The 72089-nt window shown below is 41.7% G+C and overlaps 1 protein-coding gene across 4 annotated transcripts; it reads left to right on the top strand.

Moving 5' to 3' along the window:
• Nucleotides 1-16188: 16188 nt before the first annotated feature.
• Nucleotides 16189-64560, top strand: VAMP4 (vesicle associated membrane protein 4). 4 transcript variants are annotated; one of them, XM_032389323.1, is made up of 8 exons: nucleotides 16189-16267; nucleotides 41378-41497; nucleotides 47897-47943; nucleotides 51288-51338; nucleotides 55454-55554; nucleotides 56833-56912; nucleotides 59505-59556; nucleotides 61687-64560. In XM_032389323.1, the coding sequence occupies exons 2-8, from the start codon at nucleotides 41432-41434 to the stop codon at nucleotides 61713-61715; spliced, it is 426 nt and encodes a 141-aa protein (XP_032245214.1). In that variant the 5' UTR covers nucleotides 16189-16267; nucleotides 41378-41431; the 3' UTR covers nucleotides 61716-64560. The 4 variants fall into 4 exon arrangements, with proteins under 4 accessions (XP_032245214.1, XP_032245212.1, XP_032245213.1 ...); XM_032389321.1 differs by lacking the exon at nucleotides 16189-16267 and adding an exon at nucleotides 38206-38428; XM_032389322.1 differs by lacking the exon at nucleotides 16189-16267 and adding an exon at nucleotides 38519-38623.
• The last annotated feature ends 7529 nt before the right edge of the window (nucleotides 64561-72089 follow it).

Below are 72089 nucleotides of genomic sequence, written 5' to 3'. Positions count from 1 at the left end.
ATTACAATCCAGAGACCCCCAAATAAATGTTTGTTTTATTTTAGCTCTGCCTCTTTTCTTGGTCTACACTCAAAGGCGGGGGCTTGAACAGACGGTAAGGCTACATGTGGACTGACTTGCACCCATTTCACTGGCTACCTTAGAATGATTTCAGGAATGGGTTCCCTCCACCCTTAAGCTTCTGCAGGTGGTGCTGTGTGGGCCTAGCTCCACAGATCTGGAGGGCCCCAGCTGCCCAAGGCTTCCTAAAAGAATGTTACTGTGCGCTCACTCAGTGGAGCAGTCCGGGGCTGCCATGGATCTGGAAGAGGGCATGGGTGTGCAGAGGGCAGGTGACAGAAGCAAACTCTCAGGGCACTCTTGCCAATTGCAAGCAGTAGGGTACACAGATGTGCATGCTCCCCTTGAAGGCAGGGCTGGAGGATATTCTACTGCTAGCCAATTGGCTGGCTGGTGAATCCTCAATAAGAGAGACTTGGGAGTCCTGGTGGTGGGAGATGCCCAGGACTCCATCGAGTGGTGGAGTCCAAGTGGTGACTGACTGTAGCCAATTTGTAGGTGCTACTTGAAGAGTGACTTTTAGCGGGAATGGGCTCCCTCCACCCTGGAGGGGCCTGACTGCCCACGGCTTGCTGAAGTGGTGTGTATTATGCCTGTGCATGCGGTGTGGTAGTTCAGGGTTGCCAGGGATCCAGAGAAGAGCCAGGGTCTGCAAGCTTGGCATGGGAGCAAGCTTTGGGGGACAAGGCCTAGGCCTCATCACAAACTATGCAGATGTGGGTATTCCCACAAATGGAAGATGAGGATACTGGACTGCTTTACTGGGGCAGGGCAGGGGCAAGCTGAAATTTTCAATGAAAGCCTCCTTGGGAGCCCCAGAGTACTGTAGACATTCAAGGCCTGATAAAGCGGTTAGTCCAATTGGGGACTGACTATTGCCAATTTGAAGCACTGCCTCAGGGTGATTTTCAGGGAGGAGATGGGCTCACTCCACCCTCAAGGCTATGCTGGTGGTCAATGGTTGTTGCTTGTTATTTCGTTTTTTTAGGCAGCCTTCCTAATGGGTATAAGGTAATATATCTCATTGTGGTTTTGAGTTGCATTTCTCTAGTGATCAGTGATGAATGGGCATCTTCTCCTATGCTTCTTGGACATTTGAGTGTCTTCTTTGGAGAAATGTCTATTCCAGTCCTTTGCACATGTTAACTTGGGTTTTTGTGGTTGTTGTTAAGCTGTAGTTCTTTACATATTCTGGATATTAACCCCTTACCAGACACATAATTTGCAAAACTTTGTCCCATCCCCCAGGTGGTCTTTTTGCCCTGTTTAGTGTTCCCTTTGATGGGCGGACCTTTGAATAAATCCCACTGGTGTATATTTGCTTTTGTTGCTGTGAATTTGGTGTCCCACCCAAGAAGTCATTGCCAGATCCAATGTCATGAAGATTTCCCCCATGTTTTCTTCCAGTTTGATAATTTCAGGTCTTATACTTAGGTCTTTAATACATTTAGAGTTAATTTTTATAAATGTGAAGATAAGGGTCCAGACGCATTCTTTTGCATGTAGATATCTATCTTTCCTAGCACCAAGGAGTTTGGCATTTTTGAGGCTGAGGGAGCAAGCCAGTGTGTCTGTGATTTGGTAAATGGGGTGAGTGATGGAAGGGGAGATTGGAGATGCAGGCAGGGCCTGGATCATAAAAGATCTTGATAGCACATGCCAAGAGTCTCAGTTTCATTCTCAGTGCTTTGGGAGGCCACTGGAGAGTGACATAAAAGATTTAGACTTTTAAATAATCATCGTTTTCCTCAAAGAGTCAAACACAACATTATCATATGAGCAATTCCACTGGGTATGTATTCTAGGTAACTGAAATCACACATTCATATAAAAACTTGTGTATGTGATTGTTCATAGCAACACTCTTGTAGCCAAATGGGTCAACAACCCAAATGTGCATCTTTTGATGAATAGATACACCACACATTGTTTATCCATCCAATGAAATATTTATTATTCAGCCAAGAAGTGGAATGAGCTACTGTTACACGTTCCAACATGGATGAACTTTGGAAACACTGTTAATTGAAAGAAGCCAGCCACAAGAGACCACATACTATAGGACTCCTTTTTCATGAACTCTCCAGAATAGGCAAATCTACGGAGTCTGAAAGCAGATTAGTGGTGGAGTGATGAGGGAACAGAAGGCAAGCTGAGGACAAAGCAGAAGCTGACACCACACAACCCCCCCCCCCCCACCATGGGATATGTGTGACATTCCTCAGGCACTCCAAGCTGCCCTAAAGGAAAAACAAATAGTTAACTTATAGAGTCTCCCTCAGTTTACAAATGTCTTAGCAATCTACAAGAACAAAGCATTCCTATCATCAATAACCTAGCTTCCAGAAGGAAATTAAGTGGCCTTATAACCTGCAGCCCATTGACAGATAATTGAAGCAGGCAGAATGTTGTAATGTTCCTCCAGGAAGCTCCCAACTATCTTCATGTTAATGCCTTACTAGAGGGTAAACAACCTTAAGTTGACAATGGCAAGGCCTCCGGTATCGTGTAGGTCCTCTTTAGCATATGAAAGTTCTTTCGGAAACCTTCCTTTTTCCTTACCTCCCCCAACCCCATAGTATATAATCAGCCACTTCTCACAACCCCGGTGCAGCAGCTCTTTCTGCCCACGGGTCCTGTCCCCGTGCTTTAATAAACCACCATTTTGCACCAAAGACGTCTCAAGAATTCTTTCTTGGTTGTCGGCTCTGGACTCCACCCCATTGAACCTCACCCAAATTCCAAAACCCCATCAAGAGGGTACAGGGAGGGGAAAATACAACTAACTGCTAGTAGGTAGAGTATTTCTTTTCGGGGTGATGGAGAGGTTCTGCAATTAGGTGGTGGTGATGGTCACACATCACTGAATATACTAGAAACCACTGAGCTGTACATTTTTTTTTCAGTCGGTAGAGCGTTTATTTTTTAAATTTTATTTTATTATGTTATGTTAATCACCATATATTACATCATTAGTTTTTGATGTAGTATTCCATGATTCATTGTTTGCGTATAACACCCAGTGCTCCATTTAGTACATGCCCTCTTTAATACCCATAACCAGGCTAACCCATGCCCCCACCCCCCTCCCCTCTAGAACCCTCAGTTTGTTCCTCAGAGTCCATAGTGAACTGTACATTTCTAAAAAGTGAATTTTGTGAGGTGTATCTCAAAGGAAAAAATGCTATTATATATATACTTGAAAATCCATGGTGGCTGCTGAGTAGTAAATGGATTGTGCTGGGCAGGAACAGTAGAGGCCATCAGGCAAAGGATCTGGAAGCAGTAAGTCTGACCAAATTCACACGCTGAGAAACGGTTAGAACTCTGATTCCAAATCCCATGTTCTTACCTCTATGCTGTATAGTTTGGCATAAAGAAAGGGGCTTAACTTTAGCCATTTAGGTGCCCCTTCCTGCCATCTAGCTCCAGAAATACTCAGGCCACGTTTCCTGAGGCCATTTCTCTGTTGAGTCTTCAAACACTAGAGCTGCGGTTTGGATGCAATTGCCACATCCTGGGGAAAACTCATTCCTTCTCTGTGTCAGAACAATCAGCATAAAGATCTACTGTTGAAAGACGACATGGATTCAGGGCCCTGAAGAGTTCTGGCCCCAGAATTTGAGATTCTTCTTAGGAGAAGACCTCTCTTGCACTCTCAGGGCAGGAGAAGTGTTTCAGTTTTACAGAAGGATTATGTACGACTCCTTTGTTGGACTACCGGGAATTTTGGGCTCCGGGTTTCTTTCAAGGATCTCAACCTGAAAGTTAAAAAAAAAAAATCTATCTTGGGTGGAGCACTTAGGGATTTTTATTCATTAAGTGCTATTTTAAAGTCCTTCTCTTTGGTGGTAGAAAAATATTCTGTTATGGGCAGAGGACAGAGAATATTCAATAAAAATGGGATACATGAGATGCTCATGGTAGATGTGCTGAGTGCTAGAGTTTAGAAAAAAACAGCTTGGTTTTCCAAGGTTTGTTTTTTCTTTTCCCGCAAAGGAACTGAAGTTTAGAATAGAATTATGGAGAAAACATTGTGATGGTGTACTCCTGGAATCTTTCCCAATATCCAGGCTGCAAAAAACAAAGATGAGAAGCAAAAAGAGGCCTTGGGAGCCTCCTCAGTAGGGGTCTGACGCACAGGCACAGGCCATCACCCTTGGCACCATTCCCTCTAGTTTTCAAAATGTTATTGCCCACTGGCCCCAAAGGCAAACAACCTGCCTGTTCTGCTATGCCCTTTGCTTTCTCCCATAAAAGTCGATATGCAGTCCACCCATTATCGGGAAACCAGTGCACCCACAGATGTCCACACGGACAGAAGAAACTATTGAACAAAGCGAATCCTGGGAATCAAATATAATACCCAGAGGCAGGCTGGCTAAATTCACTCCCATCATACATAACTTTTTAAAATTAATTTATTTATTTAAATATTTTTTAAGACTTTATTTATTTGACACACAGAGAGAGAGCACAAGCAGGGGGAGCAGGAGGCAGAGGGGGAGGGAGAAGCGGACACCCCACCGAGCAGGGACCCCGATGTGGGACTTGATCCCAGGACCCTGGGATCATGACCTGAGCCGAAGGCAGCCGCCTAACTGACTGAGCCACCCAGGTGCCCTTAAATTTATTTTTAATCAATTAGGAGTTTTGCCTCAATGATGTGTGTGTGTCCATGTGTGTCCATCCTGCAAATTCACGGTAATGTGCAAGGAAATTCATGGCAAAGTACAAGTGCTACACAAACTAAAAAATACTGTTATGATTATCCCCATCTTAGGAATCCAATGTCAGCTTGAGCATTACTTCTCAGGTCAACAATACCTTTAAGAAAGTGCCGATGCCAGCTAATAAAATGGTACATTATCCTAGAATGTCATGCCTGCCTTCCATTCTTCTAAGACACAAGAGACATTCAATTCTTAACTTCTCAAATGTGGAAAACAAAATCATTTGCAAAGACTTCCAGTCTGAAATTACTTCCAGCACTGGATGAGCCACTCCCTGGACACCAAGGAGAGATTCCCTTTAAACAGCTTTACACCCCACGCATGAAGTATTCTCATGGCCTGGACCACTAAGTCCACTTGGAAGGGTATGAGCCCTGGGACAGGCCTGCAGGGTGGGGAGACTGGCTTGTAGCCAGCTGTGGCTAGCATGATGGCCTCTAAATTCCTCTCAAGCAACAGTTCTACAAATGACCTCCTTTCTCCTTCCCTGTTCCTTTGTATAGGCAATTTCCCCAGTCATCCAGAGGCCAATGTGGATGCCATTTTGAGTCCTCGGGTCTTTTATTCCCTAGACAGGATCAGACATCAGATGCTTCTGTTCTTCCTGAAAACTTCTCTCCTATCAGTTCTTTCTGTCATGACCCTAGTTGTCCATTGGCTTCTTAAGGCCTGACAGCTCTCATCTAAATGCTCAGAATGGAAGACTTCTCAAAACTGAAGTGCCGTTCACCTCAGTTCCCAGTTTTATCTTCTGCTGCATTCTTCCCAGCGTAACCTTCTGCCCGACCACACATACCCTCTCCTGACCGTGCTCTGTAGTATTTCCTGCTACTGTAGCAAGTTACCAGAACCTTAATAACTTAATACAAATTTATTGTCTTCCAGGTCTGGAGGTCAGAAGCCTGATGGGGTCCTACTGGACTAAAATCAAGGTGTGTACTGGGCTGAGTTCCTTCTGGAGGCTCTAAGGGACAATACTTTTCCTTGGCTTTTTCAGCTTTCATAGGCTGGCAGGCCCTTTCCTTGGCTCCCAGCCCCCTCCTCCATCTTCAAAGCCGGTGATGCTGTACCGATCCTTCTCATGCTACCACCTCTCTGGTTCTCCCTCTTCCGCCTCCCTCTTCCACTTTTAAGGATTCTTGTGATTACATTGGGCCCGTCTGGATAATCTAGACTAGTGTCCTGATTTTAATGTCAGGTGCTTAGTAAACTTAATTCCCCTTTCCATGTAGCCTAATTTATTCACAAGTTCTGGGAATTAGGACATACACGTCTATGGGGGAATGTTATTCTGACTATCACATGCCGTATCGCATATTCTGTCTCCCTCATTGTCAGAAATGCCTTTATTATCTATGCCTCATTTTGCAATTATTTTAGCAACGATCAATTAATTGAATATTGTTGCTAAAACCTGTTTAAATTATGTAAGACTAGTAATTGCAAATTATATATTGAGATGGTCTGGATTTATAATTTAAGGGAAAAACCCCACGACATTGAATGACCTTATCTACACTCACTTTGCATTTTAAAGCACACTGGTAACCACTCTGGAGATCCTAATAAAACACAAACCGTTTTACTATCTAATTGGCTTAAGCTAACTATACTAATGATTCACACTGCTTAATTATATTTTATAGTCAAACCTTGAGAGAACTATGTTTGAAATATAAGTTTTTAAAAGACAGAGTCTAATGTTTTATCTAAAGTATTTCTGCAAGAGTCATTCATACACTTCAGGAAATCTGTAGTGACTTTTTATTTTTTTTAAAGATTTTATTTATTTGACAGAGACAGACACAGAGAGAGAGGGAACACAAGCAGAGGGAGTGGGAGAGGGAGTAGCAGGCTTCCCGGAGAGCAGGGAGCCCGATGTGGGGCTCGATCCCAGGACCCTGAGATCATGACCCGAGCTGAAGGCAGACGCTTAACGACTGAGCCACCCAGGTGCCCCCCCCTTTTTTAAGATTTTATTTATTTATTTGACAGAGAGAGAGAGTGTGAGAGAGAGCACAAGCAGGGAGAGCTGCCTGCAGAGGGAAAGGGAGAAGCAGGCTCCCCACTGAGCAGAGAGCCCTATGGGGGACCCCATCCCTGGATGCTGGGATCATGACATGAGCTCATGACCTGAGCTAACGGCAGAGGCTTAACCGACTGAGCCACCCAGGCCTCCCAGCTGTAGCGACTTTTAGCTTAAAGTGCTCTGTTTGTTGCTGCTTCCTTAAGCTCTAAGAACGGAGCAGGCACAGGTGAGGTTGGGTAAGTTACTTATCCTCCTGGTCTGAAACACAGTGCAAACAACAATTGTATTTTTTAGGGCATTAAACAAGGGGCTGGTGCCTGGGCTATGACAGAAATCACCTCTTACTACCTTTTCCAATATCGAGCCATTAACAGGACAATAGAGACAGAGGGAAAAGCAGGAGCCAAAGGTTCCTGAAGAGATCTTCAGAGGGTGAAATACTTGGTTCTTACCTATGTCATGCTGATACTACTAGAACAAGTTCAGATGTGCAGTATTTACCAAAACTGACCGATTATAGAAACTTTTTGTCCCTTCTCAGGATAGCCTTCTCTGGTCACCTCCAGAGCAGAAGAGGTCTGGAAGGTATCTGCTGTTACAGAACCTTATACTTCTTCACAGCATTCACCACAACCCTCATACAGATTATTTTTGTAATTGTTTGATGTGTGTCTACCAGGTGACTGCCTTGCTTACCACTGTATCCTTAGCTTTATCACAAAGATTGGTTCATCTTAGGCAATTTAAATGTTTGATGAATTTAATAAATCCTCAGCAGAGAGGGCAGAGGCTGTGTTTTTTTATTTGTTGTTTAAATGTTTTTACTTTTGGTACTGTGAAGCACTTCAGGCTAAAACAGTGTCCTCAGCTCTCAGTCAGCGTTTTCTGAAAGGACCCATAGCTCACTCAGTAGGAACTCTACATGATGTAGTAGCTGAAGCCACCTCAGAGGCTCCTTCCAGTTCCTTTGTTGAAAGGAAACAATATGAACTCAACAGGTGGTACATGAGGATAGATTTTCTTTGATGTCGCTTGTAGAGGGCTTTTAGAGTAACCTGTCAAAGTTGTGGAGTGGGAACTAAAGTCGTTGTGACTTTTCTCTTATATTTTGAAACAGTAGTTGTCTAAGTGTGGTCCTGGACCAATCATTGGCATCACTCTTGCTGGAAATGCAAATCCTTAGACCTCAGGATAGTCCTGATCAATGAGAAACTCTGGAAGTGGGGCTCAGCAATCTGTTTTAGTAAGTCTTCCAAGTGATTCTGATGCATGCCAAAATTTGAGAACTACTCTCTTAAACCAAAGTTTAAGTCCACTTTAACGATTAATAGTCCTTTTGGCTACCTCTGCTCGTGAGGTCTACAATAGCCCAGACTATAGATGCCCATTCCACGCATATGTGTCCTGCTCGGTCTGTACATTCCCTCCGCAGTTTATAGTGTTGTGAAAAGCCCAGCGATGCTCATATTTGGCACATGTGCCGGTCACAGGAACTTCCTTGGGGTATTAGGATAAGACGGGCATCGGAAAGTACAGTTTGTTCACTGAACACATCAAGTAAGCAGTAGCAACTACTGATAGATGACACCGGAATGACAACCTAAGGAGGCTGATTGTCAAAATGAGTTTGAAATTTGCATGTTGTGCTTTGGGGGGAGAAGAAGGTGAGGAGGCACCTCTGTACACGTGGTTGCTATTCCTCTTGTGAATTTTCACGTCACTACATTAATAGAGGAATCCTGCATTTTGGTGCAGAAAAAATACCGCCCAGGGCCAGTTTTCTCCAAAATAAACCTCAATTATCCAAGTCAAGTGGTTAAACTAAGGGAGGGTGGGGCGGGAGACGCAGAAGATAACCTGGCTAGGATGGCTTTCTTCTGCTAAGGACCGGCTCTACTCATTCCTTGCCTCACGTCCTTCTGCTGGTTTTTCTTTTCCGGGGCCTCGTCCTCCCCGCGTGCCCCGCCGGCCGCGCTCGGCCCTTCAAGATGAGAAGTGGCCACGAGGCCCGCTCGGACCGAAAGCGAACACAGATCTCAAGAGGTTGGGGCGGCCTCCGCCGCTGAGGAAAAGCTCAGACCGGGGAGGGCTGCCCTCGCGCGGCGCTCGGAGGCAATCTGCAGACGAGCCAGCGAGGCCTCCTCCGCCCGGACTCAGGCCCGTGGCCCCGCCCCCTTTGTCGCACGCAGGGGAACGCTCCGCCGCCGCGACGACTCCGCCTGCGTGTGGCGAGCGCGTCTCGGCCAATGAGGTGCCAGGAGCGAAAAGCGGTGACCAATGAGACGCTGGGAGGGTCTGCGTGGCCGACCAATCGCGACGCCTGGCACCCGGATATGACTGTGGGTTCGGAAACCCCGCTCCGAGGGAGTGTGAGGGCTTCCGCACGTGCGGCAGGGGCTGTGAGCCGGGAGGACGGGTGAGCGTGTATTGGGTTCAGTGTCTCGCGCGTGGGGCTGGCGTGTAAGCGTCATCCCTTTGGGTTTTGAGCGGGGGATAAATCAGCGTGGTTCTTGGTCGTGGGAAGAATTCCACTGCAGGGGCCCGGCGCCAGCGTGTGTGGAAGCCTAACCGATGGTACCTCGGAGGGCGAGTAGGAGGGTCTTGAAGGCGCCGCTCGGACAGTGACAATATGAACCTCTTACCCAAAAGCTGCAAGGAGTTTGGCTCCGCGGACTATTGGGAGTTCTTCCAGCAGCGAGGAAGGAGAGCTTTCGAGTGGTATGGAAGCTACCTGGAGCTGTGCGGGGTGCTGCACAAATACATCAAACCCAGAGAGAAGGTGAGCGCGGCGCGGCGGTCCCGAGTGTGTGCTCGGGAATGTGGGAACGAGCACTTTAACCCTGCGCTTGGTGGATAGCGACAGGCCCGTATTTTAGTAACAAATGGGGCCCATATTTTCCGGATTCTGTGCGTCACTCGGCTAAAAGGCAATTTTAAAATGTTCTTTTAAAGGTTTTCAGGTAAGAGACCTCCTGCTCCCAGCAATCCTTGACTTAGTAATCTCACTGGAAGAGTGACTGGGTAGTCCAAGCTAGCGATCGGCTCCTCGAGCAATGGTGTGCGTTTCTGTCACTGTCCATGTCTGTAGAGCAGAGAAAACCCGTGGCTTTACTGATAGATGATTCTGTTAACGGAGTGGTTGTTGCTGGCACGCTGAATTTCAGGCCCTGTGCTCAGCTCATAAGCAACAGGAACCCTAAGGCACGTTCCAGGAGTGACAACTGCTAAGTTCAATGCTAGGGGTTTGATGGAGACGAAGTGTGCTGGAGGTGGGGAAGAAAGAGGATAGGAAGGTAACATTCGTGGAGGATGCTCTCAGTGCCAAGACTTATGCTGAGTGCTGTGTGTGTGTGTGTGCCTTCAGCAGTTGAAATCTCATAATAACTCTGTAAGGTTCTTTCATTGTATTGATTTGGAAACTGCGGCTCTGAGCGCCAGTTTCTTGTCCAAGATCATACATGTAGTGAGTGGTCACATGGGAATTTAAACTCAGCCCCATTCAGTCCCAGGCTTATGCATTTCCCACCAGGCTTTTCCAGAGGTGGTGACATTGGGGCCGAATTTTGAAGGCTCAATGGGCGATTGCTCCACAGAGAGGGAGGCAACAACTTGTGTTTTGTTTTTTTTAAAGATTTTATTTATTTATTCATGAGAGACAGAGAGAGAGAGAGAGAGAGAGGCAGAGGGAGAAGCAGGCTCCCAAGGAGCAGGGAGCCCGATGCGGGACTCGATCCCAGGACCCCGGGATCACGACCCGAGCCGAAGGCAGACGCCCAACCATCTGAGCCACCCAGGCGCCCAACAACGTGTGTTTTAAGTTTGGCTTTAGAAAATAGCAGAATAAAGGCACCTGGGTGGCTCAGTCCATTGTTCAGTGTAATCAATTCAAAAATCAAAATATAGAGTAGAAAACGAATATCTGGTTACTATATATCAGAGGGAAAGTAGTGGGGCCTTAATAGGATTTCTCCCCTTTGGTGAGCACTTGTGATTTCCTCCTCCTGCAGGACTGTGTGTCTTACTGTCTGTACAGTACAGTAAAAGGCAATAGGCGTTGGGGATAGGCAGTCCCAGGTTCACATCCTGACTGCAGCTTGTACTATTTCTGGGCCTAATCATTAACTGTTCAGATCCTCAGTTTTTCATCTGTCTAACATGGGTATTATAAGGTTGTTATAAGAGTTAAATAACTAGAAGTCCTAGTATAGTAATTGGCATGGAAGAGGTAATTAGTGACTTTAAGTCCTTCTTCTCTGAAAGGATTTATGAATAAATTGTTCCTGTTAGTGTCCTTCTATTTCTCAGTGTCAAGGGGCTAGGACTCCCCAGTTCAGTTTTCCCAGGGTTTTGGGTGCGTTTTTGCCACTTTTCCTTTCCTTTCCTTTTTTTTTTAAGATTTTATTTATTTACTTGAGAAAGAGTGAGAGAGAGAGAGAGAGAGAGAGAGAGCGCACAAGCAGGGGGGAGGGGTAGATGGAGAAGCAGACTCCTAAGGAGCAGGGAGTCCGATGTGGAACTTGATCCCAGGACCCTGGTATCATGACCTGAGCCGAAGGCAGACGCTTAACCGACTGAGCTACCAGGCACCCCACTTTTCCTTTTCTGAGTCTTTGGTCTGCAGTGGTATGTGTGAAATGTTTAACAACTGTGTTTTCAGGGGGGGAAAAAAGCCCTCATATGTTTGTTAATTTCTGTGGCATAAAAATGGCCACCATAGGCAGATTTCAAAGAATCAACATGTCAACCAAGTCACAAAATATGTGTATATTTAGCAGTTGGGTTCTTGAGTTGGATCAAGCTCCCTACGGCACAGTGCTGCTGGTATGGCTTGCTTTCCACGAACTAGAGTGCCAAACATAGGACCTCATCATCTCTATCTCTCTTTAGCCCAGAAGAAACGGAAAAAGGACAGGAAGAAGCAGCGGCCTGCTGACACTCCAGAGGACCTCCCCACAGCCCCAGGGCAGTCCATTGACAAGAGTTACCTGTGCTGTGAACCCCACAAAGCAATGGTTGCGGGCCTTGCCCTGCTCAGAAACCCGGAGCTGCTCCTAGGTGAGGGAGACTCCGCTGCCTGCCACAGGAGGGGGCCTGTAAGATGACAGCTGTCTTGTGGTTTGAGCACAGCGATTACAGACCAAAAATGCACATATATTCATAGTCTTCTTCTTCCCAATCTTCTTCTAAGTTAATAAACATCCAGTAGCTTTTCCCTGAAACTCAAGATTGTAATCTCAAAATGGCTGCACCTGTGGATGTCTAAATATTTTCATTTATTTAAAATATTAAAGTATAAAATGTATTCAGTGAGATACATAAAGTACACAGATTTTAAGTTGTTCAGTTTGATGAGTTTTGTTTTTTTTTTTAAGATTATATTTATTTATTTGACAGAGAAACACAGTGAGAGAGGGAACACAAGCAGGGGGAGTGGGAAAGGGAGAAGCAGGCTTCCTGCCGAGCAGGGAACCCGACGCGGGACTCGATCCCAGGACCCTGGGACCATGACCTGAGCCAAAGGCAGACACTTAACGACTGAGCCACCCAGGAGCCCTTGATGAGTGTTTGCATATGTGTCTACCCATGTAACCAGAAGGAACATTTAAAAATCATGACTCCAGAAATTCCTGTGCACTTAAGAAGAATTTCTGGCTTTCAGTAATGCATTATTTGAGCACCAGATGCAATGCTTTCTTAAATTTCTACTTAATTAAAAAATCTGTATTATAGGTAGAACAGTCATAGCCTTATTACTAATAACAGGTTTGGATCTGACCACAGTAGCAAAAATGTTCATTTTTCTGTCTAGGCTTGTAACTGTTCACCCAAAGTCCTGAGTATGTTACTGAAACATCCTGTACTTTTGGCCTTTCTTGGTGTTGATGTATGTCCCTGGAGTCTCAGTTCTTAGGTCTTAGGTTTAATCCTCAGATATTAATCTTACATTTAATGTCTCCTTTCAGTGATTCTTTCTTATTTCTTCTTCTGTCTGCCTGTGATTGCTGAGGTTTCTCTGTACTTAGGACTAGGATTTGGGCCTTTATTTTCCTGTGATTTCTGGAACTTGGATGGATTGCCTTCGGTTGGTTGATGTTTCTGAGAGGGCAGCTGTGGCCTTTGAGTTGAAAGCTGGGCAGAGGGCATTGCATCTACATTGCCTTGTGATCATGAGTGAGATGTTGGCCATTGTCCCTCCCAGTTCTTAGGGGAAGTCTAATAATGCTTATGGTGGGGACTCTTGGTATGATGTCAGCTGAGTGCTTTGGGATCTTTAAGGGTCTGTAATAATAACACACAGCTTCTGGATCTAGTAAAGGAAGGATTGTGAGGCCACGGTTGAATTTTCAGATGTCAGATTTGCCCCTAAATCTCTGGGAAGAGACAGAGAGGCTGGGCCTCTAAATCTTGTATCCCCTGGGCAGAGCCAATAATCCAGCTCCCTCCTTTACCCTCCCCAAGGCTGGTACAAAGCTTTCAGTGAGCAGATTGTCAAATGATGCTTTATTCCTTTATTGCAGAGACCCCACTGGCATTGTTGGTGGTAGGCCTGGCTGGGGACAGCCTCTCCCTGTTTGTCCACGATCATTTCCCGAAGACCTACATTGATGCTGTGGAGATCGACCCCTCCATGTTGGAAGTGGCCAGCCGGTGGTTTGGCTTCTTCCAGAGCGACCGGATGAAGGTCCATATTGCAGATGGACTGGACTATATTACCAGCCTGGCAGGAAGAGAAGGTACTGCAGTTGGAGAATTTGGAGGGTTGTTGAGGGAAGAGTCATCCAAAGTCGGCAGGCCTGCAAGGGCCTCTAGAATTCATCTCGAACAATTAGCATTGTCCCAGTCTTTCCCCCGTTGATTTGTTCATTCATCGGTTGATGTATTGACTCAGTAAATCTAGAGTGCCAGCCATGTGCCCAGCACTGTGCTAGGGGCTGGGGTACAGCAACACATAAAACTGACCATTTCTGCCCTTGGGGTGCTGACAGCTCAGTGGGCTTTTCTCCTGGTTCTCTTCTGACTCTGTGTCCTTGCCACTTCCTCATCCTCCCAAGGAACCTAAGGTCTGTAGCCGGGTGAGGAGAAGGGGAAGAAAAGTTGGGGTGTGTGTTGGGAGTTGTTTTTTAGGCTTTTTTTTTTTTTAATTTTTTTTTTTTTTAAGATTTTATTTATTTGCGAGAGAGAGAATGAGAGACAGAGAGCATGAGAGGGAGGAGGGTCAGAGGGAAAAGCAGACTCCCTGCTGAGCAGGGAGCCTGATGTGGGACTCGATCCCGGGACTCCAGGATCATGACCTGAGCCGAAGGCAGTCGCTTAACCAACTGAGCCACCCCGGCGCCCTGTTTTTTAGTCTTTGAGCTGCGGGTGAAGCAGAGAGAGAGCCAAACAGCATTCGTGTAGATCAGTGGCTGTACACCTGGGGGCATCGGGCAGTGTCTACACACACGTCTTTGGTCCTTGTAACCGCAGGGTGAGGGTGCTTCTGACAGTGAGTGAATAGAGACCAAAGATCCTGCTAAACGTCCTACCGTGCACAGGACAGCCACCCCTGACAAAGAATTATCTGTCCCCAATGTCAGTAGTGCTGAGGTTGAGAAACCCTGAAGCAGATGCTACTCAGCGGGAATTCTGATGGCTGTGCTGCTGCTGGAGTTAGGGCTCCGTTTTGCTCTAATATTTCCTATCTCAGACTTAGGACAAAAGGCATATTAATGTTCTGCAATAGCTCCTGTGGTTCTTTTGCCTCTTTGTATGTAGGCTCCTGGGGACTGGTGCTTCCCGGAACAGGAGTCCCTCAGGGAGAAGTCAGTCAGGTTGGTTCAGTTAAATGAACTGGGAGCTCGGGCTACCCACCCTTCCTGGTCTGCCCATTCCATAACTGATCCTCTGGTTCTCACTGGATCAGAGCATCTCCCAGTTCGGGTATGGCAAAACAGGATGCCTGGAGTGAGTACTTTGGTGCTGGGATGGACAGATGGTGCAGGAATTTTAATTGCAAACTGAACTTAAGTATATATCAAGAGTCTCACAGGTTACCTCTCTGAGGCTGGGGCCCAGGCCCAACACAGCTAGTACATGGGAAATATTTAAAACTGCACTAGGCTCATGGCAGGCACTCAGTCTGTGATGTGTTGCCATCAATACTGCCCATCAGTCAGTTTTGAACAGCCTGGCAGTCGTTTCTAACAACCACCTTCCAGATTATTGGAGGGCTCACTGCTACAAATGTGGGCAGTGGTTATCCTTGGACTTTGACAAGCCAACGTGTTCTGCTCTCTAAGAAACCAAAACGAGATCTGTGCCATGCACAGTAATGGGCATGCAGTAGTCCTGTGTCAGTATTCATTAATTATTGAATAATCATTATCATAGTCTCACAGTTTGCTGAAAGTCAGTAGCATTGCAAGCTTACCCCTTGTAAAAACTATTTCCGTTATAGCAAGGAGTGCATCTGATGCTTCATCAGTTCTTTCTCACCCATTTAGTAAAATCTTTCTTGAGCCAGCTATTGTTCAAGTACTAGAAAAGATACACTAACTTTAATTTGAGAACATTTTCTCCTGCAAGCATTTGCTGGGTCAGCTCCAAAAGACTTAGGCAGCTGCTTTGCCTAAATCAATAGTTTTCAATTCTGCCTGTATTTCGAATTACCTGGGAGTTTAAGAAAAATACCTGAGGTTTCCTATCTCCCCTTCCACCTGTTCTTTCCCACACCAGGGTTTTTGACCCTGAAATATTGAAGTATTTTGAATATTCCCAGGTGACCGTAATGTTCTGCTGGGATTGAATATTACTGGTATAGATGGACTCTTAACCAAGTAGTAATCATGCTAGCACGGATCCCATGAATGTGTGTGCTTATGGAAGGTGCTTTTAAATGTGGAGGAAAAGATCAAGTAAAAGCCCTGTCTGTTGGGGCGCCTGGGTGGCTCAGTCGTTAAGCGTCTGCCTTCGGCTCAGGTCATGATCCCAGGGTTCTGGGATCGAGCCCCGCATCGGGCTCCCTACTCAGCTGAAAGCCTGCTTCTCCCTCTCCCACTCCCCCTGCTTGTGTTCCCTCTCTCGCTGTGTCTCTCTCTGTCAAATAAATAAATAAAATCTTTAAAAAAAAAAAAAAAAGCCCTGTCTGTCATGTGGGGTGCTCACAGCAGAACCCTGACGGACAGCGACTCTCCTGGACAGTGACGTCAGTGCCCTTACACAGACAAACCACAGCCTCCATGTCATCCTTCTGACTTAGCCACCTGCGGCCACCACAGGTCACAGGGAAAAGTAGATGGTCTTAGACAAAGACTTGTTTGCTTCTCTTTCCCAGGACGGCCCCGCTACAATGTCGTCATGTTTGATGTCGACAGTAAGGACCCAACACTGGGAATGAGTTGTCCACCAGCAGCTTTTGTGGACCAGCCTTTCCTGCAGAAGGTCAAAAGCATCTTGACTCCTGAAGGTAGGAGGTACAAAAGGTTGGGGAGGGAGGAGGGATGGGTCCTTTAAAAATTGTTTCTTTTCAATGAAAAATGGGTCTGTCATAAGTGTGTAGCTCGATGAATTTCCCTGAATTAAACACACTCTTTTACTCTCATCAAACACAGAACACTTGTAGCCCCCCAGAAAGTCCACCTCTTACCTCCTTCCAGTAACTCCTCCTCCTGTCAAGGATAACCCGTATCCTAACTTCAGTCAGTACAGCTTAGTTTTGCCCATTTTTGTTCTTTGTATACATGGAATCTTAAAAAATGTATTCTTTGTGTTTTTTTCTTTCATTAACATGATCTTTGTTTCATCCATAGTGTGTACATTGTTCCTTTAGAGTGTGGTGTAGTATCCTTATGTGACTATTACCACATTCATTTCTCCATTTTGTCATTGGTATTTGGATTGTTTCCCGTTTGGGGCTTTTAAAAGTAGTCCCCGCTCTGGTGATGAAGTCCAGACTCCTCCATCTCTGCCCCCAAAAGGAATCTGTGTATTTGAAAGGTTGGTGCTTGCCATGAGCATGAGATGTGCCTCCCAGCCCCTCAGAGGCTGCACTAGTGACCTGGCATCACCAGACACCGGCCTTGATCCAGGGCCCTTCTCCCCTGACATCCTCAGCTGGCCCAGGTGCAGTATGCATCCGGGTAGCCTGCACCTGGGGCCCTCCAGCAGGGGAGTTGTGGTTGGTCCCTAAGTACCTGCCAAGCCTCCAGTCCTGTAGGAGCCCACCGCCCCCAGCAAACCTTTTTTAGGGCGCTGCTTTCTTTGGACAGCAGTTGGTCCCCCTTTGGACCGGCTGCCAGAGACCCCAGGTTTACCAGTAATGAGGCTTCCAGGTGTGTCTTGTTGAACACTGCCCCAGGTGGCCACCTGGCAGTCCAGTCGCCCTCCAGCTTTCCCTTCAGGGCGATTGTGCACACTGGAGTAGGTTGCATCTGGGATTTATATATATGCCTTGTAGCCGGGACAGCCCATTCCCCGGCTGCTTCTCCAGACACTTGCCCTCCTCCTGGCCCCTGACTGCCCTGACTTGGGCGGCTCGTGCATGTGCACTACGGGCCCTCCAGGCCTGTGGAGCCCCTGCTTGTGCAGTTACCTGCTGATCCTTGTGGGTGTAGGGATCCCGGCCCCAAGAGGCCTTCCAAGGTAGCAGCTGGAAACTGAAGGCAGCCAGTCCCAGGCTGGGTTGCTGGCTTCTCCACCACTCTGTAGTGCAGGGTGTGTCTTACTGGAAGGTAGCACCACTGCTTGGTGGGGCCTGGGGTCCAGGCTCTAGCCCCAGTCCAGCGGGGTAGGCCATTTTCTCCAGCTCTGCCTTCTGGGGAACTATGAGCATCGATGTAGGGTAAGGCTTAGAATGAGGCAGATGCCAAGGGCCCTAAATAGCCCCCTTTTCTGAGCCAAGCCTGTCTTGTCATTTTGCTCCTCTCAGCTGCCACCTCCTATGCATGGGCAGTCTGCAGCCTGTTAGCAAGCCTTGGTTTTCAGGGAACATCCCAGGTCCCTAAAGTTTTGAATGATCTCTGGCAACTGAATGGACTCAGGGTGTGAAGAGCTTATACCCTGAAAAATATTTCTTAGGCTCCTTTTGATTCTGGGAACTTTCAGTCCCCATTTGGACCAACTACTTGATTGTGTCCTGGGCTCCTCCAACAGTCAGGCTTTCAGGTATCTCTGTTAGAGGTTATCCTGTGTGTCTTACTCATACCTGCCCTTGCAAGGCAGTCCAGATTTTTCTAGCTCTGCCTTCATTGGGATCTTTCATAGTTTTGAATGTTTGTGCTTGGAATTAGGCAGAGTTTTCACACACCTGAAAGCAGGCACCAGCTACCTGGCCTCTGCAGGCACTTCTCCTGTGCTGGGTGCCAGGTGAGGGCCCAGTATGCACTTTGTCATCCCAGGGACTGCAGCTGTAACTTTACAGGACTGTGGGCTTCTTAGTGAAGAACCATGTGCTCAACCTCCAAGGTGATAGGATCTCACACCCCAGAAACCATTATGAAACATTCAGTTCACATTTGGACTGACTGCATGATCAGGTTTCCTGCTTCTTTGGTAATCAATGCTCCCTGATGTATTCTTTTGGGAGATAGCCAGGCCACCTCACCAGATGCAGCCCTGGCATAGAGTCTAGAGTTTTTCTGCTTTGTCTTCAAGGGGAATATTTACATTTTTTGAAATTATGGCTTGGGATAAAGCAAATGTCATTATCCCCAAATAGCCCTCTTCTCCGACCGTGCTTACCAGACATTGCCTTGTTTTAGGTCTTCTACTATCCTGAGTTTGTGCTCCCTGTGCTCTGACGGCTGGCCTTGGGCTGCCAGGGCTACTCCAGGCCTATGGAGCTTTGGCCAGATCTCAACCACCTGAATGTCCTCAGGGTGAAGCAATCTCTCACCCAAAATATTTCAGCAAAGGAGCTTTAAACTGGTAATCGTCCCATTGATACTTGCTGTCTAATGGTATCCCAGGATTCTCCAGCAAGCAATGCTCCTGGGTTTCTGTTATTGGAGGTTATCCAGGCCATCATGTCTTGGCAAGGAAGTCCATATTCCCCGAGCTTTACTTTTAGGAGTATTATACCCATTTGTGTAAGTTAAACTCTATAATAGGCAGATCCCATGTACTCCTGTTACCCCAATCTGTGTCCTGTCCTTTCAAGACACTTACTCCGTCCCACGTTTCTGGCTTCCCTGACTTAAGCAACCTGTGCATGCTAAGTACATCCCTGTTTGCTGCCCTAGGGCAGCTGGAGCCCTCCACGCCTGTAGAGCTAGGGCCCATCTTCAACCACCTGCATTGGAATGAACGCACCCACTGAAAATTACTTGGAGGCAGTTGCTGAAAAGAGTGGCTGTCTGTCCCCATGTGGACTATCTGCCAGGGTCCCTGGCTTCTATAGCAGTCAACGTTCTCACGTATCTCCTATTAGAGGATACCCCAACAAGCCATCAGATTCAGCCCTGGCAAGGCAGGCCAGGTTACTCTAGCTCTGCCTTCAGTGGTGGTATGCACATTTGTGTAGGTTAGGTTGGAATTAGTCAGATACCTTGTAATTCCAAGAGTCCGTTCCTTCATCTCAGTCTTCTGGACACTTGCCCTGTTCTAGGTTCCTGGCTACCCTGACCTTTCGTTCTGACACATGGATAGTGTGTACCCCATCAGCTGCCTTTAGGCAGCGGGAACTCTTAAGGTATGTGGGTCTAGGACCCATCCAGAACCATCTGCATTATCGCAAGGGTAGGGAGCCCATCCACTGAAAATTGCCTTGAGTAGCTGCTGAAATGAGTGTAAATCAGGCTCCATGTGGAGTTGCTATTTGAAGGGACCCCAGGCTTAGAATTCTAAGAAGTAAGACTCCCAGGTATTTCTTAATGGAGGATACCTTGTTCTGCCTGTTCATGCCTCTTCATCATGAGACAGTTAAAAAAAAACTCCAGCTCTGCCATCGTGGGGGATATTCCACAATGTGTAGATAAACCCTTGTGATTAGGCTGACATTTTGTACCCGTAGGAGCCTGCTGCTGTCACCTGGCCTCTTCAGCACTCGATCCTTTCCGGGTTTCTGGCTACCCTGACCTGCTTGGCCCATGGACGTGCTGACCACACTGTCTTGTGGATCTCTGGCCAAGCTCAACCACGACATAGCCTCCTGCATGGAGAAAGCCAACCCCCACCAAATCCTTCTGAGGGAGCAGCTGCAAATGGACGACGGTCCCCATTTAGACTGGCTGCCTACTGGGATCTCGGCTTTCTCCAGTGACCAGGGCTCCCAGGTGTCTCTTATTGGAGGATATCCTGGCCAGACTGCTTGGATGCTCCATGGCAGGCCAGTTGAATAACCTTTAGGGCTGCCTTCATGGGGAATTCCCTATTTGGCTTGTAGGGCTTTCAATTAGGCATAAACCCTATCCCCTAAGAGTTCCTGTGCTCTAGCATCTCCCGACCCCTGTCCTGTTGCAGACCCCTGGCTTCCCTGAATAGCACTGCATGTGCATATGCTGTATGCACACATTCAGCAGGCTTTGGACAGCAGGGTCCTAGAGTCACAGAGAACTAGGACTGGACCCAACCAGCTGCATAGCCTCCAGGAAGGAATGAGTCCACCCCCCAATAATCACACTGAGGCAACAGATTGCTGATTGTCCCCATTTGCACTTGCTACTTGATCAGGCTCTGGCTTCTTTAGCAAGTGGGACTCCCAGGTGTCTCCTACTGGAGGTACACCTGCTAGACACCCAGCACACAATGACAGAAGGAATGCAGTATGCTGCAGCTCTGTCTCCAGGGGCAGTACGTGTATTTGTATAGCCTAAGACTTAAAAGTAAGCCCATTCCTTGTTCTTTACACGTCTACATTTGTGTCAGCCTCTTGACCCTTGCTACAGTACAGATACCTGGCAACCCTGACCCCACCCCCCTCCCCCGCACATGCATACACAGTACACACCCCTGTAGCAGGCTGTGGGTAGCCCAGGCTAACCTGGGAAACTGACCTCCCCTAACCACCTGCATGCCTCCAGCTTGGAGGGAGCCCACCCCTAGAAATCACTCAGAGGCAGCTGCAAATTGGCAACAGTCAGTCCCCATTTGGACTTCCTTCTTGATCCAGTTCTGGGCTGCTTTTGTATCCAGGGCTTCCAGGTATCTCTTATTGGAGGATACGTGAGCCAGCTGTCCAGCCCACCCTGGCAAGGTAGTCCAGCATCCTCCTCTGCCTTCATGAGGAATATGGGTGTTTGTGTAGGCTAGGGCTTACAGTTATGCCCATACCTTGTTCCACAAGAGCTTGATCCTGTGATCTCGACTTTCCAGACCCTTACCCTGGTCAAGATCCCTGGCACCCTTATTTTTTTTTTTTTTTTAAGATTTTATTTATTTGACAGAGAGAGAGAGCACAAGCAGGGGGAGCAGCAGGCAGAGGGAGAGGGAGAAGCAGGCTCCCTGCTGAACAGAGCCCAATGCGGGGCTCGATCCCAGGACCCTGGGATCACGACCTGAGCCGAAGGCAGACGCTTAACGACTGAGCCACCCAGGCACCCCTCCCTGGCACCCTTAAATGCACTGTGCCCATATGTGCCGTACATATCCCTTCAGCAGGCCTTGGGCAGCTAAAACTCTCCACACTGGGGAAGCTAGGTCCAAGCCCCAACCAACTGCATAGCCACCCAAATAAAGAGAGCCTACCTCCTGAAAAATCACTCTGAAGTAGCAGGTGCAAATAGGCAACATTCAGTCCTCATTTGACTTGTTGCCTGATCGGGCTGGGCTTCTCTAGCGGTCAGGGCTCCCAGCTGTCTCTTCTTAATGGCCCCTCCCTAGCAAGTCAGTCGAGTGACCTTGAGCTCTACTATCAGAGGAAATTCCTCATTGCGTAGGTTAGGGCTTGTCCTTAGGCATAAGCTTTGATTGTCAAGACCTTGCTCTAACCATAACCAGACTTCCCCCTGGGGTTTCTTATTGGAGAATTCACCAGACAACAGCCCAGCCCAACCAGACAAAGCAGTCTAATATACTCCAGTTCTGCTTAAGGGGGAATATGGGCATCTGTGCAGGAAGGGCTAGCTTCTGGGCATAGGCCTGTCCCCCCAAGAGTTTGTTCCTGTGGGCCAGCCTCTACAGGTCCATGCCCAGTGGCTGCTTCAGAGTGATTTTAGGGGGCTGGGCTCTCCCCCACCCTAAGGCTGGTTCACAGGAGCGGGTTTTTGGGGATACAAGGTTATCTGCCTAATTCCAAGACCTAACCTACACAAATGTCCATATTCCACAAGAAGGCAGAGCTGGAGGAGTCTTGATGGTGTTGCCACATCAAGGCTGGATAGAGGGCCAGGATACTCCAATAAGAGACAGCTTGGGAGCCTTGAATCCTGGAAAAGCCTGGGAACCCACCAGGCAGCCCGTCCAAATAGGGACTTACTGTCAACACTTTAAAGCTGCCACCTCATAAAGATTTTTGGGCTGTGGGCTTCCTCCACCTTGGAGTTACTGAGATGTTTACCATCCAGTCTGAGCTCCAGAGTCCTGGAGGGCCCCCAGTGGACAAAGACCTGCTGACACAGTGAGGACTGCATGCACAGGTGGCATAGGTCAGGGGAGCCAGGGACCTGGACCAGGACAATGTCAAGCAAGGCTGGGTCACAAGAGGGGGCTATTACAGGTACCTGGAATCTACCTATTCCGTGCCTTAACCTAAGCAAATATACTTAATTCCCCTGAAGGCAGAGGTGGAGGAGTCTGGTTGTATGCTCTGAGATGCTTAGGAACCTTTGTTTTAGGAACCTTTTGTTTAGAGAAACCTGGGACCCAATCTCACAGCCAGTCCACATGGGGACTGACTGTACCTCATTTCGGCTTCTGCCTCACAGCGATTTTGGGAGAGGGAGATAGGTTTCCTTCTCATATGAAGTAATGCAGGTGTTGAGGATTGCCCCTTACTCCACAGGCCTTGAGGGCCCCAGATGTCCAAAGGTGGCTGACAGAGTTCCTACTGTGCAGGTGCAGAGGTCAGGGTAGCTAGGTACCTAGAACAGGGCAAGGGCATGGAGAGGTCAGGTCATGGTGTGGGCTCTTTGGATTCAAGACATATACCTAATTGTGGGCTCTACCTTCCCTATGAGGAATGTCCCCTGAAGGCAGGCTGGAAGAATCTGGTCTGCTTTGCCAAGGGGAGGTGGGGAGCGGGGGCTGGCTAGAGTATACTCTAATTAGAGACACCTGGTAGCCTTGATTATTGGAGAAGCCCAGGATCCAATCAAGCAACAAGTCCAAATGGGGACTATCACCAATTTAAATCAGTCCCCATTTGGACTTGTTGCTTGATCAAGTCTTGGGTTTCTCGTATTGAAGGATACCCCTGCAAGTTTCCCCAGCCCTTCCATAAGGAGGCAGTTGAGTAATTTGGACCTCTGCCTTCAGGAGGGAGTATTACCATTGAGCAGGTTACCACTGAAGGTTAGGCATATGCCTTGACAGCCCCCCCCGCCTCCACCAGCCCTGCTCCCATGACCTGGCCTATACAGAGCCTTGCCCTCTTCCAGATGCCTGTCACCTCTGATCTGCACTTCATGTGCATGTATAGCAAGCGCTCCTGTAGCAGGCCTTGGGAAGCTGGGTCCCTCATAAGGGTTTTGGAGGATGTTGATAATTCAGAACCCTTGCGCACTGTTGGGAACGTAAAATGTGGCAGCCACTATGGAAAACAGTATGGGGGTTCCTCAAAAAATGGATAGAATTACCCTATGATCAAGATATCCCATTTCTGGGTATATATCCAAAAGAACTGAAAGCAGTATTTTGAAGAGGTATTTGCACCCTCATGTTCATAGCAGTACTATTCACAGTAGCTAAGAGGTGGAGCAACCCAAATATCCACTGGGTGGGTGGATGCATAGATGTAGTAGGATGCTAATCAGCCTTGAAAAAGAAGGAAATCGTCACATATGCTACAACATGGATCATCCTTGAGGATACTGGGCTAATCACAAAAAGACAAATAACATATGGCTCCACTTGTATGGGGTATCTGAAGTAGTCACATTCATAGAAATAGAAAGTAGAATTTTTCATTGCCCGGGTTTTGGGAGAGGGTAAGATGGGGAGTTGTTCAATGGCTATAGTTTCCGTTTTACATGAAAAAATACTAGAGATCTGTTGCACAATAATGTGGATATTGCTAACACTACTCAACTATATACTTTAAAATGGTTAAGAGGGAGGGCACCTGCCTGGCTCGGTCGGTAGAGCATGTGACTCTTGATCTCAGGGTCATGAGTTTGAGCCCCACATTGGGTGCAGAGCTTATTTAAAAATATTTTAAAATTTTAGGGGCGCCTGGGTGGCTCAGTCGTTAAGCGTCTGCCTTCGGCTGGGGTCGTGGTCCCAGGGTCCCGGGATTGAGCCCCGCATCGGGCTCCCTGCTCCGCAGGAAGCCTGCTTCTCCCTCTCCCACTCCCCCTGCTTGTGTTCCGTCTCTCGCTGTGTCTCTCTCTGTCAAATAAATAAATAAAATCTTAAAAAAAAAAAAATTTAAAAATTTTTTTAAAATAGGAAATTAAAACAATATATATGTTTTTAAAATGTTAAATTTTCCTGCCTAACAGCCTTTGTTCCTGCTGTTCTTTTGGCCTGGAACATTCTTTCCCTTGCTTTTTGCATGACTGGTTCCTTCTCTGGTTTCAGCTTAAATGTTACCTCCCCAGAGAGATCCCCACTGACAACCCTGTCTTTTGAAATAGGTTCCCCTTGAGTCCCATTCTCAGCCACTTGTTTGTTCTTTTCAAAATACTTATCACAATATAGAATTTATGCTTTTCTTTCCTGCTGTACTCTGTGCTTATATTTAAGGCACAGACCTAGTTTACTAAGAGTTATACAATAAGTGTCCAATATACTTTTTTGTGAATGAACAAATGAGTCTATATAAACTCGGAATAATAACATCTGCCTCATGGGGTTGCTTCGAGAATCAGGTGCAGTAACATATATGGCAGAGGGCCTGGCACATAATAACTCTAGTTCTAGGGACAGACATTTTTGTACCAGATGACCTTTAAAGTCCAATCCAGCTCCAAGATTCTCAGGAATGGTACAAGGGCCCTTTGCAAGGCAGAGCTGTGTGCATATTAGTAAGCAAAACACCTGTATTCTAGTTAGTAAGAGCAACCTTACCAACAAGTAGGATCTTTCATGCCTGGGACAAATAGGTGCAGAAGTAGTTGTTTGCTCTTTGCTCAGAACTTCCCAGTACCCTCAGGGCCATCCATGCCTTATAGAAGACGATGGAATACTTAAAGCAGGAGTTCCAAATCTGGGGACCCTTGAGGATCTGTGGATAGAATTCAGAGGGTGTGTGAACTTGGATGGGAAAAAAATTACATCTTTATTTTCACTAACCTCAAACAAATTTAGCATTTCTTTCACCTCTAAATGGAGTAAGTGGAGACCCATCTCCACAAAATAACCGTCAGTAGTAGTAGCTGTACCTGTGATTTTATTACCAATTGGAATCACTAAGATTTTTGTATCACATTACAATAATAGATATCTTAAAATATTGTTTATGCTCCTTACTAATTCAAAATCATGGTAGATGTTAGATCTGACATTAGATTTTGTTGTTTAATGAATTAATAAAGCACATATCTTAGTGTATCACAAATCTTGCTTTTAAAATATTTTATAACATGATAAATTGCCTCCTTTGCAATTCTGTATATTTTATTTTGATGCATTTAGAAACGTTATTCTAATAAGAGGTCCCTAGACTTCACCAGATTGGCAAAGGTTCTTGGTACACAATGCCTGTCACTTAACAGGAGCGTTGTAAATGTTTCTTCATGGTTATGACAATTTTCCTGTACTTTTGGTATTGTCTTGAGTCTATAATTATGTAAAGAATAAACCAGAAAGGCTGGCTAGGTCCTTAGGGAAAACCTGACTACATTCTTTTAAAAAAAATATTGTTAGAGAATGATTTATTATTTCACTTTAACTTTTCATTCTCTGAAGAAAGTTTGAAATATATCTATTGAAGGTATTCTGACATCATTCCATTCCTTTTTTTTTTTTTTTAAGTTTTTATATGAGAGAGAGAGAGAGTGAGAAACAGTTATGAGAGGGGAGAGGGTCAGAGGGAGAAGCAGGCTCCCCGCTGAGCCGGGAGCCCGATGTGGGACTCCATCCCAGGACTCCGGGATCATGACCTGAGCTGAAGGCAGTCGCTTAACCAACTGAGCCACCCAGGCACCCCCATTCCATTCCTTTTAAATAACTGCTCTATACTTGTGACCATAGCATGTAAAGCAGGGAACTATGATTTGTGATGTCACTTTAACTCAGTGAAGTGTGACTGTGGTTCTAAGACCCAACTTTTCATGGATTGTATCCTGAGCTTTGAAATGAGTGTGAGCAGTGATGCAGAATCTTCTTTGCTTAAAAAAAAAAAAAAGACTAAAAATGAAAAACAAAAATATTCGCAACTCTAATAAAGGAAAAGAGGAATGATAAATGTGTATATATCATACATATAAAGGTTTAGAGAATATGTACATATAGAAATATAAAAGTAGATTCTTTTTTTTTTTTTTAAAGATTTTATTTATTTGACAGAGAGAGACACAGCGAGAGAGGGAACACAAGCAGGGGGAGTGGGAGAGGGAGAAGCAGGCTTCCCACCGAGCAGGGAGCCCAATGCGGGGCTCGATCCCAGGACCCTGGGACCATGACCTGAGCCGAAGGCAGACGCTTAACGACTGAGCCACCCAGGCGCCCCAAAAGTAGATTCTTCTTATCTTTCCACTAAATCTGTGATATATGGCAGAAGGGGAGCTGGTTCAAGTATCTCTGAATAAATGTGCCTTCATTTCCAGAAGAAACCAGGATCCTCTTCTCACGCTTGCTTACCCTCTGGTCAGAGCCTATGAAGAATAGTGAGTTCTGACTACCGAGGTGTATCTGAAAGGACCTACGAAACTCTCCCTTTTAGAAAACCCTCTATTTTCTTGCATAGTCACTGGCAAATGAGCTTATCTCTTTACAGTACTTTTAAGAGTGGCTTAGGTATAGTTCCACTTTCAGGTATGATGGAGTAAATTGAGGCAGACCATTGCTCCCTCTAAAAATAAATAGAAAAGCCAGATAAATACCAGAAACATCTCTATAAAGCAGTCAGAGAACTATTTAAGCAAAGCAATAAGACTGGAAGGGCCAAGATTCCAGGGAAGGAACTGCAAAAAGGTGAGCTGACCTCTTCCAGCTGCTTTTTCCCTGAAGGCGCTTTTGGATTCTGGGTGCAAGGAAAGATACTGAACATCTGGGCTTTACCTAGGCCAAGGACCATTGTTGGGGAACAAAACAAGCAAACCAGTTACACTCTGGGGTCTCACAGGACTGGAAAGACAAAACTGCAGTCTTAGAGAGCCAGGATCTCAGGAATAAGGGAATAGTGGAGAGTTGGGAGACTCAGATAATTTTCTTCCCAAAATTTTGCTGAATTCTGAAACTATATTGTAGGAGGCTAAGATGATAAAATCACTGTTTTTCAGAGGCTTTTTGTTTAGCATCTTTGTCAGCAAAGATGAGAGTGAATCGTCTTTGGAGAAGGATAGTATCACATATGTACACAGTATTTCTTACATTTAATAATTTATACTTAATTTTTAATACATAATTATTTTATACTCAATAATCAATATTGAGTATCTGAAACTATTAGGTATGCCAAGAGATAAAAGTTATATGACCAAAAACCAAGAAAAAATACAGTAGAAGCCAGCCCATAGGTAATCCAGGATTAGATAAGCAGACGAGGACTCGGATTAAAATGTTCAAAAAAATAGACGAAACATGGATAATTTCACAAGAGGATTAGAATCTATTTTTTAATGGAAATTCTGGAACCAAAAATACAGTAACTGAAGTTAAGAGTAGCCTGGGGAGTTAGGAAGCAAATGGGGAGATGTGTCTGTCTACGCGGATGTTGACAGTGACTTAGGGCATGCTTCAGTTGCATCTCTGGAGCATGTTGTTAGTGCCGGAATCCTAAGATCTAGTGTAGACTCAAAGAATGTGTACACACATTTAAAAAAACCAAACTTAAAATGTAAGTTCATACATTTGTCTTCAAGAGTATACTCTCAGGGCGCCTGGCTGGCTCAGTTGGAAGAGCATGGGACTCTTAATCTCGGGGTCATGAGTTCAAGCCCCATGTTGGGTGTAGAGATTACTTAAATAAATAAAACTTAAAAAAAAAAAAAGAGTATACTCTTAGTACTGTGTTGCAGTAAACATGCTCCAGAACATAAAGATGAGTTCTTTTTTCGAGAATAATTTCTCAAGAATTCTCCAAAATAATTCTAAGCACAGGTATGTTTTTAAGTTTACTATCATGACATTTTAGAAAATAATTGGAAAACTTGTTATTGCCCTTTCTATAAAGGATGGAGGAGGGTGGTTCAGTGATTGCCAAAGAGTTTTCTTAAAATTATTCCATAGGGATGGTTATCATTGAGTTTGATGCCAGACAGATATCCTGTAGTTAATCTCATATGCCATGTTTCAGACCTGGGTCTGCTTAATATTAAAGTATACCTTCTAAGCTGATAACGATGAATTCAGAGTCACAGAAAAGATGCTGTGAATTTTTCTGCTTAATTTTTTTTTCTTTTAAAATGGATCGAGTTGGATGCTTAATAAACTCAAAACAACAACATAACCAGGGCCAGAAGGAAAACTCATTTATTATTAATGTTAAAAATAGACATGCAATCTACCACAACATAGGGAAAAATTGGATATGACATGGCAAGCCATGGATGATTCGGAATTGTCTTCTAGTTAACACTTGTTTAAATTACTTTGTTTGTTTACACTTTGTAAGTAAGATACAAAGATAAAGTGCCTCCAAGAAATGCATTATGAAATTCAAATGCAACTTCAGATATACTGATGAGCTGAAATGACTGTAGAATACCAATACTTGGCAGTGATATTGACTGAGGTTTAAGGTAATCAAGCTGCCTCTGTTTCCTTTCATTTCTTCATTTTATTTTTATAAGTCACAAATTTCCACTGCTCATATTCTTTTTTCCCCTCCTGTTATCTTGAAATGCCAGAAGAAAATCAATGCCAATAGGCCAAACTCTTGTGAGTCCATCTATAATAATAATGAAACAGTTCAGAAAAAAGCAAATCTATAAAAATGGACAGTGTCTATATTGTTTATAAGGTGACCAAGAGAATGTGTAAATATTATTTTATGAAGAGTTTGTGATATTCTTAGAAGAAAATAAGGAGGCTGAGCTTATTCTTCCTCTTTTGCTGCCTGGGAAATGAAACCAGTATTGAAAGTAAGTGACTTAAAGGTCATTAGGCAAGCAGAGTACTTCCAGGATTCCCACGCCCTGGGAAGGCTAAAATATTTTCTCTTACTATCATTTCCCTTATTTTCTTTCTTTTGTCTTTTCTGCTCATTCAAAAGCAAGCTTTAAAAAGCATAATCCAGGTAATAAATTTATTGTTTGCTTGCCCTGTGCAAGGTACAATGGAGAATAAAAAGGAATCTAAGACCGCGTCCTTGATTTAAAGGAGCAGTCAAAATCACAATTCTAGCCTGGATCTTCTCAGCTGCTGAGCCATCCTTTTGTTCACTGAGTTGCTAAGTTCCAAACCTTCTCCATTTTCTTTACACTCCCAACTCCAACATTGCTTCCTTGACCCTTCACATAAGACCTTGCTTGAGTTTTACTGACCGTTTTGAAGTTATCTTGTGAGTTTCCCTTAACTTCTCTCTTTTCCATTTCAAAATCACTCTATAGCTTTATCATCAGTCACTTCCTTCCCTCTTGCCTCCAAGAAAGGATTCTGTCTCCATCTTGCCCAGAACTCACCTCTGGTGCTCTTCCAACCCTGATCCTCATACCTCTGCAGGGACATCACCCATCCTTGTTTCCTTTTTGATTTGCATTTCAATCTCACTCTAATCCTGGCTCCTTACTCCCCATTCCTAAGTATAACTTGGTTATTTCTGATCGTACCTTGATCTTACTGCTGCTTGGACTGCAACTCGTGTGTCATTTCCCTTTACCATTAAATTTCTTGAAAGTGGAATCTATAATCTGCAATTCCACTAAAAACTCTTACAATATGGATTCCGCATCCATAATGTTATTAAAATACTTCTTGAAAATCAATAATTGGGGCGCCTGAGTGGCTCAGTTGGTTAAGCATCTGCCTTTGGCTCAGGTCATGATCCCAGGGTCCTGGGATTGAGCCCCGCTTCGGGCTCCCTGCTCAGCGGGAAGCCTGCTTCTCCCTCTCCCACTCCTCCTGCTTGTGTTCCTTCTCTTGCTGTCAAATAAATAAAATCTTAAAAAAAAAAAAGAAAATCAGTAATTGTGAGTCAGCAAATTTAATGGCTTTTTTCTAGCCTTCATTCCCACCTTCCTCCACCCCCACCAATTTCTCTGAAGTTTTTATTTTACTTTTTTTATTTTATTTTATTTTATTTTTAAAGATTTTATTTATTTGACAGAGAGAGACACAGCAAGAGAGGAAACACAAGCAGGGGGAGTGGGAGAGGGAGAAGCAGGCTTCCCGCTGAGCAGGGAGCCCGATGTGGGGCCTCTGAGGTTTTTTAAAAAATGTTTTAAAGTTTTTTTTTTTTTTTTAGTGATCTTTCTATGCAACGTGGGGCTCGAACTCACAACCCGAAGATCAAGAGTCGTATGCTGTTCTGACAGAGCCAGCCAGGCACCCCTGAAGTTTTTGATGTTAATAACCATTCCTCTTTGTTTTACATTGCCCTGTCTTCATTGTTATGTCTACTGCTGTCCACTTCTTTTTTAAATTTTTATTATTAAGTAAACACTACCCCCATTGTGGGGCTTGAACTCATGACCTCAAAATCAAGAATCACATGCTCTACCCACTGAAGCAGCCAGGTGCCCCACTCTAACCACTTCTTATTGGCTGCTCTCCTTATCCTCTAATCCCCTCATTCCCCTAAGTGCCCTTTTCTTTGTATACACTCTTCCTTGGATTCTTCATAGAGATGGTAGTTGAAGCTGAGGATTCCCATGCTCTGAGAATGCTAAAATACCCTCTCCAAAGGAAAGTGTATATAAACAAAAGGGCAGGCTTGACCACCTTGCCTTTGTTTTTGCATAGGGTTCACTTAGTTGGCAAGAGAGGTAGGAGAAATAGGTCTGAGCTGTCTTAGCAATGGCAGCATTCCTCTGTCTATGACCATCCTGTGAGACAGCCCCGCTCCTACAACTGTGGCTCTTGCCTTGTTCTGTTGACCCTTCCCTTGCCTCTTCATACCTAGAAATAGTAATAGTGGCTTCTCTTCCTGAGGTATATCAGCATCTCAGCTTGATTCCCCTTGTGGTTTTAATTTATTGTTAAACTCTAATAAAGTAATTCACTTTTGATATTATTAGATCACCTTAGGCAATTCTTCTATTTGCTAAAGTATTTGTGTGTGTGTGTGTGTGTGTGTGTGTATACACATATATATATATTCCATTGTTCACTTGAATCTATAACTTTACTCAAATTTTTTTTTAACGAATCTTTTTTTTTTTTTTAAGATTTTATTTATTTATTTGAGAGGGAGAGAGTGAGAGAGAGCATGAGAGGGGAGAGGGTCAGAGGGAGAAGCAGACTCCCCACTGAGCGGGGAGCCCAATGCGGGACTCGATCCTGGGACTCCAGGATCATGACTTGAGCTGAAGGCAGTCGCTTAACCAACTGAGCCACCCAGGCGCCCTCAAATTTTTTTTAAGATTTTATTTTTAAGTAATCTCTGCACCCAACGTGGGGCTCAAACTCAACCCTGAGATCAAGAGTCACAGATTCTACCAACTGAGCCAGCCAGGCACCCCTATAATACATTCAGTTTTAATAGTTGCTTAGTCTTGTGTTTCTATGTAAGTTTGTGAGGTCTTGAAAGACAGCTAACACTGTTCACCATCTTTATATCCCCAGACTTTTACAGAATGCCTGTCACTTATCTGATGGGTGAATTTATTTACCTTGATATAGCACCCAAGATTAGTATTAACCATCTTGAGCAAGAAATTAAAATTGTAATTGACCATCAACAGACTAAAGCCTCCTGAATCAAATGAGATTATCACAAGACATTAGACCTGACGGATTCCATCTATACAATGCTTTAAGAATAAACTGCCTAATTTCTGTTATAAGGGAAAATCATGCAGCCCATTTCGATAAAATATTGATCTCACCTTAAACATATAGCTCTGCAGTATTTACTAATGTGCCCAGCTTCACAATTCTCTTGCCTTCAACAAGTTACACAGTTCATCTCAAAACCTTAGTTTCCACATAGATAAAATTAGGAAAATGACACTTGTTATCAGAGGGTTGTTGTGCAGTAATAAAATAACATATGCTAATCATTAAGCATAGTGCTTTTAAAAGTAGGCATTTAGGGGCACTTGGGTGGCTCAGTCAGTTAAGCATCTGACTCTTGGTTTCGGCTCAGGTTGTGATGTCAGGGTTGTGGGATCGAGCCCGCAGTCGGGCTCTGTGTTCAGCAGGGAGTCTGCTTGGGATTCTCTCTCCCTCAGCCTCTCCCCTCATGCACGCATGCGCTCTCTCAAATAAATAAATAAAATATTTAAAATAAATAAAAGTAGGCATTTAATAAATGGTAGCCATTTTTTTAAAGATTTTAGTTACTTATTTGACAGAAGGGAGAGTGAGAGAGAGAGTGAGAGTACAAGCAGGGGGAGCGGCAGGCAGAGGGAGAAGCCGGCTCCCTGCTGAGCAAGGAGCCCGATGCAGGGCTCGATCTCAGGACCCTGGGATCATGACCTGAGCTGAAGGCAGACACTTGACTGAGCCACCCAGGCGTCCCTAAATGGTAGCCATTTTTAACTTTCAGAGAAGTCATAAATTTTTTAACACAATTAGAGCATATTCCTGCACAGGTTTCTCTGTTCTTGTCATCTTTATAGGAGGCAATTTCTCAAAGATAAAATTCTTAAAACAGGTCATATCAAATAAGAGTTAGAAGAAAAAAAGCATCTCTATGAGTCCATCTTATAATGTCACATCTAAAATTCCATGAGAGAAGCACAGAGGACATTCCCATTTTATTGCAAATTTTTAACAAAAACTACAGTAGAATCTGTCTTTAAAAACCAGACTCCACTTAGGCCGCTTGCTCTGTTACTATTTACTCTTCATTCTCTCTGTGTAGAATCACTCACTGATGCCACATAGGACATAATTGGAACCACCGACAAATTTAGAATATGGATGCTTTATTAGAAAATAATATTGTGTCAATGTTAAATTTTTTTAATTTAATTGAATTGTTGTTATGAAAAGAAATGTTCTGTTCTTAGGAAATACCCATTGAAGTATTGAGGGGTAAAGAGACATATCTGTAACCAACTCAAATAATTGGGTGGGGAAGTTATATATTTCGAGAGAATAAAACAAATGAAGTGAAATGTTAACAACCCCCTTGAGTTAAGTCATGTAAACTCTCTGGCCCTGTTTCTTCATCTATTTGAAGAAAGAGAGACTGGCCTGAACTATTTCAGTATCATTTATGCTGTGAGTCATGAAATTCAATTAGGAGTTGAGACTAGCATTAGAAAAAAATGTTAACCAGTGAATCCGGATGAAGGATTTGCAAGACTTCTTTGTGCATATTCTTAAGTTTGAGATTCTTTCAAAATTAAAAGTAAAATAAGCTAACTATATTTACACAATACGAGACTCTCTGAGCACAAGAGGCTAATAGGTTAGCTAAATGATACACCTATGTACTTCCTCACCAAAACAGTTGAGCTATATGCTTATCAAGAGTCAGTTTGTATTTTTTTTTTTAAATAAACTCTCTGCCCAATGTGGGGCTCGAACTTATAACCCCGAGATCAGAAATTGCATACTCTTCTAGCTGAGCCAGCCAGGCACCCCTAGAGTCAATTTGTATTTGTAATATAAATATTTACACCTCTTATTATACTTCTGGAGTTTAAATATTCAAACTAATGAAGTACAAATAGAAAGTTGTTTTTATGAAAACTAAATTGAAAATGAACAGAAGTTACTATAGAATTAGATGTGGGTAAGAAAAATGCATAAAACTTTGGGGAAATAATTGTACAAAATCTAGACTGACTTGGCATTCAAACTTTTTCAAAGGTGTCTTTTAAAACTTCTTGCTGTATTTTGAAAAAAAAAGAAACTGAAAATTGTAAACAATTTATTTATTTATTAAGATTTTATTTATTTATTTGACAGAGAGAGACAGCGAGAGAGGGAACACAAGCAGGGGGAGTGGGAGAGGGAGAAGCAGGCTTCCCACCGAGCAGGGAGCCCGATGCGGGGCTTGATCCCAGGACCCTGGGATCATGACCTGAGCCGAAGGCAGACGCTTAACGACTGAGCCACCCAGGCGCCCCGAAAATTGTAAACAATTTAAACAGTGCAATTCATAATAAAGACAACTGGGGTCCTCCAACCAACAGATTCATTTTCAGATAAAAGGTCTTGGCCCTATTTCAAAGATTAGTGAGTAAATGTATAATGATACATTTGAGTCAAAATAAAAAGGTTAAGTATATCTGCCTTTTTAAATGATCTTTACCACTTTAACCAACTTTTTAAATTAACCAGCCAACAACTAGTCCCAATTTCAATGGGAAAGAGAATCTCTAGTGTATTTTTTTTTAATTAAAAAAGTGATACACATGGTAAAATATTCTAATGGTACAAAATAACCACACAATTAGGAAAGGTTTCTTTTCTCTACTAGTCTGCTAGGGTTGTTATAACAAAATGCCACAGACCAGATGGCTTAAACAACAGAAATTTTCTCACAGTTCTAGGAGCTAGCAGTCCCAGATCAAGGTGCCATCAGAGTTGGTTTCTCGTGAAACCTCTCTTCCTGGCTTGTAGAAGGCCACTTTCTCAAAGTGTCCTCACATGGCCTCATCTCTGTGCCCATACATATGGACACCAGCCCTATCAGATTAGGGTCTCACCCTTATGACCAACCGCATTTAAACTTAATTACCTACATACAGTCACACTCTGGATTAGGGCTTCAACATATGGATTGGGAGGGGGTGGGGAGGACACAATTCAGTCCATAACATCATCTTCCATACTAGATTCCCAGCCCTTCTGGGTTTTTGTTTTTGTTTTTTTTTTTGTTTTTTTTGTTTGTTTGTGATGCTCACGTGGAAGCAGAGTCTCATATTGTTCTGCACCTTGCTTTTCTCACCTTACAATAACATACAGAGATATTCCAAGTCAGTGCAGGTAGAGCTACTTCATCTTAATGGCTGTATACTGTTCTACTGAATTGGATATACCAAACTTATTTCCTATTGTGGGACAGTTAAAGTTTCTTTCTTTTTTTTTTTTAGCCTTGTTCCAAAAATCTTTTAAAGAATATTCTTAGAAAATGCCTTTATACAATTTGTGTAAGTTTATCTATGGGATAAATTTTAGAAGTGGAATTACTAGGTCAAAAGGAACTTCGTATAAATTTTTGACATGTATTGTCACCCTGAACTTTAAAAAAATTTGTACCAATTTATACTTCCACCAACAGTGTTTAAGAAAGCTTGTTCTTCCCACCTCCTTAGCCTCCTACCCATAATACCACATGTACATATCTCCAACACTGTATTGTCAAACTTTTTAATCTTTGCCACTGAGCTAACTAAAGGATCAAAGTTTCAAATTAGACTCACAACTCAGAAATCAGAGATCTTACCTAATTTCAAGGTTCACTAATTTCAAAGACACCAGTAACCAAGGGGCACAGACAAAATAGGAAGAGGTCCAGGACTCTTGGTGCTGCTCCTCAGGTCCTTTCTTCCTTTGGATGCACCTCCACCCAAGATAATTGATGTGGTTTCTAAATAAGGTATGCAGTCTCCTCACTTACACAGAAGGAACCAACTCAGTTATGAAACATATCTCCATTACATGCTGAGTTACCTAACTTACATGATATTTTCCAGTCATGCACCTCAAATCCACAGATTTCTGCTGTGTTTACCATAAACAGTCTCAGTCCAGGGCTATCCTGCTAAAGGAATTCTGTAGATATGAACTCTCCTACTAGGGGATACTAGTTTGTTTACCAGGAAGTCTGTTATTACCATATTTCTAAGAATCAAATGCTTGCTTGCTTTCTAGGAGTATTCCTCTATAATGGGAGAGAATGGATTGCAGATCTGCTGCTTAACTCCTTCCTTCCTGGTCACTGATAGATGAAAAATGGTATTTATTTTGATTTACACTTTGATGTTGAACAGTTGTTCACATGCTTATAATTGACAATTACCTTAGCAGACTTAAGGAACAAGAATCCTAAGCAGGCCATGAAGCAACCTGATTTGCATAGCTAAACCCTGCATAGGGCTCAGGAATTGGAAGTGCTAGGTAACTCTGAGACTGATGTGAACTAAAAACAGGAGGAATAATAGACAATTTGTTTAAGAATCAAATGCTCAGAATCCCTTCTCCAATCCAGTAGAAGCCCAGAGATTTAGTATTAGAAGAGGGTAAAACAAAAGATCTCTGGCTCAGAGGACACCAGGCCCAGTTAAGGCAGAAGGTCTGATGTTGAAAGAGAAATGATAGAGGACCAACATCTGAATACTTCAAACTCAAGACAGAGAAAATAGGGTAAAAATAACCAAATAATTCAAGTTGGTGAGACTGGAACCCTGTTCTGACCCTGTATCCCGTGCTATTTATATTCTTTCAGTTTATTGGTATATCTAATTCATAGTAACTGTAAAATGACATTTTCTGAGCTTTCAGAAATGTTGGGGGTAGTTAAAGGACTTTGTTCAGGTGATTAAGGGTTGGGACTAGCATTACCCTTCCCCTATGCAATCATACCAAGATGGTTGGCAGAACTAAAGAATTACGGTTAAAACAAAACCAAAAAGGGACTCCTGGGTGGCTCAGTTTGTTAAGTGTCGGGCTCTTGATTTCCACTTAGGTCTTGATCTCAGCGTCCTGCGATTGAGCCCCGCCCTCGCTGGGGTCCCAGCAGAGCGTGGAGTCTGTTTGAGATTCTGTCCCTCTCCCTCTGATCCTCCCCCACTCGGGGGCACGCGCTCTCAAATAAATAAATAAATCTTTAAAAAAAAGAAGTATTCATAGAAGCTACACAATGAGGTGCCCCTACAACTCGATAATCATGTCGTAAATTGTGGTGTAAGAAGGGCTAATCCTGTAATTGCCTCAGGCTCGAATTGACTAAAGTACCAAAGCAGGGAAGCACCCCATAACAAGCAGATTTACAGATATAAAATCAATTGTGGAAGAAAAAATAACTTTCGGGTCTGGAGTAGTCTCACCATCATGCCTAGGCAGAGAAACAAACTATAAAAAGCTTCCCTTCTAGGTCCAAGTCAGCCTGGGTCTGAGTAGTAGACTCACAGATAGTAGTGAACTTGTCTAACACCAGGCTTTCAGAAGCTTCAGTTGAGAACCCATGGTTCACTGTTTCTCGGCATCGCCGGCGAATTGAATCAGAATCTCAAAGTAGTGCCTCGGCATCAGCTTTTTTAAAGCTTTACAGGTGATTCAACTTTATGTAATTGAATTGAGAGTCATTGTCCTAGTAAGGCATCTTTTAATTTGTTACAATGTTTTGACTTAAAAATGCACTAAAACACTATCAACAAGGGACCTATAGGTATTAAATGAGAAAGATGCGTAATACAAATGATAAGGGGGGGAGGGATTAGTCAAACAGTCCTGCTGGGGCATGTGTGGGAGGAATGGATAAGTGAAACAAGAGAAAGTAAAAGCAAATCTGGAATTGGTGTTCTGGATTACTACGCCCAGCGACTTCGGTATCATATGGTGAAAGAACACAGGAGTGGCTATACAAGGGTGATTTCCCACCTGAAACTTGAAGGCTCCGGTGTCTAGACCTAGTTATTTTAGGTTAAGAAGTAAAGGATACAGGGGAAAGAACACCGAGCCCTCGTCCTAAATCTGTCCAAAACAGCTGTGCAACCTCAAGTAAATCTCCTTTCCGGATCAGGGATTCCGAACGTCTAGAATGAGGAGACGGGATTAGCAACCCTCAGTATCTCCCTGCTAGTCTAACTGCATCGATAAACAAGGGGTCACACATCTTCCGAAAAGCCCCAGACGATCCGAAGCTGTCCTGGAGCTGCGAACCATCCTCCTTGTTTTTTACTCGGCTTCTTTAGCCCGGGGGCATGGGCTGCGCACAGAGCATCACCTTCTAAACGCCTCCCTCAACCCCAACCCGGAGCTTGTACCCGGAACGCCACTCTGAGTGACTTCTCAGAGCTTCCTCCACCTCCTCTGAACACCCACCACTCCCGCCCTCCACGCTCCACTAGCTCCACTCGACTCCCTCGACCATCTCCGCGGCCTGGGCCCGCCCCCCTCGCCTGGCGCCAGGCCGCGGAGCACCGATCGGCTCGATGAGCGGGGGCGCTGCTGCGGCTGAGCGGCCGACGCCGGGTCCGCGCCCACTGTCTCCCCCTCCCCGCTTTCTTCCTGCGCTTCCCACTCCTTCCCCCGCCCTCCCAGCGCTGCCCGCCCCGGAGAGCGGCCCGGAGCTCCCCCGGAGACTCAGGTACTGGCGCCGGCCGTCCCGACGGGAGGGGCTGATGTGAGGAGGAAGGAAACGGAGACGACGCCCCTGTTCCGCCGCCTCCCAACGTCCGCCTTGGGCTGCGGGACCGGCCTGGGTGGGGGGGAGTCGGGGAGGGACCCCAGACTGGGGAGAGCCTGGATGCGGGCCGGGAGTCGTGGAGGACGACCAGGACGGGTGTGCGGATGCGGGGCGGTTGAGGGGGAGAAGAAAGGCAATTGAAGGGTGCTCGCGGGAGACGGGAAGAGAACAGTGGAGGGCGTGGGGCGGGTTTGGGAAGAGTGGGAGGTAGCCTGGAATGTGAGTGGGTACCTTGGGGTAGAAAGGACCAGAGTTAGGAGCAGATGTCGGGGGACGTGGCCTGGTGCGACAGATGTGGGGGGGGCGAGTTTAAAGTCACGGGAGAAAGAACGCCAACCCTGCGCGTTTATAATGCCCGGAAGGTGAGGTGAATCATTATAGTTTGACAGTTTTTATGAATAACATCTCCAGGCTGTGCCCATCCAAGTCACGTATTTCCGTGAAACTGCACCAACCAAGACTGGTGATGGAGATGAGGAAGAAGAGTCAGAAAGGGAATGGAGGCCGGGAAAAGGGAAACCTCTGCCCAGATTCAAGCTTCTTGTGAAACGAAATACATAGGGGGGTTAGTTTTCTGTGTAAAGCAAAAAAGAAGCCAACACTATTAAACAACAGATTAGAAGTGTATTACATGTATAGACTTTGAATAGAGAACTTAAACTGCCTCTTCAAAAAATATACACGAGATTGTAAACATATGATGATGAGATAAGCATATGGCGATGTGACTTTTTTAAATGAATTATATATTGCTGTTCAACTCTCAGTGTTGAAATACATCATGAAAGCTCTCTTATTTACATATGTACCCACACACAAATCCCCGAATTCATGTGTATTTTTTGCAGGAGAAATTTTAGGTAGAAATATATGCCTCATTTCTGAGCATTCTTTTTTTTTTTTTTTTTACTAGTTGTTTGGCACAAATCATCAGTTGCTCTGTGGTTCATCAAGCACAGTTAATCTTGCTTGATGCTTTGCTGATGTCTTTTCTGTTTGTCAGACACTGGTTTCTTGCCTTCAAGAGGCTGATCCTTGGATTATAGGACCTGATGATGGGGTTTGCTCATCATTAAACTTGTAGCTTGACTGTGTATGTCATAAAGATGTAAGTCTGCCTGTTTTTTGCCGTAGGGTATTAAAGCAGCCCCTTTGTTGGGTTTAAAATATAAATAATAACGTGCGGGTATAATTGAAAAGCCCAGATTTTTCAGTTGCTTCCTTTGTGATCTGTTTTTTTTTCTGCATGCTATAACATTTCTGCGTGAATGAATTATTCTGAAATCAAAGTATGAGGAATAAAATGGGCCAGATGTACGTGACAGAAATATCATGGAATAAAGAACTCTAGAGCTGTTACTTAGGTAGCAAGAATTTGGTTTTTGTTACAAGTGGTTAAGGTTCTGGTTTGGAAGCATTTCTTATCAAAGAAAACTATCAATTTGTTTTGATAGGAGGCCTTAAAATATTACTTTTATTTGGTTTATGAAACTGGACTGTGGGCTTGTATATAATATTAGCCAGCAAACTGATGTCTAATTATACTTAAAGATCTTAGAGTTGTTTCTTTTTGTGAAAAGGGGAAGAGGGCTGTTGGGTTGTTACAGAGAAGTGGTCTTTCTAGAACAGAATAGGTTCTGTTAATTTAATATTAAAACTGATCATGGATAGCCATTGATTAACTTGAGCCTGTGTTTCTGCTATTTTAATCAGTAGAGTGACTATTAGTTACTTATCTTTACTAAGCCTTAGTTCGTAGCTTCTTAGAGCCTACTTTAAAGGAGTGTCATAAAGACTAAAAGAAAATGCATGTAAATCACTGAGCACAGTGCCTACCACATAGTAAAAGATTCAGTACCTTAGCTATTCTCATTTTTCATCTATCTTCTAATCTAAGATACTGAAAACTCAAATTTGCATGTCAGCTTTTTCTCAAGAAAATTTGAATAAACTGCATACTCAAGCATTTTCCTGGAAAATCACAATGCATGTTAGCATATAAAAAGCTATGAGACTTTCCTGTGGCAATAAAATAAAAACAAAACCAATAAACCTGGCTCTGTTTAACCCACTACTTACTAAACTTGTCCCTTTTCTTGGAGCCTGGTGCTGTGCTTTGGAATAGGATGTTATAACTTACAGAATATTTTTGCATGTATTACCTGATTTGATCATCACAACTCCATGCAGAAACCTAGAAATCACTATTTTATAGATGAAGAAACTGAATCATTGTTTAATCAACTAACTAAAAATGCGAAAACTGGGAGTGTTCTACTGTCTTCTGATTCCAGGTTAAAATCTTAAAGCATTTAATGTCTCATTTTCTCCTAATTTCCCCCTCCTAAGCAATCTGCTCTTGAATTTTATAAAAACTTCCACTAATTTCCCCCACATGTTCTCTTTTAAAAGTTACATCCATTTTCTTTTTTTTTCTTTTTTTTCTTTTTTAAAGATTTTATTTATTTATTTGACAGAGAGAGACACAGCGAGAGAGGGAACACAAGCAGGGGGAGTGGGAGAGGGAGAAGCAGGCTTCCTGCAGAGCAGGGAGCCCGATGGAGGGCTCGATCCCAGGATTCTGGGATCATGACCTGAGCTGAAGGCAGGCGCTTAATGATGGAGCCACCCAGGCACCCCAAGTTACATCCATTTTCTCATAGTTTTAACTATTTTTTATGTATTGAGGCCTGGCATGGAGGACAGGATCACCCAGAATGAAGCAAGAGGGAAGGCAGTAAAGTCCGAGAAATGAAGGAAGCTCCTTCATACAAGGCCTTGAACACTATTGAAGTAATTTAGCTTCTACCCCAAAGTCTCAAATCCGATGAAATTTATTTTCTCTTCAAGGTGGTGAATACTTACTCTGCTGGGAAAGAGAAGAGTACTTCTTGAGTAAAAAGTATGCCTCCCAAGTTCAAGCGCCACCTAAATGATGATGATGTCACTGGTTCTGTGAAAAGTGAAAGGGTGAGTTTAGAATCTTAATTTTTCAAACAGATTCAAAATATGTGTTCATTCCTTTTGTAAATAATTTGTTTTAGAAAAATCTAAAGTTTATGGCTATATTCTAATTCTGTTTTTTCTTCATAGTAAATATTTTAAAGTATATATTACTCAGATGGGTGACTCAGTTGAATTCTACTTCCACTATTGATCAAATTATACTCACAGTTTTTTCTAGTCTTTCAAAGTGAATTTTATACAAATACACAGCATCTTATTCAGAATTCTGGAACCAAATATGGTTGGAATTCAGAGTTTTTCAGATTTTAAAAAGGTAGTTAAGTGCATATTATATAATAGGCTTTTTGGCCTCTGGAGCAGCACCTCCAAGTATATTAGTATTTCTCAGAAATGTCTGATTATGAGGGGCCTGGGTGGCTCAGTCGGTTAAGTGTCCGACTCTTGATTTCGGGTGAGGTCATGATCTCAGGGTTGTGAGATAGAGCCCCGAGTTGGGCTCTGCTACTGGGTGTGGAACCTGCTTAAGAGTCTCTCTTTCACTCTCCCTCGCTAAAATGAAAAGAAAAGAAATATCTGATTACTCTTAGTATATAAGTAAAGTGTATAAATAAATTAGCTAACATCAATTCAGGTCAGGTTTTCCTCCAAATAAGTTTTGGCTCCAAACTTACAAAACCTCTTGGTTTTCAGAACTTTTTAGATTTTTGGAATTGCAGATAAAGAATGTTAGTTCTATAATTGTCTCGGAGTCCAGAGTAGTTTTTATATAACATTCAATTTCTAATTTATCCCAGAACATTCTTTTTTTTTTTTTAAGATTTTATTTATTTATTTTAGAGAGAGAGAGCACAAGTTGGGGGAGAGGCCGATGGAGAAGCAGGCTCCACACTGAACAGGGAGCCCGAAGTGGGGCTTGATCCCAGGACCCTGGGATCATGACCTGAGCTGAAGGCAGACACTTAACTGACTGAGACACCCAGGTGTCCCTATTCCAGAACATTCTATGCAGTTATGTATAAATCTAGAAGTTATGCAGAATTTTGGAAGACAACATTTGATAGGAATGTTGTAAATAGATTACTTTTAGAGTAAGTACTCAAGAAATATTTATTGAGGAAAGGAATTAGTGTTTTTCTTCTTTATCCAGCAACCTGAAACCCTCTCTCACTTCCTATCTCATTATTATTCCTTTATTTACTGATGCATTTATTTTTTTTTTTTAATTTTTTATTGTTATGTTAATCCCCATACATTACATCATTAGTTTTAGATATAGTGTTCCATGATTCATTGTTTGTGCATAACACCCAGTGCTCCATGCAGAACGTGCCCTCCTCAATACCCATCACCAGGCTAACCCATCCTCCCACCCCCCTCCCCTCTAGAACCCTCAGTTTGTTTTTCAGTACTGATGCATTTATTGACCACCTGCTATTGTGCTAAAAACAATCTCTGCCTGTATAGAGCTTATAATCTACTTGACTTCATTTTACACATTCCTTTTTTGTACAGGTTCTGAACTCATTCATTCTTTCCAACAGCTTATAATTTAAAAGTATCTTTTAGTACAATACAGGAAACATTTGTCTTTTCCTTATTCTAACTCTCTCTAGTTTGTTTTTTACTTGAAGGGGGTAGAATCCACCAATAGACTAATTGCTAGGAAGCTTTTTAAAATAAGCTTTATGTATATACTTAAAATTATAAAATATAGTCTTAATCAGTTCCGCTGCTGAGAGTGTAACTGTGGCTCTTTCTCTTTACATTGTTGGTTGATTACTACCACAATTTATTGTAAAAATAGGATATTGAACCAAAATTGAACAAAATTGGCTGCTTAGAGACGTCCTTTTGAATGTTTATCAGATGGTGAAATTTGATAACTGATTGATTCTAATATCTATAAATTACTTTTAAAATTTTTTTTAAGTTTTATTCTACTTTCCTATTCCATTTTTCTTAGTAACAGCTTTATTGAGATATAATTCACATGCCATACAATTCACTCTTTTAAAGTGTACAATTCAAATGGTTTTTAGTTTATTCACAGAATTGTGCAACTATTACCACAGTCAGTTTTAGGACATTATCATCATTCCAAAAAGAAACCCTGTACCTTTTATTTTTTTTTTTTTTTTTTTTTTTTTTTAGATTTATTTATTTATTTATTTGAGAGAGAGAGAATGAGAGACAGAGAGCATGAGAGGGAGGAGGGTCAGAGGGAGAAGCAGACTCCCTGCCGAGCAGGGAGCCCGATGCGGGACTCGATCCCGGGACTCCAGGATCATGACCTGAGCCGAAGGCAGTCGCCCAACCAACTGAGCCACCCAGGCGCCCAAACCCTGTACCTTTTAGCATTCATCCCCCATTCTTCTCATCCCCTCAACCCTAGACAACCACCAATCTATAGATTTGTCTACTCTGGACATTTTATATAAATGGAATCATACAATATGTTATCTCTGTAATTGGCTTTTTGGATTTAGATCCTAATGTGTTTGAAGCTCATGCATGTTGTAACATGTATCAGTACTTCATTCCTTTTTATTGCTGAATAATATCCCAGTATATGGATATATCACATTTACCTATTCATCACTTGATGGACATTTGGGGTTTTTTGGAATATTAATGACTTTTTGCATACCACTTCTGGCTGTTGGCTTTTTGGCTATTTGACTATTAAGAATAGTAGTGTTGTTGGGGCTCCTGGGTGGTGGAGTCAGTTAAGTGACTAAGTCTTGGTTATGGCTCAGGACATGATTTCAGGGTCATGAGATCAAGCCCTCCTTTTGAGCTCCACACTCAGCATGCATGGAGTCCGCTTAAGACTCTTTCTCCCGCTCACTCTGCCCCTCCCCCCTCCCCACGTTTATGCACACACTCTCTCTCTCTCTCTCTCAAATAAATAAAATCCTTAAAAAAAAAAAAAATTAGCCATGCTGGGGTGCCTGGGTGGCTCAGTCAGTTGAACGTCCGACTCTTGATTTCAGCTCAGGTCATGATATCAGGGTCGTGAGATCGAGCCCCACATTGGGCTCCGCTCTGAGCATGGAGCCTGCCTGAGATTCTCTCTCTTCCTCTCCCTCTACCTGCCCCCCCCCCACACACTCACACTCTCTCTTTCAAATCTTTAAAAAAAAAAAAGAATAGCAGTGCTATGAATATTCACATACAGATTTTTACGTGAACATGTTTTCATTTCTCTTGTGTGAATACTTAGGACTGGAATTGCCAGCTTAGTTATTATGTTCAACCTTTGGAAGAATTGCCAAATTGTTTTCCAAAGTGGTTGCACAATTTTTACATTCCCACCAGCAGGGTATGTGGATTCCACTTTCTCCACATTTCTCCTGCCAGCCAGTTTCTCCTCATCACCAATTTCTCCTCATTAATTTGGTTGTTTAATGCTTTTGTCCTAAAATTCATCTTTGTATTAATATTGCTAACCCTAACATTCTTTTCATTAGAATTTGCTGATGTGTTTTTTTCCACCTCTTTTTTTTCATCCTTTGTTTGACATTCATTTTAGGTGAATTTTTTGTAAACAGATTTGGCTGGAATTGTTGGACTCTAATCATGTGTAATTTTTACTTTTAATAGGAGCATTCAAACCATTCACATTTGTTATGATAACTAATATATTTGGGCTCTTTCTGTCTTAGCCAGTCCCTCTGCTGGCCGTAAATGCCCTTCCCCCTGATCTTTGGTTGGCCCTTTGTTATCATTTGGATCTCAGCTTAAATTTCACTTCTTGAGAGTGATTTTTCATGACAACCTAATCTCATTTAGTCACCCTGTCACTTCCTATCCTGTCAGTGTTTCAGTTCTCGGCATAGCATTTGTCACCATCAGATATTTTTCTGTGAGAGTTCAGACCTTGTCTGTCTTGTTCAAAGCTGGTGCTTGCCTAGAACGGTGCCTAGCACATAGAAGATGCGCAAACATGTTTATTAAATGAATATTAAATATATCCTGTTTTCATTTTCTCACTCTCTGTGATAATGTTATATATTATACATAGATATAGCTTATTAGATTTCATATGTTTTCCCTCTTGCCCTGACTGCTTTGGCAGATTGATTGTTTTTCCTCATCTTCTCCCCAACCCCAGTATCACTAGTTAAAAAATGTCCTTCCTTTCTCCCTCTCCCCTTTTTTTTTTATTAACTTCATATTTTAACAGTTATGTTTAGGGATGCCTGGATGGCTCAGTCGGTTAAGCCTCTGCCTTCAGCTCAAGTCAGATTCCAGGGTCCTGGATCCAGCCACACATTGGGCTCCCTGCTCATCGGGGAGCCTTCTTCTCCCTCTGCCCCTCCCCCAGCTCATGCTCACTCTCTCTCTAAAATAAATAAAATCTTAAAAAACAAACAAAAAAAAGTTATGTTTAAATCTGCGTTCTCTGTCAACATACCCAAAACAATGCCCCCTCTGTTGTTTTACTTTCTCATTCTAGCCAGCTTCCCGCCTCCGCCACTCCTGTCCCCGGTGAGGTGCGCCTCTCACTCTTACTTCTGCACTTCACCCTTCCACTCCCGCTTCTAGGTTGTATTAGAACAATTTGGGGCCCTTTTAAAGTTTTTCCTTATACCTTTAAAAAAAAACAAAAACAAAAACCCTAACACTGGATATTTTTTTATTTTTTTGGTTTTTTTAAAGATTTTATTTATTTATTTCACAGAGAGAGACAGTGAGAGAGGGAACACAGCAGGGGGAGTGGGAGAGGGAGAAGCAGGCTTCCCACTGAGCAGGGAGCCCGATGTGGGGCTCGATCGCAGGACCCTGGGTTCCTGACCTGCGCTGAAGGCAGGTGCTTAACGACTGAGCCACCCAGGTGCCCCAACACTGGATATTTATTGTTGCTTTTATACAAAATATAAATGAATAACAACATTAAATAAAAGTAAATGTGTAACATTAAAGGGAATGATAACCAACACTTTCCGGGTAGTGATTGCCTCTTGGGTAGAAGAGGAGGTGAAGATTAGGGAAAGGTCCATCGGAGTCTTCAACGTTAGTATTACGTTTAATTTCTTAAGCCAGACGTTGGCCTTGTACCTTTTCTTTTTCAATAGCTATAAGATATAGTTCACAATCACATTATCATTTATTATTATTGACCACACATTTTATTAGAGTCAATGATTGTATCAATCTCTGTCTTAGAATGTTTCTTCTGATAATAATTGGGTTTTTTTCGCTGGTGAAATTCCTTGAGTAATTTTCTCAGAAAAGGCACATAGGTGGTGTATTTGTTTCCTATTGCTGTTGTAACAAATTACCGCAAACTCAAAACAACGTAGATTTACCATCTTCTAGTTCTGGTGACCAGAAGTCCAAAGTGGGTCTTCCTGAGCTAAAATCAAGGCTCTGGCAGGATGTGTTCCTTCTGGAGGCTCTAGGGGAGAATTTAGTTTCCTTGCCTTTCCCGGCTTCTAGAGGCTGCCTGTGGTCTTTGGCTCCCGCTCCTTCCATTGTCTTTAAAGCCAGCAGTGTAAGATTTTCTAGCTCCTCCCTTCCCTACTCTTTCCCTCCTTGCCTTCTCTCTCTCCTTTCTCTCTCTTTCCCGCGCTCTCACTCTGGCACTTCTGCCTTCCTCTTTTGAGAACTCTTCTGATTATGTTGGGCCCACATGAATAATCCCTATTGATCTTACCATCTCACAATTTTTAACTTAAACACATCTGCAGACTCCCTTTAAGCATGCAAGGAGACATTTTCACAGGTTTCAAGAATTGGGATGGGGATATTTTGGGGAGTTATTATTCTGCCTACAAGTTATATACTAAGTTCTTGTATGCTGAAAAGGTCTGGTTGTTGCAAGAGGGTGCGATCATCTTCATATTAAGGAAAATAGTTCCATCTTATAAAATAGAAGTATAAAGTTTTTGTTTGGAAGTTCTAATATGTGTAGAGGGTTATTTATGAACTGTGGAGGTGGTAGGTGGACTGTGCCAATTATTAAACCCTTGTGTCCCAGCTCCGAACCTGTCTTCCGTGCTCCTCTCTGATGCTGGACTTGGCTCTGCAACTACATTTCTCCTTTGCTACCTGGCTCCCTATTAGGTTCTGCCTGTAGAGAGAGATTGGAAAGCAAGAGCAAGGAGAAGGGACTTAACTTCTTCCTGATTGCCTACAGCTCCTTATTCCCACCCTGGCTTCAGCGACCTTTCTACCTTGTAGTCAGTCATAGCATCCTGCTATTATAAGCATTTTCTTTGGAGGGTTGGCATATGTGGCTCTTTTAGCTTACGTGAAGCACAGGTAATCACTCTTCCCTCTGTCTGGAACCTTGGAGTAAAGAAATTTCACCAGGATAGAACTCCCTTCATTACTCCTCCCTGACAGTTTGTAAGCCTTCTGAATCTGAAAACTCAAGTCTTTTTTTTTTTTTGACAGAGAAATCTTTTGGAAGATGATTCAGACGAAGAAGAAGACTTTTTTCTGTAAGTTTTTTTTGTTTAACAGCTTTATTGGTGTTGTAGATGTAATTAACATCTAATAAAATGCTTATAGAATAGATGTAATTAACATCTAATAAAATGCATATAAAGCATATGAGTTTTGATACATGTACTATACACCTGTGAAATCATCACCAAAATCAAGTAATGAGCATAACCATCACTTCAAAAGTTTCCTCATACCCCTTGGGAATCTGTCACTCCCCAAATCCCCAGGCAACCACTGATCTGCTTTCTATCACTATAGTTTGATTTTTCTAGAATTTTTTAAATGTATCATACAGTATGCCTTTTTTTTTTCTGGCTTCATTCACTTTGCATAATAATTTTGAGATTCACCTACACTATCACATGTACCAGTAGTTCCTTTTTATTTCTGAGAAGTATTCCATTATATGAATGTACTACAATTCATTCATCCATTCACTTATTGATAGATATTTGGGGTGTTTATAGTTTTTGCTATCATGAATAAAGCTACTATAAGCATTTATGTACAAATTTTTGTGTAGACTTATGCTTTCAGTTCTCTAGGGAAAATACTTAGGAGTTAGTTGAGTGGCTAGTATATTTTTACGGCTGTTTTCCAAAGTGGTGTACCATTTTATATTCCCACCAGCATTGTATAAGAGTTCTAGTTGCTCTAAATCCTCATCAATACTATATATGGTCAGTGTTTTAATTTTAGCCATTCTTACAGGTATGTTGTGGTATCTCACTATAGTTTTAATTTGCATTTCCCTAATGACAAATCACGTTAGACATCATTTTTTGTGTGTATATGCCGGCCTCGTAGCTTCTGATAAAGTATATGTTAAAATCTTTTGCCCAATTCTAAATGTGTCTTCTTATTCAGTTGTTTATGTATTCAAGATACAAGTTCTTTGTCAGATATGTTTTACAGATATTTATTTTCAGTCTGTATCTTAATTTTTCATTTTCATAACAGTATCTTTTGAAGATCAAACTGTTGATTTTGATGAAATCAATTTATTACAAATTTTCTTTGTTTTTGCTTATTTAAGAAATATATGCCAACCCCAAGTTCAGTAAGATCTTCTCCTATATTTTCTTCTAGGAGTTTTATAGTTTTGGCTTTTACATTTAGGTCTATAATCTACTTCAAGTAAATTTTTATATATGGTTGAGGTAAGGGTGAAGAATGGATTTTTTTTTCTTTTTGGCATATGGCTATCTAGTTGTTCCCCCACCATCTAATGAAAAGATTATCCTTTTCCCATTGAATTGCCATGATACTTTGTCAGTTAATTGATCTGATCAATCCTTCACAGTTATGATTAGAAAGGGCTGTGTTCGTACAGGCCTGGATTTGTATTTGCAAAGTCAGGAAGGCAGGCGTATATTATTGCAGGAGTTTCCTCTGGAGATTCATGTAGAGGGGTGTGCCTGAGGAGAAACATTTGCCTCCCTCTTTGTTATAATGTTGCAGAGTTTTTGTAGAGGCTTTTGCTCCCCCAAATAAAACATGTTATTAAAAGTAATTGACAGCTGTGAAGCAGTGAACAAAAAAGAGCCTGCCAGATAGGAAGCAGATCCATTAACAGGAAATAGTATCACTTTGGCCAAGGTCAGATGAAGTGGAAAGATAATTTCCTACATGTGACAAGATTTCCGAAGAGTCACAAAGCTCATTGCCACGGTGCCAATTATGGTGAAAAGCCTTAGAACTGGAGCAATAGCTGCCTGTCAGAAAGGAACTTAGGGTTGAACAGGAGGCCAGAAGCTTAAATAAGTGATTCCCTCATTGAAAGCTGGATACCCTTGTGAGAAACACTCAGTCTTCAGACCAGCAGTGTACCACTGGAAGTCCGCTCGCAAATAACGTACATCTTTCTGAAGGCCTGACAGCCAGCGTGCACACTTGCTCAAAATGCAGCTTCCACACACTGCGGTTCTGTCTGGGTGTTGAAAGGGAGACAAAACAAATACATTTTTTAAAAAATTAATCAACACCCGAGTTTATAGCAGCATTATTCACAATAATCAAAAGATGGAGCAACCTAAATGTCTATAAGCAGGTGAATGGATAAACAAAGGGTATATGGATACAGTTGAATATTATTCGGCCTTTATTACTCGGTCTCAAAAAAGAAGGAAATTCTCACACATGTTACAACGTGGATGAACCTCAAAGACGTTATGCTAGATGGAAGAAGCTGATCACAAAAGGATAAATTTTACATGATTCCACTTATATGAAGTACCTAGAGTAGATGAATTCATGGAGACACAAAAGTAGAATGGAGGTTGCCAGAGGCTAGGATGAGGAGGAATGGGGGAGTTAGTGTTTAATTGGTACAGATCCTATTTTTTTCTTTTCTAATTTTTAAAAATTTTTTGTTTTTTATTTTTTAAAGATTTTTATTTATTTGACAGAGAGAGACACAGCGAGAGAGGGAACACAAGCAGGGGGAGTGGGAGACGGAGAAGCAGGCTTCCCGCGGAGCAGGGAGCCCGATGCGGGGCTTGATCCCAGGACCTTGGGATCATGACCTGAGCCGAAGGCAGACGCTTAACTACTGAGCCACCCAGGCACCCCTAATTTTTTTTTTTTTTTTTTTTAAAGTAAGCTCTACACCCAACATGGGGCTCAAACTCACCACCCTGAGATCAGGAGTGGCATGCCCTACTGACTGAGCCAGGCACCCAATCCTACTTTTTAAAATTTTTGTGGTCTATGCCTTATTCTCTATCTCAGAGGAATGATAATTACTCAAAACATCCAAAAGTTTTTATTTCCAGAATATTAAAATGGTTGAAATGATATAACACTTAACTAATAAATAATTTGAGAAATGTTGGTATTTTCGTAGACTCTTGGATTTCCCTTTAGCTTTGTTGATAAGTTTAAGATGAGTAACGAAAAAAATACTAGTGTTTTGAATGGATTTTTCTCTATATCCATTCCTGATAATCAGCATTTTGTGAAACCTAATTCGAAGGTGAATTTACTTTTAGTGTTCTATAATTTCTCATAAAGCTCTTCCTAGTCACTGGCACTTGAGTTGTTATGGTGTTTCAGAGGTTAGTGATTAGAACAACCTGTGTATAAACAAAGGGTTATATAAACCCTATTTTCTCTGAAAATTTTAACATTCAGAAGAATTAGGTTAGTTGTGGCCAGCACCAAGTACCAGTAAAGTACAGATGTGATTAAATATCATTCGGTTCCAGCAATACCAGTAAAATGTGTTTTTTTATAATAAATGACTAATCCATGTTTAGAGTTGCACTTGATTGTGTGTCTTTTCTATTTTTTTTTTAATGCTCTCATTATGAATATGTACTTGGTATTTTGTTTTCAGAAGGGGACCATCTGGACCAAGATTTGGACCTAGAAATGATAAAATTAAGCAGTAAGTTCCTGAGATACTCATTTGCTTAAGTGATTATCATATTTCTGTGTGGACCCAGGGTTGGCAGTCTGCAGCCTATGAGCCAAATCTGGTTGCTGCCTATTTTTCTGAATAAAGTTTTATTGGAACACAGCCATGCCTATTTGTTTTCTTATCTATGGCTGCTTTCAGACTACAATGGCAGATTTGAGTAGTGACAGAGACCTTACGGCCCAAAAATCTGAAATATCTATTATCTCTCTGGCCCTTTACAGAAAAAATTTGCTGAGCCTTGATGTAGACTAACTCTAACTACTGGATTGTAAAAAACCGAATAATTCTTTTTATTTTCACAAAGCTACCTCTGAATAATGGCTAAGGAAATCCAATTCCTGTGTTGGTTTCTCTTAACTTGATTACTTTATGTCAAATCCATTTATTTAGCATAATCTCAAAGTCCATTTTGGTTTTAAATCTATTGCTTGATTCCCATTTTCAGAATTAATAGGAGTAATATAATAGATTTAGTTTTTTGAAGTACAATTTTTTTATATTCCTCCAGAATTTTTTCATATCTGTAACTTATCCTAATTCCTATATTGATCTAAGATTTATAGCTAAGTAATTTTCAGTTTAAAGCTTTTTCTGTATATGTTGGTGGTGGTAGGTTGATGGGTAATGCTGTAGTAAATGTATCTAATGTTAGAAGGATCTGAGTCTGACAAGAAGGGAGAAGGAATGGGAGGAGCAGTGAAATAGCCCTGGAAACTGACCGAGTTTTGAAGGCTAACTGTGGACGATAACTAAATGACCTGGATTCAGGATCTAAGGAGGGATAGTCATTATCATCTCATATACATTATCATCTCACATTTTCCATGGGTCCAGGAGTTTGGTCACTGCTTAGGTGGGCCCTCCGCACGGGGTCTCACAAGCCAGAAATCAAGGTGTTGTCTGGGCTGGGATCTCACTTGAAGCTCCTGACGAAGCTCAGGTAGTTGTTGCCAGAATTATTTTCCTTGCACATGTAGAACTCATGGTACCTGCTCCTTTAAGCCCAGCAGAAGAGAGTCCCTGTTGCTCCAAGGCTCTGATATGGCCAGTAAAGATACAAGGAGCTACTTAGATTCAGGCAGTTCATTATGTACATAGACCATAAAAGGAAGAGTAGCCAAACTCTCTGGGTTCTTCTACACACCAAAAATGATGGCTCCAAAACAAAAGGGGCTGCACGGCTATAATAGGAGTTGTAGGATACTCTGTTAAAAAGGAGCCAGTTCTGCACTGTAGCTCGGTGGTTTTATAGTCTGCAGATATGGCCTGCAGAAAGCCTCCAAACATCATCAGAACCTGGGAAGTTGTAAGAAATTGTCTTGTGACAGTCTTCAGGGAGATGAGTGGGAGATGGCCTCACAAGCCATTCATCTTTTGTTCTGGGAGGATTAAAAAGCATGCAGGGTCATCAGGATACCATGGCAGAGCTGTTTCTCTACACTGAGCCAGAGTGACTTCTGTGTCCACCCACATAGTTCTTATACCTAAACCACCTGGTAAAGAGGACTCCACTGATGACACGCTTGTTTTTTGTCCTGTCAGTATGCTTTGTTTCCTGCCTGATATCCTTCTGCAGAGTGAGCCTAGTACTGAGTATGGCTTATTGAGTCTTTTGAATATGATTTTCCAGATGAACCCAAGCCACTGCTGGTTGTACAGAATGGGCATTGCAAACAAAGTATCTATGTTAGCAAGTGCCAAGCACATGCACACATGAATATGTTTATGTACATATTTAATTAGTACAATATCTTTGGTAATCACAGAATTTTAGAACAGTAAGGGATTATTGAGTAAGTATAATGGTTCTTACTCTAGAGCTAAAGGCTTGCCAGACTTAGAAGGTGATCAGTCATCAAAACATACATATTCAACCTTGTGGGCACAAACTCATAAATGCGTATTTAACCAGAGCATGACTCAGTGTGTGTGCCCAAAATGGCCCAAGATGGTGGAGCACAACCTACCACACAACTTGCCCATGGACAAATACCTCGCATTAGTTGAGTAACCAGAATTGCTGGCACTGGTGAGTTTCTTTAAGTTGTGCTATCACTACTTAGTTTGTAACATTTTAATACAGGGTATTTCTTAACCTCATGGATCAGCAACATTGTTGCTTTGTTTGAATTTGACTGGCATGTTGACACCAGATTATTCCCACAAAAAATACTCAACATCACTTTTTATGGAAGATTTTTTTTGGTGAAAGATTTAAAATATTCACATGCCTATGTAAAATGTATGATTCTCTTTAGAATGTTTTCTTTGCTTTTAAGTTAAATAACAGCTTTATAAATGCAACTCTAGTGAATTACAGGCATTCTCTGTTAGGGGTAGGCAATTTCCTAACTATAGTCTTGGTCCAATCAGTTTAACTTTATAAAAAGGACCCCAAGGAATGTTCCATGATGCAAGATATATATATATATATATATATATATATATATATATGTAGTTGCAAAAATACAGCATAACTTTAAACCTTCTTTTGTCAACACTACCTTAAAAAGCCACAAGATGGGGGTGTTAACTATGAAAATAAATATTTTTTTAGAGTATTTGTTGCAGAGCAGGATTTTTTTTTTTCTTAAAAGAAGGGCACTGACATTAAGCACATGCTAAGTGTTAAGCATTGTGCTAAGTGTTTAAAAAAACACTGTTAACATCTAATTCTCACAAGTGAGAGATGAATATTTTCATTTTAAAGGTGAGAAAATAGGAGGCTCAAGGAGGCTTGCAACGGACACTACTATACCATGCGGTTTCCCTGTTGATAATTGGAATAGAGACATTTCAGGAATACAGGTGCTGTCAGGCCCTAAGGATGATTTAAATCAACATTGAAATATAGCTTTTCCTTTCTGTATATCTTTATCTTTTCCTGGATATGTGCTCTCTTGTGTCCTTTCTTCTACCATATGACTCTCCTTCAACCGGAAATGATACAAATCTCCACACCCTCCTTTACAAACTTGTTTTTCCTTTGAGTTCTTAATTTTCTATTTTAGTTAATAGCATTATCTCCTGACACTCAGTTGCTCAAATTACAAATCTCTCTACCCTTTTCCTGCTTCTACCCTTTTCTTGCCTCTACTTAGAGGCAAAAAAATATATTCTTTAAAGAATAAAGAATTACTTGCTAGTAATCCAGTGCATTTTAAACATTTTTTGAGTTGTAAGAACCATGAGTTCACTTTATTTCTCCTTTTAAATATTTCACTGGAATGACCATTTTATGGAGTAATTTAACGTAATTTTTGTCTAACAGAACAGAGGAAAACTAAACACTTTAAATTATTAAACATTTCTGTGTTTGTGTACTCAGGGTAACTCCTGAGTGAGAGTAGGCAGCTAAGAACTAATTAGATGAATGAACCAATCAATGAAGATCAAGTCTTTATTTTAAACAGTCTGAAATTTGATTAAAACAGGCCCTCATCACCTAACATAAAGGAGGAAATTATATTTTCATTTTGAAAAACAGCGAAAAATGTTTCCTTTCTGCTCCCTCTTGGGTGCTTCAGAACCTTCCCAGCTGTGCCCATGTCTTAAACCTGTTTGTTTAAGAGAAGACTGATGAGCAGTGAACAGTTAACACCCACGGAGCATCAGCGTACATTTCCATTTTGGAAACTGAGTATTTTCATAAGCTAATCACACACCCAGGCAAACTCCTTTGTTAGCCTTAGTGTATAAACTACAACAAAAGTAGGTTATAGCTGTGTCTATGGCATGCCTCAGTAGCCTGTGGAAAAGAAAATGAAACTGATTATTTAGAGTCAAGCTATTTGACTAAAATCTGCAGTTACTGAACATTCTGACAGAGATTTGCAGGAACAGGGCTAAATAAACTATCTTTAAGTTAAATATGACTTTTACTTATAGTATCTTTAATTTCCTGAGTGCTCAAGCCCACAAATGGAAGGACTGTGCTACACAGCCTTAACTTAAACATTTTATAGTTGAATACTTGTCTGAAAACTTGCTATTTTCTATCATGGAAGTTTTCTAATGAAAGTTTCAAAAATTATAAAATGTTCAAAAGAAAAAGTAATTTTTAAATCTTTCTTTTAAACTAGTGTTCAGAATCAGGTGGATGAAGTTATTGATGTCATGCAAGAAAATATTACAAAGGTAATTGAAAGAGGGGAGAGACTAGATGAACTACAGGACAAATCAGGTACAGATACTTCATATATTTCTCGATACTATTTGTGGTTTTTTTTTTTGTTTTTTTTTTTTTTTTTACTATTTGTGTTTTGATAGTTTATTTCTCCTCCCATTTCTCTAGCCAGAGTTTAGGAATCTTAGCTTAGGAAAATGATATTTGGTCCTTAAGTTTGTGATTTTAGTATTTTAACTTTAGCTCCCTTTATTTGAATCATCTAATTGCATTAATTATTGGGTTGAAAATGGAAAAATTTTAAATTTATTGTTGAACAGTTAGAGTAAAATTGTTTTTGCCTTATTATGTTCATGTGCACTGTATTTCTTTTCTCATGATCTCAAGAAGGAAAAGTCTAATCACTTACAACACTTATGTCAGACTTCATCTGGTATTTTTATCTTAGGCTTTCTCTGATAACAGTAACATTTCTTTATTGACAGATGTTAGTCTCTGTACTTGTAACAGTTGCTGGCACATGTTAGCTTCTCAAATACTGTTTCAGTGATGAACGGCTAAATACCTCACTCATCCTTGAAAGACTTATCGAACCACAGAACTTAACCACTTTTAAAATTCATTGTTTTATTTCAGACTGTTTCACGGTTTATTTATCCATTGTCCTGTTAATGTTTGAGTTGTTTCAGATTTTTTTCACTATTAAACAGGTTTATAGTGGGCATGCTTGTACATGTCTCCTTGTGCGCATGTGTGAAAGTTTTTTCTAGGGTATGTAACTAGGAATAAATTGCTATTTAGTAGGGGACAGATATTTTTAGCTTTACTAGATACTGTCAAATTATTCTTCAAAGTGATTAAATCTGGCGATTTATATCCTTAACTAGCTATGTATGAGAGTTCCTGCTGTTCTGCATCCTCAATAAAACTGATATTGTCCCAGCAAAAATAAATAAATAAATAAAATTCATTGTTTTACTTCAAAATCAGTCACTTTTTGTATCTTCTAAGAATCTACATTTTCCACGTGTAAATTTTTTTTCCATAGGTGTGTCAAGTATTTGAATTTTTAAAGAGTATTTTCTTACCAGGATTCATAAATTTACGTGAAAGCATTGAGGCCCTGGGAATAATGACCTACAGCCATTTTTTGCCCCCCCCCCCCATACAGATTGCCAGAGTTTGTGGGTGGAGGAAAGGGAGGATGTTGTTTTCATGCTTAAAAGGGAATACATTTGCAGAAGTAGAAATTAATATTTTCTTGTCTTTGTGTGACTAGATAAAAGAATCCTGTTATGTCGTTTAATCCTTCTCTCCATCCTCTATGTGATATAGAAAGCTTATCGGATAATGCAACTGCTTTTAGCAACAGATCCAAACAACTTCGAAGGCAAATGTGGTGGCGTGGATGCAAAGTAAGTCAGTCAGAAGACACTGGATAAGTTGCCCAGCATCTCAGGTGGTCTTCAAAGAATAAAGGGCTTCTAGCTCCGAAGCCCTATGAGGACAGGGACTACCACTGCCTTGTTTATTATAGCTTCTGAACTTGGGACATGCTGGGACTCAGCAAATATTTGTTGAATTAATTAATAGCTTTGGGGACAGGAATAACTAAAGGAATCAAGCAATTCCTAAAAGGATGTTTTCATGGATTTCTTCATAGAAAGTATCCCACATTTTATTAGTAATTTAGCTACTTGTACACTTACTACCTTGTAAGAAATATAAATTTTTCATGTAATTTATTATTAGTACCTTTTTGGAGCATCTTATAACATTACATAGAGATATTAAAAAGATGGAGTGGAAGCTAGAGAAAAATACAATTTTCTGTTGGAAGGGAAAAAATAAAAGCAGTTTATATGTCAGAATCCATTATGAAAAATGAGACTTAAAAAAAACCTCACTATCCTTTATTATTCCAGAGAAATGTTTAACAAGGAAAAACATGAGAATCAAAATATACACTAATATATTTTTGCAAAACATTTTATAAAAATGAATTTGCCTCTTAAATATGGCTACTAAGCATTAAACAGAAAATGTTTAAGATTTTATAGTGAATTTCATGTCACACAAGCAATTTCTTTTTCTTCCCAATTCCATGTATCATTTTTGACTTTGTTGAAAATCTTAGACATAAACTTATTGTTTTTAATCTCTCATTTTCAAGTTTAGTGATAACTTTCTAAACTTGACATTGCCTTATGCTAAGGATTTCTTCCAAGAGTTGCCGTGGTTTTACTTGTTTTTATCTGTTGACCTGTTGAATCATCTTACTTTCAGATACAGAACTGAGGAAAGAAACATGTTTCATTGTTCCCCTTGTCTAGAATTTTAATTTTTGCTTAAATTTTCATTCTTTAAAGAATAAATTTCCCATTTTCTTTAAGTTTTCTGTTTTTATAGAAATTCTCTATAGCCTGGTTTGGAAGAACAAAGGGTTATGAGCCACTCACTTCCTTTCCCCATACATACACATGACCCATTCATGTAGCCACAAAAAGATGACCATAATGTGCATTTTGCCTAGCTTTTTTTAGCCATTTCTAAAGATTGTTGTTTTGCCTTTTCTGGATTTCAGATCAGAGGAACAGTATGCTTTATTTTTTTTTAACTGTGTTTTTAAGGAGAAAAATTGAATTATATTTTTAAATTATATTTGAATTATATTTCTAAATAGTCCCTATATCACTGCCACTTTCTGGTTTGACTGTGATGAGTTAGGAAAGGCTAAGGAAAGAGATACAGGGACAGAAAACAGAGGTTGCCAATGGCTAAGGGTAGGGAGGTGGATACTGACTATAATAGGGCATGAGGGAACTTTTTGGAGTGATGGAAATGCCTTATGTTTGACTGATGGTGGTGGTTGACAGCTATACATTTGTCAGAACCCACCAAGATGAACTTTAAAAGGGTGAATTTTATTCTAGTTAAAGTATATTTCAATAAACCTGAATTTAAGTAAATGAACAAAATTATCCAGTAGGTGAGGAGGGAGAATTTCAACATTGTTTTGTTATCATAATTAAAAATTTTAATAGGCACCTGGTGTCCAAATTGCAAAGCTTCCTTGTATTCTCTTGGTCACTTTGTTCTTGTCATAAATGCCACTAAAAATGTTACCAGTAGCTTTAGTTTAGAAACATTAAAGCTACTTCTGGTTGCTATTTCTGATACTCAAGTGTTTATAGTAAATAGGTATCTTTTTTTTATTAATGAACCATCTTTAATCAATTATCTGTGAAAATGTTTGATGAAAACAGGCTTGCATTTGAATTCATCAGGAAAATCAAACCAATTTATAGTTTATGTCTTTTAGGATTAAATGAGGAATGTGACAATTTTATAGAGAGAGATGTGAGCTGAAAATACTAAGCAGCTAAGGACTGACTAATCTTAAGGTTTCTCTTCTCAACTGTGAAATTGGCAAAGAGTGGTCTTATGCAAGTTATTTATTAAATGAGGTTATTCACGAAGAATCTAAATTATATTCCTCAAAATGGAGACAGAAATGCCAAGAAGAGAGTAAGGAACAAAAACTAACAGAATTCTCATATACTTTGAGAGTAAGTGCTATAAAAAACGCTGCCTTATGTGGAGAGAATAAATTGTGTTAGATACCTGTGTTATTCATCATATCCTGACACTTGTGAACAAAGTTGCTAAAATGTCATACTTTTCTTGGTCTCGTATTAGAAATCAGCATGAGAAATCATAGACACAATGTTCAGGCCAATGAGGGCTTTGATTCTTACTGTTTGCTGTGCAGTGCAGCCTTGAACAATAAAATCCAGGCAAAAACCCCTAAATTTGGGAACTCTGATTATTTATAAAAAGATGCAAATAGCCAGCAAGTTCACATGATAAAAAATTGGACAAGCTTTCAAGGGATGAGCCTATTCATTGATGAGTTAGTGTGATGTAATAAGTAGCACAACAGATAATCTTGGCTTTATTAACAAGTCAAACATTAATACCTATCTTATGCCTTTTGTGTGTTGTAGATAAAAGCCATCATGGCTTTGGTTGCTGTTATCCTTTTGCTAGTGATTATCAGTAAGTATTCACTGGATTAGTAATTTTGGGGGCTATCATTTGTTTTAGAGTTCATTCTAATTTCTCTTTTAACTTATTTTCAGTCGACCTAGTATGAGTAATGTCAGGTTTGAGTAATGACTTCTGACCCAGGTCAGGACCTCTTAACCCACTAGGGTCTGTGGATCTCTGAAAATGTTCTTAAATTGTATGAAAAATTGTATGTGAATATGCATATGCACATTTTTATTGGGAGAGAGTCTGTATATTTTATCAGATTCTCAGAGAGTCCTGCCTACTCCCCACCCCCACGCGCAAATACAGGGCTAAGCTATTTGTTCCAGGCCCATCTTCTGTTAACTTCAGGTATGGAAGCTTGTGTTTCATAATACTGTGTTTGGAGGACAAGTCCAGATAAATTTTCTCCAGATGATGGTATTTTGTTTTGTTGTTTTGGTTTGGGATTTGAACTTTATTTCAATCATTAAAGCTTAACTCTTGTCCTTTCTTTTTTTCCATAATGTTCTTACTAAAGTCAGATCATTTTTACTACTTCCTCTTCTCCAAGGCCTCTTTACCTGTGTTTATAGGGATTTTATGAAGATTTGTAAAGTGTCTCAAAATAACCATTTGAAAAACTCCATGGTGATACCCTCAGAAAAAGGTTGTTACAAAGAAATAGTGTTAATCCTCATTGTTCGTGGATTCTGTGTTTATGACTTCACCTAAAACACTGATGTGTAAACCAGAAATCAGTCCTGGAGGTGCTTCACCGCTCGTTGGCAGCTGTGTCCGGAGTGGTGAAAAATCTTGAGTCTCCCAATGTGCACGTTCCCAGCTGACGTCTAACGAGGCCATGCTCTGCCTTTCTAGCTTCAGCTCTCATAAAGTAAACAAGTGTCTTTCTAAGTCTATTTAGTGCCACATTTCTCACATTTTTGTGCATTTTGTTCGTGATTTTACTGTTTAAAGTGGCCCCCAAGCATCATGCTGACGTGCTGGCTCGCGTTGCTAAGCTCAAGAAGGCAGTGACAGGCCTTCTGGAAAACACCTGTGTTAGATAAGCTTCATGTAGGCATAAATTACAGTGCCGTTGGCCCGGAGTTCAGTGTTCGTGAATCTACAGCATATATGAAAAGGTTATCTTTGAACAGAAACACAAGGTTACATATTGATTCGTTGACAGAAATGTAGCCAGAGGCTTGCAGGAATTTAGCCCTGTATTTTCCCTAGGAACAAGGGTTTATTATTCACTAAATCAGTGTTTGTAGTGACTTTATAGAACATAACTACTGTAGATACCAAGATTCAACCATATATTTATGGTGGATAATTTGGAAAATGTGGAATAAAGCATAAAGAAGAAAATAAAATTCAGCTGTAATCCTACTATAGAGAGATAGCCACTGTTAATATAACTATCATATATACTTCAAGTTTTTTCCTATTAAGATATTAAGCATGTTTTTCAAAAACTAACATATATACTTTCTAATAAATATGTTTAATAACCTGGGAAAATATGTGTAACATTTTAAAAAAATATTGTAGCAGCTGTATGCTATGGTAATATCATAATCTATTTGATCAAAATGCTAATTCAGTGGCACCTGGCTGGCTCAGTCAGTAGAGCATGCGACTCTTGGTCTTAGGGTTGCAAGTTCGAGCCCCATGTTGGGTGTGGAAATCACTTAAAAATAAAATCTCTAAAGAAAAAATGCCAATATTAGACATTTAGTTTGTTTTATGATGTTTTTGCTTATCCACTCCCATTTGTTATCTTTCATCTCAGATAAAAGTTCCTTCCTGGGACTCCTGGGTGGCTCAGTTGGTTAAGCATCTGACTCTTGATTTCAGCTCAGGTCATGATCTCAGAGTTGTGAGATTGAGCCCTGCACTGGGCTCTGTGCTCAGTGCTCAGCGGGGAGTCTGCATGAGGTTCTCTCTCCCTCTTGCCCTGCCCGCCCGCCCCGCATGCACACGTTCTCTCTCTTAAAATAAATAAATAAATAAATCTTAAAAAAATAAAATAAAAAGTTCGTTCCTCATTACCTATTTCCAAAAGTAGACAGCTACATTTAGGAATATTGTTTTTAACATACCATCTGAATCTGATTTTGATACGTTCCATTTTTCATTTTTCTCTTGCAGTTCTTACAGTCTTGAAATACCGTGCTTGATTTGGTGACAGAGATCTTCATTACACAAAATCTGGGACAACAATAATAAAAGATTGCTGCATAATTTAAATGAAACTTATGTATATAACTTTCAAAACTTCTTTTTCAAGAAACTAAGAGGCAAGTATCACTTCAAATTGGAGCATGGAGAATGTCCAGTTATCTTCTTCCCTTCTAACAAAATGTGTTTTTAAAAATTATGTTTAAGGCAAAGATAACCAGCCTCTATTTTGCCATATTCCAAGGATCTAATTTGAAACTAGATACTTGCCAGTTCATTGTTTGTACATGTAATTAAATAGTGATCACAATATTTCATACTGTTATTATAAGGACTTGCATTATTGCATCGACATGGGGGTCAAACTGGGAGTCCAGAAGCCTATGTAGAGTACCAAAACATTATGCTAAAAACATGCATAGCCATTCCATCAATATTTGCAAGATTCTTCTCACATTACAATTGCTTTGCAAGCAATTTCCACATGTTTATGGGTGATACAGAAGCTAAATGTTATAAATTTTGCTGCCTTCAGCTATAACTAAAACATTCCAGTAAACCTATTTTTGACTGTAAAAGGGAATGTGTAGTAATTTTTTGGCATATGGATTATGTCAATGGAAAATTTAAACAATACAAAAGGCATAGTATGGCACCATAAAACTGGAGATAATAAAATTATTGGAGAACATCATTGGAGTGTTTGAAAATGAACAGCATGGTCCATTCTGTTTCCAGTTAGCCTCCAATAAGGAGGGGCCAGACCTAATGTGAGTAAATGAAATCCACAGGTAACTTATTCTCTGATCTTATTTTCACTGATAGCTTCCCTCTTTAACTTCCAACTAGTCCCTCTGCCAGAAGTGCTCAAAGTAGCAAAATCATCTGCTTAGCATTTGCTACTTTTGCATTCCCTGATTATCCCCCGAGAGATGCATGTTGTACAATCAAGTGTCAAATTAGCCAACAGGGATGAGTACAGAAAGTCAGGAGATAGTCCTGCATCAGTCAGTAACCAAATAGCTAGAGTCACCATTAATCTAAGTCTGTTTTTACAGTAATAAAATGTATTGTTAACGTTAAAATGTGCCAACCTCCTTGTGTTGTCTAAACAAGTCAAAGTGAAAAGACATAGTCCTCAAATGTGTTCGAGGAGGAAGCTTTATAATAAAATGGGAGGTTCTGCAGAAACTTGTGCACATGGATATGTTGACTGTATATACATATAAAACTAAATTTGAAATATGGTTAATAGAAGAACCAGTATTTAGATAGGAAAGAAAAATGATCCTGTATAGGTTTTATTTCTTTGGTCATTTTAATTCAGAATGTATGAAACATAGAATCTGTTGTTTTTTTTTTTTTAATTCTACAGGATTGGTACTAAGAGGCAAAAATGTTCTGTTTAAATGGAAAGAAATATGAAGGGAGAAAGCACATTAGGAGATAACTCAAGACACCTGCAAGTTACGCTAAATTTTATAGTCTGATAACATTTCAAAAAAGATAAAGGTCTTACATACTATGGGGTATTGTCACTGGTCTCTCTACTCTTCGTAAATGTCAATTAATGTAAATAACATAATAAATACTAAATCCTTTGACAAAATAGGATGCCCAGGAAAATGAGCATTTTTAGAATCTGAGTAGCTAATACAGTTCAGGAATGGAAATGTTTTAACGGGATGGGCAGAATCAGTCCTAACATACATATGTATGTCTTTTATTTGGAATTGGCACTAGATTCATCAGTGGTTAATTTTCTGTTGGTTGGGGGAGAAATCTGATTTCTCCATGATTGCAGTGAAGATGAAGATTATTTCCCAAAAAGAATCCACGTTTCCAGTGTTTCTTTTAATAAAGTATTCCACTCTTAAATATAAAAAATAAAATTATAAAATTTTTTTTAATTTTAACCATAAAAAATGAAGTATTTATATGACAGTGTCTTATATATGTCATTCTCTTTGTATTTAAATATATGTGGCTGTCAGAAATACTGGTGGCGGGCATGTCTGTTCTGGTGGTGGCTTGATTCACAGTTTATCCTTTTGTCTTTCTTGGTCTTCATTAATCCTGAGACCCTTAAAATGGCTGGCATGTTAATGACTTTACTATGGTAATCTTAGAGACACGAGCCCTTACAATCAAAAACAAAAGAAAAATATGTTGTTCAAATTGACGTCAGGCCTACCTTCCTTCCTTCCTTCCCTTAATCATTCTTTTTCTCATTCAGCTCAGATCATCCTACACTTGAAAAATGAAGTTTTACCACTATCAAAACTATCATTATTTAACAGCAATGAAGATCAACAGAAAAATTCAAGTAGCTTTGTAAATACTAGTTGGTACCCAGTGAAATGAGGTCACTATTTTTATAATGCCTGAAACATACCCTTACGATTGATGTTTAATTACTGAAGCCTGTTGCCCTGTAGCAATTTTGTGATTATATCACTGACTGACTCCTTCTGACGATAACCCAGCGTCACCAGTTGAGTGTTCTTTTGGCTTCTCCATCCTGACAAAGCTCACTGAAAACTGCACTCCGATTTTATGAACTTGGGGGTTTCTTGATTCAAAGAAAGCTCAATACTGAAAGTGGAACATTATCTAAATGGAGGAGGGATAATTAGTACACGTCAGATAGAGAAATACATGGTGTTTGTGCTCCTGCAGATCACTTACCATACAATCGCTCTGCGCTAGAAGATGACTTGAGCATTTCTACAGCAAAATTTGACATCGTTCAATTCTGTGTAGCAAGAATAAAAAGAAATTGAAATTTCTCGTTGTCAGTACAGTCTTCAACATGCTGCCGTCAGCTTTGTCACCCACACTTACTCTATCTACACCTGTATGTCTATATACTGATTTCTAGAAAACATGCAAGAAGTTGTTTTTTCATGTTGAGAAGGGATGCCATTAGAAGAGGTCCTTAATTGTATTGAGTCAGAGTATTACCAAGTCAAGGATAGCTAACTGTTCTCTCATTAGTCTAATTTTGTGTTTTCACAATGGAAATGCGATTGAAGTCAATTTTATTTTTCTGTGAGTGTGGAGGAAGGGCATGAATCGGTCCAAGAGCATTTAATACATTTGTTTTAGAATGCACTGTAGTGCTTATATTTGTGCAGGCACTGAGTCCTAAGGAGCTGAAAGATGCCCTGCTTCTCAATCTATCCACTGCTTTTTCCATGTTATAGACAAACAGAACCATACGTCAGACGGATGTGGGGCTCGGGCTGTCTTTGTAAGTTTGATTTGGTCTTCCTCTGACTTTTTCTGAAAATCGAATAGAGTAAGGGATGGGGACACAAACTGTGAATCTGGCTCGTGTTTTATTATAAGAAACTGCTTGGGGGGCAGGGGGAACGAAAGAAACTGCTTGGAACAGGTCAGTAGGAATTGAAAGCATGACCGACCCAATTAGAGTGGGTAAGTGTAAGCTTGTGAAAGCACAGGTAATACCATATTTGTGTGTCTCCACGGCGCCCAGCACAATGCTGTGGACCTGGCAGTTTCTAGATCAGTGTGCCCAGCACAAAGACAAGAGTCCACTTCCATAGTCCTCACCACAGAGAGGACATGATCACATAATATGGCCTTTGGACTTTACCAGGAGATAGTAGTGCTCTTTTAACAATAATTGGGTATAGAAAAATTCTGATTTTATAGTATTCCATCAGGTTCTTTTCATTTGAGGAAGTCTTAAATAATGATTTGCAAGGCTACAAAGTCAATTGCGTATCAGAGATTTTAGTAAAATGTTAAAAGTCAAAGTATAAGAAAATTCAATCACTTGACTTATGCTTTGGGTATGTGTCATTTGAAATTCCACGCTCTTCTATTTAACCATTTTGAAAAGTGCCTTTGCTGTTTTAAGATGTATGGTGGAAATAAGCAAATGTAAATGTCGTGTGCCCTGTTCTTTAGCTCCTCCATTCTTCATAACCATTCTTACCGGTGTTGCAAAGTTTAGAACCTTGTGTTCCTATCAGCTATGTATTTGTAGCCCCTCCATAATAAACAGTAAAATAAACTATTTCATAGAAAACAAAATTAAGCACTTTGGCTTATTCAATATCTGTTACTTGTTGCCTTCCCTTCAAAGCGTAGCTCACTTAAAGTAACACCTGGCTGATACCCTGATTTAACCTGTCCCAGCTTCCCAACAGAGTACATGGTAGTGGGGGGGGGGGGCGAATAAGAGAAAGATAAAGTACTCTATCACCAAAAGCTATGCCCAATGCACAACCCATTGATGGAATCAAGGAGGAAATTCTCTGTAAAATCACTGAGTCTCACCTGTGGAAAAAACAGTGATGGAATACTCGGGCTTTACCTCTCATGTCTGCTTGAAAGAGAGGAAGAAGGACACATTCTCTTAAACTTAGACCTCCCAGTGAGAAAACCTGATGTAGCCCTCAGCTGCTTGGCGCTAGTTTTAGAAACAACCAGAGTGGTGGTCATAGTCTTCAACCTGCCTCCACCTACCTACACACTAAATTTCATCTTTCTAATCCTCCAAAAAGGTGTGGCAGGGGGAGGATTTTGGGGGCAGACTGTACCCTGAGATGTAAAGTGCTGTAGTTAGGAATGGAGGTGGGAAGCACCGTGGCAACTGCATTCTGAAAACGATAGTGTTTAATCCAGTCATTGAATGTGTGAGAGAACCAGTCAGGAAGGTCAGATCCGTTCCCGAATCCCACAGATTCGTCACACTTGGCGAATGCCTATTAAATGCTAGAAACTACTGTAGGGCGGGTGAGCAGCAGCCTGCTTTTCAGCTGCAGGTATAGGAAGGGTGCTGACTAGTCGCCACATGTACAACTGAGCAGGGCCAAGGGCCGTGCACTTACTTACCCTATGTATTGAGTAATGGGTCAGGCCCTCATCTGAGGAGTCTCGACGACGCACGTGGGATCTGTGTAGTAAGGGAAAGAGGATATCTTCTTGGATCCTCCCCAGCCACACACAAATAGGCTATTGTTTCTACCTTCTTAATAACCCCAACCAGCTCGTCCTCCAACTCACCCCGTTAGCTTCCACCTCATCTCTCTGCAACGGTCTTTGGAAGACTTTGCCAATGTTTGGGGTCTGTAGTTCTTTTTCCCTCATTCCCTTCAACGGGTCAGCTGAGCCTTTGCTCCCACCCTCCACCAAATTTACTCTTGTCAGAGTCGCCATGACCTCTGCGAGATCCAGGAGTCCACTCAGGCCTCCTCGTCCCACTGTGGCAGCCTTTGATGTGATTGATTGCTCTCTTCTCCTAATCCTTGCTTCCTGGGCTTGATGTCTTCCTACCTCCCTAGTTGCTCTTCTTCTCCCCAACTCTTAACCTTGCACTGCTCCAGGAGTCCGCTCTGGGTCCGCTCTCCACACACATCCCCCCGGGAAATCTTACCTCATCTTAGACTTTGAAATGGCATTTATGGGCTGACGCCCCAAACTTATGTCTCCCATTTGACTTCTGAATTTAGACTCCTCTAATATTCTACTTGACATCTTCATGATTACTCATTTCAGATTTAGCAGGTCCGAATCAAAATTCCAATCTGCTCCCCCAGACCTACTCCGCAAGCATTCCTTCCCATCTCAGTTGATGACAGCTGAATCCTTCCACTTGTTTATGCCAAAAGCCACAGAGTCATACTCCATTTCTCTCACAACCCACATCTAATTGGTCGGGAAATCCTTTTGGTTCGACCTTAAAATACAGCACGAGGGGCACCTGGGTCAGGCTCTGCGCTCAGCAGGGAGCCTGCTTAGGATTTTCTCTTTCCCTCTGCCCCTCCTCTTGCTCGCTCTCTCTCTCCCTAAAATAAATATAAATAAGTCTTTAAAAAAAATACAGCAAGACTCTGGCCAGTTCTCATGTGTCTGCTGTGACCACCTGGTCCTTGGCTTATCATCCTCTCTCACCTGCAATACTGCAACCGCTTTCCAACTGGTCTCCATGCTTCTACCATTCCCCCTCCCCATAGCTTATTCTCAACAAATCATGGACAGGATTCTTTCAAAGTGTAATCAGACCACGTCTTTGCTCAAAACTCTCCAATGACTTTCCATCTTCTTTAGAGTAAAAGCCAAAACCCTTTTGGTGGCATGTAAGTTCTCTCACGATTTATCCCAAGTTCCTTTCTGACCTCTTTGCCTGTCCTTCCCTTGTTCACTGCGCTGCGGCCTCACCAGCCTCCTCACTGTTCCTCAAACACACTAGGCATGGTCCTGCCTCAGGGTCTTGTGCCTGCTGTGTCCCTGCCTGAAACGTCCCTCCTCAGAGAGCTGTGTGAACGATTCCCAGGTTCCAAGTCCTTGCTCGTTCCAACTTCGCAAAGAAGTCTCCTTGAGGGCGCCTGGGTGGCTCAGTTGGTTAAGCGACTGCCTTCGGCTCAGGTCATGGTCCTGGAGTCCCGGGATCGAGCCCCGCATCAGGCTCCCTGCTTAGCAGGGAGCCTGCTTCTCCCTCTGACCCTCCCCCCTCTCATGTACCCTCTCTCTCTCTCTCTCATTCTCGCTCTCTCAAATAAGTAAATAAATAAATCTTTAAAAAAAAAAAAAGTCTCTTTGAGTCACCATCCAACCCCCCTCTATTCTTCCAGAACAATTAACCCTTCTAACGCTTTGTAGTTTATGGTCTTTCTCCATCCATCCAAATGTAAGCTTCATGAGGAGAGAGGTTTTTGGTCTCATCTGTTCTCCAATGTATCTCATACTACTCACACTGAGTGCTCAAATAGTTGTTGAATGGATGAGTCAATTATCCTGAAGAAGCAGAGGAAGACCATGATTTTGAAAATGATGTACTACAGGAATTAATGAATGTTTAGAGTACCTCGGCACCCATGAGAAGATGTAAGATATGATCTCCGTAATTCAGAAAGTGAGAGAGGGAAAAGGTGAGATGAAAGAAGAATTAAAGGAGTTGTGAAGGCAGGTCAGCCAGAAGGGGAGCAAGTTACAATAAGCAAGGATTGACAAGAAACAAATTGCAACTCAAATACTAAGTGCTTTACTGAAGCAGTAAGTAGAATTAACTAAAGAAAATCAGAGCTATGGAGAAGAGACTCAAGAAGCCCTCACAGAACACAGATGAAAATGACCAAAAATGTAAATGGAGACAATGGTGGCAGCTCTAGGAGATGGAAACAGCAACCACTAAGAATGGGACAGTGTTCCTATTCCAATCAATCCAGCAAACTTAAACTTTGAAAAAGTCCAATGGACAAAGGTTTTGTCTTCTATCTAAGAAAGGACCTATTAAGATACATTGCAGCAGAGTATATAAATCATAAGATTAAAGAGGAAAATCCTGTAAGTATCGAGGCAGAAACATGGGCCACTTACAAGGAACAAAAAAGTAGGCTTGCCTCAGTATTCTCTAGCACTAAATTCTAGAAATTCTAGAACACTAGAAAAACATCTATGGAGTCGAGAGGATTGAACTATGACTCAAGAATTTTATAGCCAGGCAGTTGTCACTGATGCATGAAAACCAAACACACACACACACACACACACACACACACACACCATTAGAAACATGAGGGCCCAGGAAATAAAATATTCTTGTCTCTTTCTTGAAAAGAAAAAATACTGGAAAACCTACATGGTGCAGATAGCTAAGACAAATCAAAATTGAGAGTTAAAAAAAAAAAATCCAATTATTCCACTCTTCTACTTAAAACCCTTTGATGGACTCTTCATGTCCTTGCGGTAAAAACTAGACTCTTGGTCCCATCAGTTGCTGCCAGGATGGCATACCTCATTTGAGTCTCCACAGGTCACAGCCCACTCAATCCCTTTATTAAAGACTCCTTGATTTATTTTAACAAAGGTGTGGACTGGGCTTAGAGAAGCTATAAGGGGCAGTGCAACACCTGGGTTTGAAGGGATGAGGGAAGGGAGAGGTTACCAAAACTTGGAAGGAGAAAGTCACATGAACAAGGCTATATTGGCTTTTGGTCAAGGGAGGCTCAGCCAGCCTAGCGTGATCTTACAGTGAGGAAGCCTGTTGCATAAATACCCTGACCTTGTTCTTTTTCCATGTGATCTGGTGCTAGGGCTCCCATTTTTTTTAAACCCAATTAAAAAGCAGAGGGCAAGGAATCCCAGTGATATAGTCCATAAGAGTCACCATCTAGACGCAGGGTGGGAAGTGCATCTGATGCCCAGATCCCATTCTTCAGCTACCATGAATGTTGGCTGTTAATGGCTCAGAGTTGCCCCCTTCTCTGGAGAACTGCACTCAGCCACTGGAAGCCACCTTCCTGGAGGTTATGTTCCACCCCTAAGGGTATCCTAGAGCCAGTGACTGACTGATACTGGGGTTCAAAAGGCTGATCCCAATATGTCAAGGTGGAACAATTCTATATTGTAATACATGCTTCAGAGGCCACACACACAGAGACACAGACACACACACACACACACACACACACACACACACACCCTTAGATCAGCCAAGACCAGACTTTCCCTGAGACCACATCCTTGCTTGGCCATCTCTCCCTTCCTTATCCTGCATCCCTTAGACCCTTGGAGGCTTTCTCCTAAAAAGCACTCCCTCAACAAAACAAATGGACCCCAATCCCTGGGTCCAGATGTTTCTAAACAACCCAACTAAGATGGTTGGTACTAGGAGTGCTTCTAGAAAACAGATTCTAAGGATAGGATTGTGGAATTAGATCACCATTGATAGGAGGACAACACAGATCTCGTCGCTGGAGGTACCAATATTGACAGTCCCTGGCATGCGGTAGCAGGTACAGTTGCTAAAATGTTCGCCTCTCGTGAAGGCGGAGGGACACATGTGAAAGAGAATGCGTATGTTTATGCAATATCTCTGGCATTTGAGAGCAACAGAGGACAGAGTAATTATGAGGACTTTGGAATGGAAAGCCGACTGCTGAACAGCATCCATAGCCCTGAACAAGGAAAATGACAGGTGCAGGGCAACCGAGCCTGAATTTAAAGCAAAATGTGGAATTAGAGGGTCTCTTTGGATGTAAAGAGACTTTCATTTCCTGAAGCTCGGAAGCAGGAAGAGTTGAAGACCAGGCCCAGGACTTACCCAGAAGAGTGAGAGCACTTCACAGAAGGATGAATTAGCCGAAACAAGTCTCCTACACCAGAGTCAGGGTCCTGGTAGGTGAGGAATAGGACCTAGAGATTTGGGATGGGGATATCTGCATAGACGCACCGGAGAATTTGGGGTCCTCAGATGCCCCAGAACTTTCTGGGCCTGCAGAAGTGGCCTGATGACCTGTGTTGAAAGATAAAGTTCCCTTTCCCCCTTCACTCCTGCTGGCTTGAAAGCTATACAGTAGCCTCAAATGAGGCAAGTGCCTTACAAGACAACGCTGGCCCATCCTGCGATCTGCCCCCACCTCCCTAACCGGGCGATCAATACTCAGAGGGAGATTCACTGGCACTGGTGATGTGAGACAGAGCAGAAGCTGAAGTCCCAAGGGAAACCAATCACCAGATCTTTACCTCAAGCTACAGCACCTTGCACCAGGTGGTTATCCTTTATAAATAAGTCTCTAAAATGTCTACTATTTTCTCCATTTCCTCAGTCAAGAGAGATGGGCAACAGGTGATCAATATCTCCTTGTAAAGAAATACCACAGGCCCAGATTATTTAAAGTCACTGTCTAGCTTCTTTCCCCATCAACAGAGCTGGTTACATGACTTCCAGAACCCAATACAAGATGAAAATGTGGGGCAACTTGATCAAGAACAGGAAGAAAGTGACGTTGAAGTATTGATACAGGGCGTCTGGGTGGCTCAGTCATTAAGCATCTGCCTTCAGCTCAGGTCATGGTCCCAGGGTCCTGGGATTGAGCCCCACATCAGGCTCCCTGCTTAGTGGGGAGCCTGCTTCTCTCTCTCCCTCTGCCCCCACCCTCCCACTCATTCTCTCTCTCCCTCTCCCTCTCTCTCAAATAATTAAATAAAATATTTTAAAAAAATAAAGTATTGATATCTAAAGCCTTCTCCTTTAAAAATATTTTTATTAGTTATAAAGCATAATTGGGTCAACATCAATAATCATGGGGAGATGCAAGTCAAAGCCACAATGAGATCCCACCTTACACCCAGTAGGAAGGTGACCCGAAAACACAGAAACAAGTGTTGGCGAGGATGTGGAGAAACCGCAGCCCTCGCGCATTGTTGGTGAGGCTGCAAAATGCCGCACCTGCTGCACCAAGCAGTGTGGAGATTCCCCAGAAAATCAAAACTAGAACTGTAATTTGATCCAGCAATTCCGCTCGGGATATATACCCAAAAGGATTGAACGCAGGGACTCGAACCGATATTTGCGCCCCTATGTCCACGGCAGCAGCATTATTCACAGCATGTTGCCA

Source organism: Phoca vitulina, unplaced genomic scaffold (genome assembly GCF_004348235.1).
Source record: "Phoca vitulina isolate PV1807 unplaced genomic scaffold, GSC_HSeal_1.0 scaffold54, whole genome shotgun sequence".
In the NCBI taxonomy this organism is placed as follows: domain Eukaryota; kingdom Metazoa; phylum Chordata; class Mammalia; order Carnivora; family Phocidae; genus Phoca; species Phoca vitulina.
Note: the sequence above shows the minus strand (reverse complement) of the source record. Positions and strands in the feature narration are given on the sequence as shown.

Excerpts from the sequence above, each read along its gene's own strand:
- VAMP4 (XM_032389323.1), top strand. The coding sequence starts at position 41,432 with ATGCCTCCCAAGTTCAAGCGCCACCTAAATGATGATGATGTCACTGGT. Across the intron at positions 47,944-51,287 it reads GAAGAAGAAGACTTTTTTCT|AAGGGGACCATCTGGACCAA; the intron begins GTAAGTTTTTTT and ends TTTTGTTTTCAG. Across the intron at positions 56,913-59,504 it reads TGTGGTGGCGTGGATGCAAA|ATAAAAGCCATCATGGCTTT; the intron begins GTAAGTCAGTCA and ends TGTGTGTTGTAG.